Source organism: Malania oleifera, chromosome 6 (genome assembly GCF_029873635.1).
Source record: "Malania oleifera isolate guangnan ecotype guangnan chromosome 6, ASM2987363v1, whole genome shotgun sequence".
Taxonomy (NCBI): domain Eukaryota; kingdom Viridiplantae; phylum Streptophyta; class Magnoliopsida; order Santalales; family Ximeniaceae; genus Malania; species Malania oleifera.
Genome location: NC_080422.1, coordinates 104,438,640 through 104,510,728, shown reverse-complemented (window position 1 = coordinate 104,510,728; position 72,089 = coordinate 104,438,640). Strand labels below are relative to the sequence as shown.

Genomic DNA, 72,089 nt, shown 5'->3' with positions numbered 1-72,089 from the left:
TGAGAAAAATATTTGTTGAAGGTATTTGAAGTGTGCTTGAAAATAAATACTATTTTACAAATCGATTTCAAATATCTCTTGTGACTTATCTAGAGAAAAATATTTTGAGATATTTGTTAACGTGCTGAAGATCTTTGTTGCTATACCTTTTGATTGAGATTATCATTTTATTACAAAGATCAAATAAATATTTTACAAACTATTTTTGAATATCTCTTGTGGTTTATATTGAGAAAATTTATTTGTTAAGATATTTGAAGTGTGCTTGTGATCTTTGTTTGTGCATTGTGATTGAAATCATTTTTTGACATAGATCATATCATTTACACTCTCATGCACTGATTGCAATATTTGCATAATTATTTAAGAGTAGACACTTAGATTACACTAAGCTTATCAAATCCTATCTTTTGGTAGTGTATTGATTATATTGTGCGTAGTGGTACATATCAACTTATGTAAGAAGCGTTTGTTTGTACATAAAATTTTAAATCTGTTGTATTCCAGGTGTAGGCCTAAAGAGGGAGACTAGTCCTATTGAATAGTCCCGAACTGGCTTAGACCCAGTTAGGAAAGTTAGGTGCGTCATCCTGGTAGGGCGTGTTGGTTTAGATTACCCCCTTAAATTGACCTGGTTGTAATCGGTGCCGCTCCACCCATTAAGTGAGCTTATAGGGAAATTCGTGTGCTGGTGTAGCCAAGGCGGGGAGGTAGGCAATTTGGTCGAACCTCGATAACATATTGCATGTGTTGTTTACTTTTCAGCACTTTACTTTTACTGTACGTGTATGTTTATTTATTGATTGCATAGACTGACCCTAGGTTGTGTAACACTGTTGTTAAACCTATTGACCTAGGCAATAATTTTTAAATACCCAATTCACCCCCCTCTTGGTATTGCACCAAAACTAACATATATATATATATATATATATATATATATATATATTCGATATAATAATAATAATAGAACCTTGATACCATAAAACATAATCAAAATCAACCCGGACCCAAAGGGGTACCGGGGATAAACCTGTCCATACATACATACAACCTGCAGCGAAAACCATGATGTATTTAACCTTATATACAATACAAGAGTTTTACTATAACCAAAATACACATATACATCCCAAAAAGAACCATAAATACCCTAGGGTCATACCCTAAAAAATCTATCCTGATTTCAACTCAACTACTTACTCTTCAGCCATGGTTGCACTATCAGCCTCCATTATCTCGGAGCTTAGTCCGCTCGTCTATCTGGGTTTCCTATAATATTTGTATTTTTGGGGCGAGACACCTCTTAGTGGGGAGATAGATTAATATCAGTGTGTATCAACATGAGTATTATTGTGTTATAAACATATACTGTTCATAATAAACTGTATCTGATAAGTAAAGAAAATCTGTACATAGTTTAACTGCATTTGACGAGTTAGGTAAAATTGTTCTATATAAATATGAATAATCATAAATCAACATAACAAACTGTATCATACTAAATTTCTATATACATATAAATCATCTACTATATATATGTATATTATTGAAATTATACCCTAGATGGATAACTGAATATCATGAATTAACCCTGCATGATTCGGGTTGTGCAGCCCGTCGGCTGGACTTAACTCTGGTTGGCCTACCAGACTAAGTCAAACATGACATAACTACACATGATTGCCCACCTAACCTAGTCCGCCCATCCTACTCTCCGCAACACTTCTCGGGTCGGCACACAGTGGGTATCATACTCTCCGCAACACTTCAGGGCTAATCGGCCTTCTACCCAACACTTTTTTAACAGTGTGGTTGCACTGTCGGCTAACACGAACCTGGTCTGTCCATCCTATTCTCTCCAACACTTCTTGGGTCGGCACACAGGGGTTACACTGTCGGCTAACACGAACCTGGTTCGTCCATCCTACTCTCCCCAACACTTCTCGGGTCGGCACACAGGAGTTACACTATCTAATCTAGTTAGCTAGCTACGGTACCGTGCTCATAACATATTTAGTCCATCAGGGTTCTGCTATCATATAGTATAGTTCATAAATATTTGTAATAATATTGTTTCATGATTCTGTGTAAAATCTATCATAATACTAATATTTCTGGATATCTATTATAAATATATCTAGACACGACATCTGCACCGAATGAATATCATGGCATCTGAGCTGACTGAATATCACGGCATCTGCGTCGGCTGAATATCATAATATATTGAAAATATAATTTCTGTACTATTTATAGTTTTTCTAAAAACTGTCGTCAAATCATCCTTGTACTATGAATTCATAAAATATTCTAACATACCATTATTTACAATAAAATTTATACTCATGTCACACACAAGTGATTACTACTCTGTAATAAATTATCTGGCTTGGGAAAACATATTTTGCTGACAAAATAATATTAAACCTGTTGCCAAAGTTTCCTCAATTCAACGTCAGTATTCCTATAGACTATACTTGTGATACCCCATGGATGAAAGACTTAAAGATTAGATGTTACTACCCATATCAACAAGGTGCACATTTCTTTTCGGGAGCTTTCCCATAAGAACTCCATAGTTAAGCGTGTTTGGCTTGGAGCAATTTTGGGATGGGTGACCACCTGGGAAGTTTTCTCAGGAAGTGTGTGAGTGAGGACAAAAACACAATGAAAAGGACACGTGTTGGTTTGTGGGGTCAGTCATTAATCCAATAAGGCCTGCCCCACTGTTGTTTGGTCCAGGTGGAGGAGGAGAGACGCAGTGCTCCCTGACAAACCCAGGTTGAGGCGTTACAAATGGTATCAGAGCCAACACCCAGTCAGAAGTGTGATGAGATTCACATTGCCTGGGTTTGGAAATGTGGGTTCGCAACGAGGACGTTGCGTTCTATAAGTGGGGGAGAATGTGATACCCCATGGATGAAAGACTTAAAGATTAGATGTTACTACCCATATCAACAAGGTGCACCTTTCTTTTCGGGAGCTTTCCCATAAGAATTCCATAGTTAAGCATGCTTAGCTTGGAGCAATCTTGGGATGGGTGACCACCTGGGAAGTTTTCTCAGGAAGTGTGTGAGTGAAGGCAAAAACACACTGAAAAGGACACGTGTTGGTTTGTGGGGTCAGTCATTAAGTCATTAATCCAATAAGGCCCGCCCCACTGTTGTCTGGTCCATGTGGAGGAGGAGAGATGCAATGCTCCCTGACAAACCCAGGTTGGGGCGTTACAATACTAAATCATATATAAATTTCTGAATCAAATACTGTATATTCAATAATTAACTTTCTGAAAATACTTGACTTAATCTATCTTCTTAGCTGATTCTTGAAGATAAGCCTGCAGGGACCCTAATCCGCGCCTGCGACGTACAAGCAAAACTCTTGTATTCATAAACCCCAAACCAGTCAACTCAACTCTAGAACACTCTATATTAATATTCCTTAAATAATCAACAAAACTCAAAAACAACCTCCTTACCCTAATTTTGGAGTGGTGCATAAACTGCTTGATTCTCGAAATTACTTCAGTTAAATTGCGGAGAATTATTGCCTAGATCCCGAAATCACTTTTATTAATTGATTTGGGCTAAAATTGGATGAGAAATTGAAGAGAGAAGGAAGGAGAGCTGCAGTCCTAAGAGAGAGAAAGAGAAGAATTAAATTTTCCTTAAGAAAAATGAGCTATAGGACTGAACATATAAGCCTCTGCTAGACGAAACCGTCGACGGTTTCCCCAAAACCATTGATGGTTTGGGTTTTAACCCTTCTGTTTTTCATTGTTTTACCATTACTGGGCCGCGGTTACACAAATCGTCGGAGGTATTTTAAGCTCCCACAAAAACCGTTGACGGTTTGGTCCTTCACCAAACAGTTTCTCCCTTTTCCCCTAATTTTCTTATTATTCCTATTTTCCGAATCTCTACACCAAATATTTGGCTGGGCATTTTTAAGAGAAAACTGGGCCGGTTGGCCAAGCTGTTTGGGCGACTGAAGCAATTAAAGCTTGAGAAGGCCAGTCGACCGAGGCCTTTGCAAAAATGAATTTTAGTCTCATTTTTCAAGATAATTTCAAAAACCTTGTATGATTTTAACTTTTATGAAAAGGGTTTTTGATTAAAGATTTGGTCTCCTAAGGTTTGTCTACGATCCTCTGAGCTTTTATCTACATCATGCATGATATGCATTATTATAGACCAAAATCTAATTGCAATTACAAATAAAATATTTGTCTTCTTCTTCTTCTTTGCTCATCTGTCTTCATGGAATACGCTAGATGATGTGAGCTTTTAGGTCCTTCTAGTTTTCATTTCCCTTTATCTTATGTGCGTGCCAAATTATAAACCTGTTTAAGCACTTAAAAACACATATAAGATTCTTGTATTTTATTAGCATCAAAATAGAGATCAGACTCAAAAAGTTAACAAATTATTTTATGCATTATTTTGATTTGATTTCTGTGCTTGCTAGTTGTAAAGCATCAAATAATAAATTTCGAATTTAAGATTTCGTTATTATTATCATTATTTAATAACAACAAGTATCTAAATCGCTACTAACCGAAGCATTTATTCGGTACATATCCAAAAAAACATAGATAACAACAATAGAAATAAATGAAAAATTGTTTCTCCATTTTTCGAAATAATATATCAAATTAGAGTTAGTCTCCAAAATAAATTCAAGTCTCTTTCAAGACAAAAGTTATCTGTTTTTGTATAATACTATAAAGGATGGTTAGGCGGTGTTAAGAACCATGCTCCTATAAGGGACGCGGGCATACTATATAGTATTATTCAACAATTATAACTCCTCGTGTACAAAAAAAAATTAACACTTCTCTCTTGTGATAATATCATCTCTTTTTGTTGGTGGCCTTTAATAGGGTACTTTAGGGCCTAATTAATTTACAAAATAATTTTAGAGTGAAAGTCATTAACCACCCCTGAGGTTCGACATGAAGACACCGACCTCCTCTGAGGTTTCAAAAATCTCAAAGGCTTCTCCTGAGGTTCCAATAATTTCAGGGACCTCCCTTGTACCTTTGACAAAAAGATACAAATCTCTCCCTATGTTTTACCAAAAAAAAAAAATCTTTTGAGGAAAATTTATATCTTTTTGGCAAACTTCAGAGGAGGTTTGTCGCATTTTTGAAACCTTGGAGGAGGTCAATTGAATTTTTAAAATCTTAGAGGTGATCCCTGTCTTTTTGCTAAAGCTAAAGGGAGGTGAGTGTCTTTTAATCATAATTTTAACACTTTTTATTTTTTATATAAATGTTAAAAAAATAAAAAATAGATATTTTTGTAATATTTGAAAGAGTAAAAATGAAAAATAAATTGTTTTCTATAATTAAAGAGACTCTTAATTTTAAATCACTCTCCTTCCCTTTAATTTCTTCCATTTAGGGCTCAACCTCAATTTCCAAATCCCAACACAAAATTAAAAGGTAAGGACAACTTAACTTTATGCCAAATCCCAATAATAGGAGTGTGAACTTAAATTGCCTTCACTAAAATTTTAAAAAGAAAAGTGGTGTTATAAATTAAATACTCATCCTAAAAAGGCAAGTTAACAGATATCTTAAAAAAGGCAAAAAAAAAAAAAAGTTATTCCCCCATGATAATTTGTGAATTGTAATAAATTTTATGATTTTTCCTAAGGTCTATTTAGAATAAAGATTTATGATAGAAAGAAAAAAAGAAATAATTTTTTTTTTCTTTCTACATGAAATGCTATTAGAACGGAAATTAATTCAAATATGAGAAAAAATTAATAAAAGTAACATTGCTAAGATGTAAAATAAAGTCATTAACTGTATAGATTATTTTTTTCTTGATAATGAAATAAAAAAAATAAGTTCCTCTTTATTTATTTTTCCTTTTGGTCGCTGTTCTATAGTTGAACAAATAATTTATATGCAATCTCATTTTTTAAATTTTACAAATCTAATAATAATTTTTTTTAATTATGTGAGGCATGTGTTGTAATGACCATATCTACTTAGGAGTTTGTATTATGTGTGACATGTGCTACAATTGCCATATCTGCTTAGGAGTTTGTAGGACTATGGGTGTAATAAATGACACACTGGAAATCAAGTATGGATTCTCTGCCAACCGTAGAAAGACTTTTTAGGGAAGAAAATAGAGGACCAAGATTCGATGTTTAGTCTATGCAAGGCATCCATCGTTGGACTGTCCAAGAGATAAGTACTAAATCGAGGGTTTTTTTTCCTTAATGATATTGTGTAGCCTACCATGTTCCAATCAACAGCTCATAAAAGGAACCCATGTCTGAGATTATATAGAGGGTGGACCCCGATGTCTTCTTGTTCATTCTCAAGTTTGGGTTTGACGAGGCTTTTTGTGATGGGATTGGTGTTGGCTCTTGATCAAATGTACGATCATGATAATGCTGATGGTGGATCCTGTCGTAAAGAACATTTTCTCTTGATTTTACATTGATTTCGCTTTCTTTCAAGTTGATAGCTTCATTTGTAAATTGCTCCCTTTTTTATTTTTTTACTGTTTTGTGTGTTCGCGGCACGATCAACAATTGTACACTTCGTACTTCAATGCATTGGTTCAATTTTTTAAACTAGATATAAGTAATGCTAAGCATTATTTGATTTGGACTAAATTCGATTAGTTCAATTATGTAAGATTTAAAGTCTGGTAAATTTATATTTGAATTCCGTTAATGAATTCAATCGGTATATATACACGAATAATATAAAGGCTAAAATTCTAAAAAAAAATAATTCATTTAATTGACTAATCGACAACAATACGGTTGGTTTTTAATTTAATGTGATAACTTAGTTCAATTCAATTTTGACATTTAGACATTGGAGATCTCAACTCTATGTTAGAAAAAAGTAAAAATAAGATGAGAAATGACTACATCGAATTAGCCATCAATGGACTATCTAGGGGATTAGCACCAACCTGATGGTTCTTCTTCTCAACAATATTGTACAGTTTGCTGTGCTCTAGTCGACAATTCGTGAAAGGAATCCATGACTGAGATTATATAGAAAAAAATGTGTATTGTAACATTATTCAACAATTATAACTCCTTACTTAGAAAAAAATAATTCTCTCTAATAATAATATTGATCTCTTTTTTGTTGGTGGCCTTTAATGGGGCATTTTAGGGCCTAATCAATTTACAAAATAATTTTAATACATTTTATTTTTATATAAATGTTAAAAAAAAAAAGTATATTTTTTGTAATTATTTGAAAGAGTAAAAATAAAAAGTAAATTGTTTTTTGTACCTCTTAATTTTAAATCTCTCTCCTTCCCTTTAACAGATATCTCAAAAAGGTAAAAAAAAAAAAAAGATTATTCCCTTATGATAATTTGTGAATTGTAATAAATTTTATTATTCTTCTAAGGTCTGTTTAGAGTGAAGATTTTATGATCGAAAAAATAGAAAAAAAAATTACTTTATTTTCTTTCTACATGAAATGCTATTAAGAATGGAGACTCATTCAATATGAGTAAAAATTAATAAAAAATAACATTGCTAACATGTAAAATAAAGTCATTAATTATATAGTTTTTTTTCTTGATAATCAAAAAAAAAAAATAAGTTCCTTTTATTTTCCTTTTGGTGGCTCCTCGTTTGAAAAAATAATTAAAATGCAATCTCAAATTTTCAATTTTACAAATCTAATAATCATTTTTTAATTATGTGAGACATGTTGTAATTGCCATATCTACTTAGGAGTTTGTGGAGCAATGGGTATGATAGATGAGACGCTGGAAGTCAAGTATTGATTCTCTGTCAAAAGTAGAAAGGCTTTTTAGGGAAGAAAATTGAAGACTAAGATTCGATGTTTAGACTATGCAAGTCATTCGTCATTGGACTGTCCAAGAGATAAGTACTAAATCGAGATTTTTTTTTTTCCCCAATGATGTTGTGCAATCTGCCATGTTCTAGTCAACAACTCATAAATGGATCCCAAGACTTAGATTATATAGGAGGCGGACCCCACGATTAGTGTATTACTTGGTAAAGATGTCTTTTTGTTCATTCTTAAGTTTGGGCTTGCCAACGCTTTTTTTGTGATGGGATTGGTGTTGGCTCTTGATCAAATGTACAATCATGATAATGCTGATGAAAGAAGTGTTGTAATGGATCCTACCTTAGAGAATATTTTCTCTTGATTTTACATTGATATCGCTTTCTTTCAAGTTGATTGTTTCATTTGTAAATTGCTTTTGTGTGTGTGTGTGTGTTCTATGTGGCACAATCAGCAATTGTACACTTGGTACTTCAATGCATTGGTTCAATTTTTTAAACTTGGTATAAGTAAGACTAAGCATTATTTGATTTGGACATAAATTCGACTAGTTTGATTTAGGTAAGATTTGGAATCTAGTAAATTTGTATTGTTCGGTTATCGGCTATTAGTTTAGTCAAATTTGTATTAAATTCAGTTGATGAATTCAACTTGTATATTTACATGATTAATATGAAGGCTAAAAAGCTAAAAAAAAAAAGTAATCATTTAATTGACTACTCGACAATAATAGGGTTGGTTTTTAATTCAGTGTGATAATTTGTTCAATTCAGTTTATTCATTCAGACATTAATACTTCCTAATTGGAGATCTCAATTCTGATATTGGAAAAAGTAAAAATAAGATGAGAAATGGCTACATCGAGTTACTGAGCTTCTAATAATTTGTAAAAAAAAAAAAAATTGAATAAAATTTTTTTTTTCATCGGCTTCACACTATACATATGAAAACACCTTTCCGCCCTTTAAAAAGAGAGAGAGAGAGGAGATAATCACTAAACAACATACAAATAGGACAATAGTGTGATATACTAAAATATTTTATAATTATATATTAATTATTTTAAAAAAATAAATAAATAAAGAGAAATAATGTGTTTTACTTCATAATTGCTGGGGAAAAAATGTGGAGCTAGATATTGTACAAATTAATTAAACTATATAAGTTATGTCATGAAAATGAATAACTAAACAATTATAAATATCTAAATGTGAATTACCCACCATTTATTCGTCTTTATCAACATTTTTTTTTCATAATAAAATTGCTTGATATTTATTCGTTTTTATCTACTTTTTAATAGGTGCTTGTAACCTTTTTTTTTTTTTTTTTTTTTATAGTTGTAATACTAAAACACAATCACACAGCTAATTACTTGATCCGCATATTGATTTGATCGATTTTGACCAAAATGATGACTTTATTGAATTAACTGTCACTCCGAATTTTAAAATCACGTATGACAATTCTCGAGAACTCTTTAGAGCCCAACTGGGCATTCGTCGGCCACCGCCTTTGCATATTTTGTGGCCAGTACTTTCCCTTAATCATTCTTGACAAATGATTAACAACATGTGAGGATGATTGGGATTGGTTTTAAAGTTAAATTTGCCATTTCACACATGGGATTTGGCAAGCTGTTTAATCACGGCCTTTTTCTATTGCACAAGTTGAATGGTAAAAGATGCAGTTTAGGCCCAAAAACACAGAGGAGTCTTTAGGGCATAGCCTCCAAGTGTGGTGGGCTGTAAATGGAAAAAGATTTGACAATTGGTAGCTTCTGCTTTAGGGAAGAGAGGGCCGTGGGGGGTGGGGTGGTGGTGTCATTTATGGGGAAGCAGCTTTGCTTTTAGTCTACCCTTTGTGCTTAGCACAGTGTCCCATCTCTATCTTCAAAAAGGATAACAACTCCTGTTGAAAAAAATTAGTACAGTTCAAAGCAAACTAGTTTGGGCTCTTATGACCCCTCTATCCCATCTATTACTTTTAGGCAGCTAGCTCATCTTCAAGCTCCTGTCATCTTCCCAACCACACCACACTTTATCTACTAATCAATGAGATACTAGACTGAATAGAGAGAGATATGTAGTGGTTAGGGTTTAGGATTTTTATAATAAAGGTCTTGAGTTGTAATTTTGAGAAGAGGTGGGGATGAATTTGAGATGTCGGGATGGATGGCTCCTTTTAGTAGTTTGGCCCATTAGTTAGAGAAATTATATAGGAACCTGTCTCTCTATGTGCTCGTGGATCTGTATTTCAAATGTCAAATAGTGTTGAATTGTTTATACATTCATTAATATCAAACATGTAAATACTGAATTCATTTTCAATGTGTTAAAAATTTTAGGAAACAGATACATGAACATGTGGAATGGTAGGTCTCTTATATGATTTCTCCATTAGTTAGTCTCTCAATTGACAAAAATAAAGAAACTTTTGAGGGGCTTGGTTGAATTGAATATTTTATCTAAAACTTTGATAATCCAAGATACTTGAAGGAAAAATGGCAAAAATTTTCATAACTTATGGAAGTTTAAAAAAGACAACATTTGTCGTGTATCATGTGATTTACTTTTAAAGTGAGAATGGATTTGGGTAGACTTGCTAATCAAACGGACCTCAAATAGTTTCTCTAATACGATTTCCAGGTGTATCTAAAAGCTGATATAGGTTTTAGAATTTGGAAAATAATCCTCTTTCTAGATTTTGATGCCAATTCATTTGGTTGGCATATATTCACAAATAATAATTGACCTTGAAATTTTTTTAAAAAAATATTATGGACTTTGACAATATATGGAAGGGCTCAAGGGGTTGTTTGAAATCCCACATTGTTAATAGTAAAAAAACTCTCTCATAAGGGCAAAACTCACCTCACTCACATAAGTTGCCTTTTAAGAGTAAATCTACGAAGCTCCCGTGTTGAAGCGAGGCAAAAAAATAACTTTTAGCATTGATAAAGGAGAAGTCCTCATAACACGTGAAGATTCGATGTAATGCTAAAAACTTATCGAAAGTGTGAGGAAGTTGGCTAACTGCTATCTCCATTACTAACCAACCTCCTACTCAATCTTCAAAAATTACTTCAAACCCAAAGCCGTTAACAAAAGGGATAGCTTGCCACAAAAGGCAAGTGAATCTTAAGAAACAAACACTCTTTCATAGTTTGATCCTTCACCAATTTAAGCATCTAGAAATTTTTTTAGAATCTAGATTTTAATCATCTCTTTTTTACTCTATTGTTAATAGGAACACCCAAAGTCAATCTAGTGAAAGATGTCAAGTCGGCTCCTTGAACAAAATCACAAGCAAAGGGCATCAACAAGTTCTAAAATATAGAAAAAAAAAATGTTCTTGACAAAGTTTAACATAGATTATAGTTTTGAATCACGTTAATTTGGCTGTCGAAACCTATAAACCAGCACTAGGTCAAATAACTTTGAAGTAGAGGATTAGGCCGATTAGAGCTTGATATCAACAAGATAAGTTTAATTTTAAGTTTTAACAATCACACGACGTGTTTAGATTTTGATTATTTAGAGTCAGAAACAAATAGGTTTGATTGCTTAAGTATGTTCATTTGTAATGTGTTGTTAAGACCTAAGATGAAGAAATGGTGAACATCCCTAGCTTTGGAGGTATTTGTTTAGCATGGAGTGGCACATGACAGCCAAAGCACTTGTGTCTTGGGTTTACCCGACCAGACCAGCTTTAAACTCCTGTGGTCTGAATCTACATCATCCAAGGGTTAGGTGCCCTAACGAAGGACCAGACCCTCCCCACCACTTTCCCCACTTACATGTTCATATAGGCATGTGTGTATCTGGCCTTCTGCCCCCCCAACCCAACCCCCAACACCTTCACAGAAAACGATTGTACACTAGTTTAGGGATGGGGTTGCATTTGCGAGGGGCACATTAAGCCATGGTAAACCCTTTGCATTATTGAGCCAAGGACACTCGAATGAAAAAAGGCCTTAGGCCCTAGTCTCTCTCTCTCCCTCTCCCTCTCCCTCTCCCTCTCTCTCTCTCTCTCTGTTTTCTGTGTTACGTACATCGCCAAAAAGTGATATTTGCAATTTGCAAATGGGGATTGAAAGTGGTGAGAGAGAGAGAGAGAGCAACAGAGCGCAAATTAACTCAACCCCCATGTAGTGGCCAGACTTCTTAGCGAACCCATTATCCCTCTCCTTCTATCTCCGCCATACTCAGCTGCTGGAGTCTTGAGAAGATGCCCAGGCCAGGCCCCAGACCTTACGAGTGCGTCAGGAGAGCTTGGCACAGTGATAGGCATCAACCCATGAGAGGTTCCATCATTCAGCAGATTTTCAGGTTCTGGGTCTTCCTCTTCTTCGATCCTCGACTCGTATTTTGTGTTCGTTTTCTCAATGCCCACTTTGTGTTTGATTAGGGTCGTCAATGAGTCTCACAGCCCCGCGACTAAGAAGAACAAGGAGTGGCAGGAAAAGCTTCCTATCGTTGTCTTGAAATCGGAGGAAATCATGTACTCTAAAGCCAATTCCGAGGTTTTTCTTCTTCATTTGAGCCAATCGTACTACGGTCTGGCGTTTATATGTTTTTGAATCTCTCGTTCTTCATTTGGTTTAACCCTTTTCTCATTTTACATGATTTCGACTTAATTGCTTAGGTTGAGTACATGAATCTTGAGACACTGTGGGATCGGGTAAATGATGCTATAAACACAATAATTCGAAGGGACGAGAGCACTGAAACTGGAGAGCTTTTGCCGCCGTGTATTGAAGGTACGGTTTCTATTGTTCTATTGCACATTTCTGGATCCAACTCCCAACTTTATTCATGTTATAAAGATTCAAGCTCAAACTCAATGTCATTTGCAAACAAGGTTGTTTGAAGAGCATTCTCTATGTTTCACGATTTTTATGTATCTATTTTTTTTGGGCTCCTTCAATATGTTGTTCAGCCGCCCTTAATCTGGGCTGCATTCCGGTGAGAGCATCACGAAGCCAACGGCACAGTAATCCGAGGAGTTATCTTAGCCCGAGAGTTCAAGAACCCCCCTCTGCCCCCTCTAGAATTTTGGATAATACTATAAATAAACAATGTCCTCAGTTGCGGCCACTCCATTCTCGTGATCAATTAACCTTTGCGAGACCTGCAACTGTTGATTCGGCTCATTTGGTTTCAGAATCTAACAGACCTATTACCCAGAATAATAACCCCTCTACTACTTCTAGCTTTCCTTTTCGGCATGAGAATTTTCCTTCCGGCGGCAAGCAGTCCATGACAATGGAAGCTAACACCTCTTTGAACTTTGGTTCAGTTTATCCCCTGTATTATGGTACTCAGTATCAAACTGAAAAGTCACAGTTATGCATCCGGAACCCCGTAAACATGAACTCCAACAATATATTTGATGACGTACCAATCAGTTCACCAATTGCAGAGCATGTTGAAAAGGGTGTCTTGCAAAACTTATTCACCTGTGATCGCGTTGAGAATGCTTTAGATGAAAATGCTCAAGAAGATTTTAGTGACATCCATCAGAAGTCAACAGAGATTGAATGTGATTTATCCTTGCGGTTAGGCCTGTTCTCAGACTCATGTATGAGCATGGAAAAACGTTCAGTTCGTGATACTGAGGATGTTGGTTCAAGTGGTTCTCAAGATGGGAGCAAGTTTAGTGATGTGTCTGCACACAAAAATGAGTTCTGTTTCTTTCCACTGGAGACTGCAAGTGATCCTTTTGTGTCGTGTTCAAGTGGGTGGAAATCTGAGGGTAAAGGTCAAAATGTGGAGGCTACAAGTACAACGCATGAAGCTTCCTTTTGTAACATTCTGGAGGATGGGCAATTTTGCTGGCAACCAGAGCTCCCATCCGACCAGTTTACTGGTCAACTTAAAAGGCCAGGTTTGTAAACAGAATTTTCCTGTTGTAGTATATATTCTTTGAAATCTGAGATGCCTAGTGTTATGTGTCTGATGTTCTTTTCTATCTCTTTCCCATAGCTGTGAGCGTGAATTTTCACATGCTGATGATGATAAGTTGCAAGAGAGTAGAGTGCAAGCAAAATTGAAGTTTTTTTTTTTTGTTTTTTATGTAACCGTGGCTGAAAAACTGACATGAATGTACAAGTGAGACTCCAAACCATTAAGAACAGATGATCAGATTAGGCTAAAATAACAATTTCTAGAGTATTAAATCCATTTCATTCAATTCAACCTGGTCTTGTTCTTCTTTTTCATCCAAAATTGAGCTAAGTGAAAGAGTATGGTGCTTGCAGGGCATGGACTAAAGTTAAATCGGTATATGAAAAATCTCATTCCTAGACACCCTTGGGCCATGTGCTTCTATCGGTTTGTTCTTTTAGTTTGTGGGATTACTGTACTCCATTTGAATGAATAGCTTATACTATAAACCAGTTTCTCAAGGGTTGATTAATGCAGATATCCATCCATAAGTTTCTGTAAAGTGCAGCTGTGTGCGATTATCCCAAATAATGTTGATGTGAGACTAATGCTGCTCACATACCTTGTCAATATAATTAAATATTTATTTATCTTTTGAGAATCAAGGCAAAATCAGTGGTTTGTTTTTTACCCCTGATTTGGCTGTCACAATCTATTATGCTAGCAGCAAGCTACACAGTCCCTGTTTGAAGAAAAAGGCTACAAAGGATGAAAACAAGGACCATGGGAAATGGCAAGATGCATTCTAGGAGTATGGGAATGGGCTGGGAAGCATCATGCCATTATATTATTACTATTATTGTAGTTTTGAATCTTCTGACGTAATTGTTGTCTTCTGTTTCTTGAAATGTTGCAAGAGATTGCGAAGACAATTTGAGGTATATATCCTGAATGAGAAAGGTTTTTGATTGTTCTTTTGTTCTTGTGTAGAAAATTGATGTGAGGGGGACATGTGGAAACAAAATGCTGAATGAAAATGAGTATGAGAAAAGCGGAAGATGCTGTGCCTTGAGAAATTATGCGTTGGATAGCTGCTGAATGAAAATGAATATGAGAAAAACAGAAGATTTTGTGCCTTGAAAAATTATGAGTTGGATAGCTTGATTTATATTGTTTGGCCTTATCCTTCTCATAGGTTAAGCTTTTGGGATAGTGGTGGTCTTACATGGTATGAGAACTCTAGCTCCAGGAGGTCCTAAGTTCATTTTTTGTGGTAGATGTTTGGTTCCCCATTATGATTAGTACAATGCTGTGTGCATTTTGTTCTGGTTGTGTTTGGCTATTTGTGCTTCTGTTTAAATTTGATTTGATCACTTCTTCATGTGCGGGATGGGGTCATTTTTTAGAGGTAGCATTCGATATATTTTTTAAACATTGTTGGGTCTAATTCCTAATGCTCAAGTGTTTGCAAAGATTGTTGGCAAAATATGTTAATTACCACTAGGTTTTGAGAAGGGGAGTGTAACTGTGTTTTGTATTCTGGATACTGTACTATGCTTTGGAAGTCAACCATTCAGAACAAAATCTCTTAATTATTTATTTTGCAAAGAAATCATGCAAATAATTTTAAATTTAATAGTATGAGAAGCTTTTAAAAAAATAGGACAGGTCATACCTGAAATCAATTTTCAAGTTGTAAAGGTTTTAGAATCATTTTCACTGTGTAGGAGAGCTTGATGACAAAGTAGCTAAGTGAAAACATTGAATCAAATAAGAAAGAGAAGAACCCTTGATGACTTGAGAAATTTATGTCGTTTTGGTTGCACAGACTACATGCAATTTCAATTGCATGAGTTGGATCATTGGAGAGAGTGTGCCTTGGATCAACAGTTAGGTTGCTCCTTTATGATTGGTTGGTAACAGGTTCAAGTCCAAGGAAACAACCTTTCTGCATAAAAGCAGGGGTCAGACTGCGTACACTATGACGACCCTCGCCCTACCCTCGTAAAGTGGGGAGCCTTAGGGGATGCCCTTTTGTTGAGTTGGATCACTGATATGGCCCATGAATCCAATAGTTGATGTTGCGAGTAACATTGCCTGTATCTGTGGGTGATGTTATTCTGCAAGCTTCTACTATAATTTGTGATTTTTAATGGTTTTGAGTCCAATTGTAGGGTTTTACTCCTATTTGTTTTTCATGGAAGATAATGGATGTGATTTCTTGTTTGTCTCTTAATATAGGACTGTTGCTTATTTTGGAAACCTGGATCAGATTCAGACATATCGAGATGTGGTATATGTATACTTATGTATAACGGATCCGTATGTGCTTGTGCATCGGATTTAATTCTTATTCTTATTAGATCTGATTGGGATATATTGAAAGTTTATTTTGCTGATTATTGGAATTTGATGTATTGACATGATTATCAGAAATTAGATAGCAAAACATTCTGAACTTACTGCTTTAAGACTTTAACTATGTATATACCATCTTCTTTGATTTCTCAGTTTGCACAGTATACCTGAGGTAAGGAAATCCACTGGCACTAGGAATTTCTTGCCAATAAAGTTTAATATTTTTCTTCATTATTCCTCTAGAATGAATATAAAAACTTACTCTGACTGGAATTGTAGTTATCCATTTGCTGGTAAAAAAATAATATTATTTATCTATTTATTTTTGGGAGTGCTAATGCAGCAGCCCACCATATTGTTCAAATTTTCACTAATTCAACTGGTTTAAAGGAATCTCAGACAAAGAAAAAAGGATAAAAACAGAATTCAGTTGTCCATAATTAGCTGGATGCAGCAGGTAGTTAAGACCAGCATAAAATTATGCAGTTACCATGAAGTTTTCTGCTGGCACATATTTGGTTTGAAAAAAGAAAGAAGTTGCCCATTTTCTTCTTGATTATCTTTTTATGTAACAATCTTGTTGAGGAACACATTGGAGGGCCAAACATGATAGCATCAAGGATGAAAAAATGTGTGATTTTGGTAGCAAGTAGCTGGTATGTAGTACATGTTCTTTAAGTTTTAAAGAACTCTAGTAATTGATGGTTATCTAAACATTTTCCATAGTTGGCAGCCATTGCTAAGATCCCTTGGACTTGATGTGATGGAAAGCCCTCGCAAAGCATCAGTAATGGTTCGAGGACTGAATTGGAAAACCAGTGATTGTTATATGTCCCTGAATATTAAATTGGTTTCTTTAAGATTCTAGTAACTGATGATGAGCTGATTATTTTCTATGGCCTTTGACCACCGGTAAGATCCCTTGGGCTATGCATGACAGAAGATTGAGAGTAAAATTTTCGGGGGATTAGCCATCGAGGTGCCAGTATTGTTTCTTCACAGGAGAAAACATACACATGGTGGCCATGATTTTGCTTGGCTCATTCAATCACCATATTTTATTTGAAGATTCTGAAGTTGATAATGTTTTTTTTTTAAGTTGATTAGTCGGAATTCAAATTGGGTTTGAGGCTTTAATTCTTCTGCAAGTAGGAAGATAATTATGTGCTTGAACTCATGGCCTCTCAAACCTGAAATACTTAGGATGCTTCTGAGGAAACATCTTGTTAGTGGAAACTGGTGCATTGCATAGTAGTAGAAGAGTTTGAATCCCTGATTTATGGGATGGAGTGGAATAAAAATTTGTACGGATATCACAAAGAAATCAAGTGATAAACTTATACTCCATTCCATCCAATTCTATTCCATTCTCATATACTAAATGTTTAGTCGATGCATATAAACTTAGGGATGCTCGATGTCTGATGATTGGAGCTTCTGTGTGTGTGATTTTATTTGTAAATTTGGATCCACCTATAATTCTAATGGTTTATTCTTGCCATCCATTTTGTCTGACATGTTAAGTTTAAGGACAGATGCGTTAGATATGCTCTGAATTTATCAAACTTAAAGTGACATTAATGATGGATTGGTTACATATTCTCTGAGTTTATCAAACTTGGAGAGACATTAATTAGGCCCTAATCCATTCAATTGGGCTGCCATCCAGTTCACGTTTCTGGCTTACAGCCCAAAATAATGTTCAAACGTTGGTCTTCAACATTTAAAGAAAGTTCGTTAGGATCATTTACGGTAGTTTCCAAAACCTCATTTGTGCCACATTATGTTCTTTTCTATCAGACGTCGGTTTTATGCCACCGACGACTCAAAAACATGCTAACCATATGAAAACTCAGCTGGAAGCAAGTGAAATGATAAGAAAGGAACATCTCAACTCCATTGAAGTGGTGCCTCTACTTTTCAAAAGTAGTTTCTTTGGGTTTCATATTGGAAGCAGGAAGTAGCCTATTGAGAGAAAATATGTTACTGTGTATGAAAGTTGGGAGTGGCAACATACAACGTTTTTTGTTTGATACTTTTTGTTTGGCCTCTTGTGAGAATCAGTTATGTTGCTTAACCCTTACTCTGTTGTAAGGACTCATTTCTAGTGTGTGAATGTATGGCATATCACATGAATATATGGGGACATCTCAAAGTTATTCACCCTGTGTTTGGGAGTAAGGAATTTCAATCTCGGATTTAAACTAAACACAGTAAGGAATTATATTAAGTTTTGTCCAGATTCAATTCAAATCCAATGCCAAAAACATGTGTTCTCTATACAACCTTAGTCTATTGCCTTTCTAAAGTTTTAGCCACAGGGGTATTGTGTAATTTTTCACATTGCATTGGAAGTATGGTGGCAGATCTAAGAAGAAAATGCCTTTCTGTTTTACAAATATTTATTAAAAGCTTAAAATATCAAAAAACAGAATGTAAAATATAACTGGCACATGCTCTCTATAACTATCTTAGATTGTTTTACTCAAGAGACATGTGATGGCTGTATGACTTGCACATCAAATAATCAAAATATCATTAGATATCATAAGTCCAAATTATAAATTACAAACCTCAGCAATCTAGGTTAAGCTATTGGTCCTTAAGCTTCCATCAATCTTATCCCTGATTCACTCTATTGCACCAAGAAGAAAAAGGACTTTATTCATGCATATGAACTAGGTCTACTACAACTATAGGACGTGGAATGATGGAGAAGATCTGCTATGATGTTGGGTTTTTCACATTTACATATAACTTAGGATAGAGATAGCCATGCTTAGGAGCACTGCGAATGAGGCACTGACGATCGTAGACGAAGCAGATTCTGAAGATTTGATGCTAACAGTAACCTTCTGGCCACGCTCGCAGTGTTGTCCAACAGTGCAGATGAAGTAGCGAGTGCCGTTGGAAGTAAGATTAATATTGACCGGGCTTGTTGAAAGAACTGAGTTGATGGTACTTGTCTTTGAGCAATTGGCATAAGCAGTACTGTTTGATACTTCAGCCACGTCATGTGTTCCTGTCCAGTTGAACACTGGAGAGAAGTACTGAAATCTTATTAGAACAAGACCTATTAAAAACTTAAGGCATATTTGAAATGTTTGTAGTCTCTGTTTCCGCTTTGTTTTGCGAGAAATATATGCTCTGCTGTACATTTCATGAATCTATAGGGGTCAGAGCTAGGTTCACGGTTGGGAAGGCTGCCGCGGTGTTCAAAACTTTGAAATCCTCTAGTTTACCATTTTTGCAAACATTTTTGAAAAAGGAAACCAAACAAATTGTTTCCAAATGAGGCTTGTGTTACTTATTATCAGTAAAGTAGGTGATGAACTTCAAGGAGAACTATTGGTTGAAAAACACTTTAGTTGAACGACCCCAAATTAACTGTAGGATTTTGATTAAGGCATTTTATTTGTTTCAGTTTTTTTAGATTTCATTGATACTCAGGGTTGCAGGGGGACACCATGCAGGTGTGTGTGTGTGTGTGTTCACGCCAAACTGTTAATTACCATAAACAAGGTTGTGGTTATGGAAATCTAGCATAGCATACCATGAGAACACTTACAACTAGTAGAAAACCCAGTACCTGTAACCTGTTGCTATGAAAAACCTATAAAATATCATTTGGGTTGAAGTCTATCTTTCAGGACAACAAGGCGAGATTATACGTTGATGAAACATAATTCAAATCCATGGAGGGTGAAGTCACCTCACGGAGCATCCTATTATTTACTTGAGAGGAGGAGGAGGAGGAGGAGGAGGAGTGTTGTTTACCAAGGGTGTCGCCGACCTTGAAGTCCACCTTTGCAGCCCAGTCGGAGTATGCGGTGGCGCCTTCTTGGGGGACTGTCCATCCCGAACTGTCTCCCACAACGTGTGTGTCTGCTGCTGCAATCCTGCTCTGCATAGCTGCGGCTGCAACCATAAAGCAGCATATCAAACCCACCCTTCTGTCCATTTTTGCTCCGCTCTCTTCCTGTGTGTGCTCACCAGGTCACCCCTCTCTCTCTCTCTCTCTCTCTCTCTCTCTCTCTCCGAGTGATTTGAGTGAGTTTGCAGTGTGTTTATGGATGAGAAATGGTGTCCTAAAGTCACGCCTGTACGGCTAAATTGAAGGAGGGTGCTGAGCCGATAGGTCCATGCACAACCTCATCATGCAGTCATGCACATGCAAGCTCCACAATTTAGAACCATTCATTTTTATGCTTTTCTTATCTATATATATTTTTGCCTTCTGAAGTTTATAAAATCTGTGGTGGTGGGTGTTTAAGAAAATTCAAAACTAGGGTTCAACTATGCCAACCAAAAAGCATGGGCCCCCACTTGGAAAACATAGAGCTTTGGCCATGGCTAATTTTTCCTCAAATATTCAAAATTGGAATGCCCTTTTTTCTGTTTCAATGATATTTATTTTCCGCCTCGTTAAACTTAAGGCTTCCCTAGTTAAAATGTCGGGGCTTGAGTTTTTAAGGTTTCAACTTTCTATTGAAACAATATTTTGGTATTTAAGTGGAGAAGTGTAAAAGAGCATGTTCATTATTTTAAATATATATATATATATATATTAAAATTATAAATTATATAAGTCGTTTTCATTAGTTAACTCAAGCAAATTTGCTTAATTAATTTCCTTAATTACATCGATCCTATATTTTTTGAAGGCAACATTGAGTCAAAGTAATCGAGCTTATGTTTCATAAAAATAAATAAATAAAAGAACACGTCATAGTTGAGACAAAATTTTTCACTATTTTAAGAAAAGGGTTGGGCTCATAGGTCCATGTGGGGGTGCGTGCCCTATTTGTTTTAAAGGTTTGGATCAACATTGGCAAAATAAATGCCTTTTGTATTATAAAAAATAAAGGACCCTGCATTGGATCAATTTCCATTTTATTATGAAATCGAGCTGAGAACAATTTGGGCTAACTTAGGCATCGGAAAAATACCACGGAGGCTATCGGGACCTCCCAAGAACCCATTCTTAATTTGCAGATCAGAAGAGAGAAGGATTCTTTATCAACTTCAGATCTAATTGACCGCATTCCATTTCCAAAATCCCAACTTTATAAATTTCTTATTGAATAACCTTTGAAAAACAATTTAATTGAGAAAAAGACTAAGAACGTCCTAAACTAGAATGATGTAAAATGTGCTTGAGATGACTAGTTTTTTAGTTAAATCATCTATCAAATTGAAAAAAGTTAGATTAAATCGATTCGATTAAGATTTGAATTTTGGTTAGTTTGGTTTTATTTTTTAATATTGTGGTGCTTGATGATCAATTTTGGTTTGAGAGATTTTTTTTTGATTAATGGAATTAATTGACCGAATATATATATTAATCGAAAATTTTTAGTGAACTCAATATATATTTAAGTAATTAATTAAAAAATATTAAATTGAATCAATTAAATAAATAATATGATATAATATTAATATAATGATATTATATATATAAGTAACCTTCCTCAGAATTCAGGAAGGAAGCTGAGAACTCAAAATTGAATTGAGATTTCAATTCAACGCTCCCCCTATTTCGCTCTCTCTCTCTCTCTCTCTCTCTCTCTCTCTCTCTCTCTCTCTCTCTCTCTCTCCAATTTCTTCCCAATTTTCACCCAAATCGACCATCAAACACCACTATGAGGTCTTGATTTCGATCCTTAGCAAGTTAATCAGAACGGATTTTAAGTTTGGGCTTCCTAAACACTACTCTAAGGTTAGGGTAAGGATAACGAAATTATATCATTAATTATTTTTAGAATTTAATCAGTTATTAGGAGTGTATGGGTCTAAGAAATGTGAATATGGTTATTGTTTTGAGGTTGAGCTGATTAAATTAGGGTTTATGAATACAGGGTTTTGTACAAACACCGCAAACATCGTGTTAGGTTCCTCGCGGATATATTTTCAGTAATCAGGTAAGGGGATAGATTATGTCAGATATTTTCAGAAAATTCACTGATTAATTTGTAGTATTTAATTACATATATGATATATATTATTTTTCAGAATATTCAAGCATGAGAACTATGATTATGAGTTATTATATTTTTGGGAAATTAGGTGTTTGAGTTGAGTAAACCCTAGAAGTTGATTTAATATTATTTTTCAGCAAAATATATTCTTTCTAGACAGTTAGCATATTATAGAATAATACTCAAATTGTGTGACATGAGTATAAATATTTTACTACAGATATTAGCATGTCAAATTATTTTTGATTACACAGAACAAGCATGATTTGATAACGATTTTTAGAAAAACTATAAACAATGCAAAAATTATGATATTTTTCAATATATCGTGATAATATAGTTGGTCTAGATGCTGTGATAATATAGCCGGCTCAGTGCCATGACAATATAGTCGGCCTGGATGCCGTGATAATATAGCCGGCCCAGTGCCGTGACAATATAGTCGACCTAGATGCCGCGAACAGTATTAATAAGACAATTTATTCAGAAATCATGATAAGACAGATTTTATATAAAAATATGCAAATGACAAATTTTAGGAGGAAAAGTTTATGTTACAGTTATACTATATGAAGTGTATTATATGATAGCAGAATCTTGATGGATAGTTTAGATACAGAGTACGGTACCGTTGTTATACAGAATAGACATCCAGTGGAGCCACACTATTAGATATGGTGTAGGTGGATGGACGCTGATTAGCCATAGAGGAGTAGAGTTGCCCCTTGGAGTCCGGACCAGCTGGGTAGGCAATCGAGCATATAGTTATAGTTACCGATACAAATATAGTTTGACTTAGCCTGTTAGGCCAATCAGAGTTAAGTCCAACCTTCGGACTGCACAATTCGAATCATGCGGGGTTAATTCATGACTTAGCCTTCCATTAAGGGGAAAACTTTCAGTATTATACGGATGTAGTAGATGATTTACATGTATATAGAAAGTTATTATGATACAGTATGTTTATGTTGAAAAATAAGATTTTACCAGAACTATAATAGTATGAGTACAAATTTACTTGATTTATCAGTTACAGTTATTTCAGTTCAGATGACTATATAAAGTATATGTTTATAGCACACTAGAACTCATGATGTCATACACTGATAATAATCTATCCCATCTTACTGAGAGGTGTTTCACCCTATAATTCAATTATTTTAGGAAATTAAGACAGACGAGCGGAGCGAACTCCGAGGTTGAGGAGATCTTACTACTCTAGTATTTAGGGTAAGTGTTTTAGAGTTGGGGATATGTTTTGTATAATCCCTAGAATATTTTATGGATTTTTGGGGATGTATATGTATATGTATGGAGGTTATAGCACTCTAGTATTATATATGAGACTTATATACATTATGTTTTCTGCTACAGTGTGTACTTATAAACACATATATCCCTGGTACCCCATCTTGGGTTCGGGTTGACTGTGTGGATGTTATTATCAGTATCAGAGCTTTATATGATAATGAAAATATATATATATAGTAGAAATTTTGGATCGTTACAATTGAACCTGAGGCCAGTCATTATTATATTAGTATGAAAATTTTAAAATTTTGAGGGTGTGTTTCCATAATGTAATCTTTGAATTTTGAGCTCAAATTCTATAATGTGATTGGTTGGCGAACCTATTAAATTGTAATTGTATGTGCACTATGTGTGTTTGCATATAGGCTGAAATTTTACATGCTATCTCTATAAAGAATAGGCATAATTTACATATTCTCAAAGTAGGAGTGATTGTAACTTTGAAGGAGTTCAAGGATCAATTATGCTTATATATTTATTCTATTTTTATCTATTTTAAAGAAAAAAAATTTAATCGAACATAGATTCTTGAATAATTCTTTTTTGAGTTTTGATGACAATTCTAAGGGTTCGAGTTTATTTTGAAATTAATGATATTTGCTTGTGTTCTCACCTATTATTGGACCAATTAATTCTGTTAATTATATATATAAAGTTATGCAAACACATGCGGGCATGATTTTGATCATGTTATCTTTATTTTGCAACTGGCACTAAGAAATTCCATGATTTATATTCATACTCTTTTGATGTGTGATCGATTATGCAATTCTTGGTAAAGATAAAGAAAGTTAATTAGGTATCACATGTTTAGAAGGTATGACATTTGATTACTTTGATTTTGGATCTTGAGCGGTACTTCAATGATTTGAATTTTGATTTTCTTCTACTTCTTTAGTTATGAAAATTTTTACTACCTAAACATTGACGAGACTAATGTCTCTTTTAAGTTGATTTTGTTCTTATGAATACCGACTTAACTTTGAGTACTCGATGAGCATGTATAAACCAAAAGATTACTTCCGGTACCTATATAAGCTTATTAATGTGAGTAGTCGTATTAATGTATGATTTTCATTGAGTATTTGTTGGAGAAGAGAAAGGGATGTATGCCTCGAACTGGGAACATTCAGGCATTTCTTAAAGTTGATAAATTCTTAAAATTCGATAAAGGTACAAAGAAAATTTATTAAAGATTGTTAATTACCACATAGTAATAATTTGTGACCATATTTTTGGCTCACTTTATATTATAATAAGTTGAAAATGAAACCCAATCTTATATGCACATTATTATAAGTTTAAATTGGTAATAATAAATAATGTCTATGATCAAGAAGAGAGAGAGAGAGAGAATAAAAACAAAAGATGTTTTGTAGAATATACTTATTAAGAGAGAGGAAGATTCTCAAATTCATTTTCTAGAGGTATTTGTAGACTTAATTCTTACTAAAATTATATGTTTTTCTTAAATAAAACACTACCAAGTTGCTATTATAATTTTTGCAGGGGAAAATGTACAAGGTTCACTTTTAGCATGTGTAAATTGTTTTTCCTTGCTACACACACCCAATGACCCAATCATACATATACTTATTTTTTAATATCTTTATTTATTTTTCTCTTAAAAGGATTACACAATATAAAAAAAGAAAAAGAAAAAAGAATCACACCATAATATATTAAAGATGGTATTTCGTTATAATTCATGAAATAAAAAATAAAAGATTCTATATCTAATTTGATTCATTGGGCACAAACAAAAATAGGCAGAATTTAGGCAAGAAAAAAGTTAACAAACAGGCACCTTTCTTAAATTCTGACCAAGTAATCACCATCAATCTTTACTCAAGTGCGTCTATACAAAAACAACTTGTCCGTAGAAATTTAAAGAGAGAAGTTTTGTTTTGGGTAAAATTTTTAAATGGATGAGTTGCTCGTTCAAATGTAGCAAATGATTTTACTAGAAAAACTTGCAGACTCCACTTCCAAATTTTGAAAAATCTCAATTCCTTTGACAGTCTAATGTAATTATACCATAATGACATAACACCGATGACCAATCTCCTTGATAAATCTATGGAAAATATTTCAATAAAAGAGCAAAGCATGGTCTAATAAGGCACTTGGGCTAGCAGCCAAAGTTCATCTAGTCTATTATATTTTTGAATAAAAAGGATTGCTAACTTGTGAAAATAAATATGCATTTGGATATATTGCATTTCTCTCTGTGAATGAATAGGAAGTGTCAAGATGGGCAGTATTAATATTGAAACTAAGAGGTTGGGAACTAGAAAGGTAGTAGTTAGGAAGTTTAAAATATTGAAAAATTTAATTGGAGAGGTAAAAAGTTGAAGCATATCACTTAGAGAGGAATCTATGTGACCATTTAATCTCCTTGAGGACATCTTGTAATTAAATTTAAAATAAACAAATTAATTTGCAAGAGTATTATTGTCATTATTTGGCTTGTCACGAGTGGACTAGCATGAATATTATTTTAGCATATTCATGCTAAAATCATGAATATATATGAGATTGAAGGTGCAATGGATGAAGATGGAGGGGTTTGGCATTCAATTTGGATTTTAGGACACATGAGAAATTGTGATTTTCAGATACATAATGTGTTATTCTGGGCACCCTACTTGTGTCAAATACCAATACTACAACTATAACTATTGAATATATAATCAAAACTAAAGCAATGCAAAAACTAATAATAAAAGGCAGTAATAAAGAACAATACAATAATTTATGAGGTTCAGTACATAATTACCTACATCCTTGGGCGCCGACAATCAATCCACTACTTCCAGAAAAATTACAACTTGGGCAAATTTCAAATTACCAATAGTAATTAGAAATACCCCAAAGTACAAATACTATTTGTAACTCGATAAATTTGACGTGTGATTACAAATGGTGAGGAAAGCTCTTTATATAGTCTCAATCTAAAGTTCAATAAATATTTCCTACCAAAATAGGACAAAACCCAACAAATCTCCACGTTGACGCTAAATTCAACAAATTTTTCAGTCACCAACACTTTCTGGAATTCCACATCATAGGTACCTTCTAAAAATATTCATATTTGTAGGATATTGATCAAGTTTAAACAATGTTTGAACTTGTTTGTTTCACATGAACATGAGTATGACATAGAAGTTGATTTTTGATTCGATTGCCTTCCAAGAGGTGAGAAATAGCGTTGACTTTTTGAGTTCTATCTCCTTTTTGATAATGATAAATACAAGTTATTTAATGTTTGCCGAGTTTGTGTGCAGGATCAAATTGACAATATCATATGGTGCACATGGACTTGAAGTGATTTGAAGACAAAATATTTAAATTGTTGTAATCTTTATTTTAAGTCTGTCGGGTCTGTAATATTTATTTATTCAGACAAGGTCTGTAATAATCTGCATATCATGCATGTAGGAACTATAAGCTCAAAGGCCTTAGAATGACCCTAGGTCTTTACACATCACTTGGAAATTGAGAGACCTTAGACAAGACTTCGGTCGACTGACACCAGGTTTTTTAGGCAAAGTTAAAATGCTTAAAACCTTAGAATGACCTTATGTCCTTGCACTTATACATAAAATAGTCCCCAAGATCACATATAATATCAGGAGAATCAATTGAATTAAATCAGGACTTAAAGGGCCAAATCGCAAGGGTTTTGGGTGACCAAACTAGGCAAGTTAAATTGCCTCGGGCAACTGAATTGTTGAAAGGTCAAAATATTAATCAGATTTCGGGCGACCAAACCAAAAAGGGCACCACTATCATCGGTCAACCGAACGTCAATTCTTACTTTTTCCACCAATTTGGCACCCGAACTCTCACATTTAAAATTGCCTCAAGCTACTGAATGTTCAAGTTCGGTAAACCGAACTTGATACTGGGCAACTGAACCACGATCTTTTGGAAAATCGCCTCGGTTCAGAAAACCATCTTTTTATTAGGGTAGTTGAACATGAAGAAAGCACTTTTTCTCATGTGTTTGTTCGGGTGACCGAACCTCAGGTCAGGCGCCCGAAACTCTCGGGTTGTTCAATTTTTTACCGCAATTAAGAGGGGTAAAATAGGGTTAATTTTTCTAAATATTTTTTAAACAAATTTAATAATTCCCTATGCATCCCCATCGGTTATAATTTAGGCCTCCTCTATATATAGGGGATCATTTGCTTATATTAGAGGGTGATTAACACTTTGATTAGTAGAAAAATCCTCTAAAATTTTTCAAAACCTATTTTTCATAAAAAGTCTATACTCTCTCATACACTTATTCCTTTGCCAAACCAAACCTTGTGAGAGTTATTTGAGTGATTATACATTGCTAGAAACTATCATTACATTGTTGTTGTTTGATTTTCATATTGGGAGTTTAACTTGGTTTTTTTCCCTATTTTATTTGATAAATCTTTGTGTCGGAAAAATATTATAGCTATGTGAGTCTTTGCATTATTATTGCAAGACTCATTGGGCTTGTATTTTTGTGTGTGCAAAAATATTTTTACAAGCTCATATTTGAATCTCTTTGTGCTTTGATATTGAGAACATATTTTTGAGATATTTTGATTATTCTTGGTACAAATCTTTGAAACCCTAAATTGTGATTGAGATTTTCATCTTTATATAGTTTCAAAGATTAGCTTGTTGATATACTCTTGTGCTTGAATTGAGATAGTCATTACTTTGAGTATTGATTGCACATATACACTATTGAGCTTATAGCTCTTACATTATTGGTGTGTGTTGATTAATACTGGTATAAATCTGCTTGATTGAGAAGCATATATTTTGTACACATCTTGCATTCTAATTGATTGTATTCTAGGCGTGGGCCTGAAAATGGAGACTTGCCTTGGTAAAAGTCCCGGATTGGTTTTGACCCGGTTAGGAAAGTTAGGTGCACCATCCTGGTAAGGTGTAGTTGTAGGTTGATGTCAGCCCCCGTTAATTGAATTGGGTGTAACTGGTGCTACTCCACTTGTTAAGTGAGCAATAGTGGTAATCCTTGAGCTTACAGTGAGGCAGGGATGTAGTGTAGAGACCCAGTGAGTTATAGCAATTAAATAATAAAAGGAAGGAAAGGAAAAGGAAATATAAAAGGGGGTCTCAGCAAGTCCTTGCGTTCTTTAACGAAGCGGCTTATTGGGATCGTCGACAGGGACACATGTGCTTGAAATTCGTCAACGATGAATAAGTGTTCGTCGACGAACTCCCTACTTGGCCTCGTCGACGAAGGCAGGTGTATAAATAGCTTAAACTCAGGTTTTTAGCGAGAAAACCTATATGCAAACCCTCCTCTTTCTCTCTCTTTGTCCTCCACCCCTTCTCTTTTCGTTTCCGACCCCATTCTTCGCTGGTTCGACGATCAGAAGCTGCCACGTCACTCCTGGGAAGATTCTCTATAAATTTGTTGGAGTGATTCATCGGTTAGGCTAACTTGGGAACCATCCCAAAATTTAGGTAAGTTAGTTAATTTCAGTTTAATTAGGTTTTTGGTGTTTTTGGACTGAGAATAATATGTTAGGTAAGATAATACTGAGATTTTGCTAGGAAAATATCAATTTCAGGGTGTTGAGTTGGGGACCACACGGGTGTGATTTTGGAGTAATTCGTTGGGTTTTTCATTAGTCAGGTAGGGGGATAAACTAAGTCAGGTTTTTATGAAAATGTATTTTACTATTTTACAGCATTTAATTTAAGATAAATATGTATATTGTAGGATTATGTTGGGAATAATATTATTGATTAGTTATATGATTTCCATGTATAATATTAGAAATATGATTGTAGAACAAATTTTATGTGCTGAATATTCCCCTTTCGTATGGCATGAGTATTATTTACCATGAAAATTATAATGATGAAATATTATGTTTACAAAGCAAGTGTGTTATTACTGCTTTCAGGGAAATAATAAAATGATACAGGGATTTGCAAATTAAGGATTTTATATGATATACTGGCGTAAGGGCCGTGATTTTATATGATATGTTATGCCGGCGTAAGGGTCGAGGATTTTATATGATATGTTATGCAAAGTTTTATGAAAATATTAACATGACAGATATTATTATGAAATAGCCATATATCATTATTTGGAAATATATTATATGTTTTTAGAACCTGATTGGCTTGGTTTAGGCTTTCATGAAGCACGGTACCGTAGCTATATGATCACGATCATGTATATGTTAGTGCTACCGTTTGCCGTAAGGGGCTGTGGGAGATCGGCAGTCGATGTGGTTTTATGGTAGTGTAGGCGTCCCTCTGGTGTCTGGACCAGGAGGGGAAGACCTATCGTACTTACAGACTTATGTTGATCTAGCATGGTCGGCCAGCCATTGTTAGGTCCCACCTTCGGGCTGCACAACCCAGTCATGTGGGGGTACGACATGACACCAGCCAGCTATCCATCTATGGTGTTTTCATGTACAGTTATATGAGATGATTTATATGTATAGAAATTTAGTATGTTATGCCATGTAATGATAAATTATATGTTTCCTAGATATGTTATAGACAGTTTTATCAAAAATGATTATTGTACTGTTATATGTAAAACACTAAATTACTCATGTTGGCACACACTGCTATTAGTTTATTTCCCTTACTGAGAGGTATCTCACCCCAGCTATACAAACATTTTAGGAAACCCAGGTAAAGGAGTGAGCAGACCTCCGCGATAGTAGATACCGGTGGAGCTACCCTGTCTGAATGGTGAGTTGTTGAGCTAGGGTCAGGGTTATTTTTGGGTTATGACCCTAGGGTACATTTGGCCTTTTTGATGGATCATTGTATATATAACATGTTTAGTATAACTCTGGTATTGTGGTTGGCTGGGGCTGGATGATATGTATGTGATTACGTTTCCTGTTACATAGGTTTCAGAATGGTATTTTGGGTATATCCTTGGTACCCATGGGTTCAGGTGGATTATGCTATTCAGTTGAACAGGATTTCAAAATTATTGTTATACTAAATATGAAAAATTAATATGTTTTATTAGGACTATTATGTAAAAATAAATAAATAAATATATGTATGGTAAATTAGGCAGGTTGTTACACGTAGGCAGTATTGGCTGAACCCCGATAACATATCGTGTGTGTACTTTATATTTCCAACACTTTATATTCCTGCACGTGTATGTTATACTTGATATATTGTGAATGCGCGTATAATTTAATTTCCGCATATTGTCTGCGCTATTGGTATATGCTTAGAAAGACCCTAAGTTATGAAATACTGCTGTTGGATTAACTAAACCTATGAGATAAATTTTTAAATACCCAATTCACCTCTTTCTTGGGAATACACCAATTCTAACAAATAGTCTTCAAACCTCCTTGAAATGGCTCAAAGTCATACCAGATGGACCAGCTCTCTACTTCTCAAGTAGACTCACAGTCGTCTACCATCTTTCCGCTTCTCCTTCCAGCTGAAAGGTAGAATAGAGAACCTTCTGCTGGTCGGTGTAGTGCAAAACTTCCAATATCTTCTCAATCTTTTACACTCAGTTCTCTGCCACTGTTGGATCGGGTCCTCTCATAAATGTCGGAGGGTGTATGCGGGTGAACCTCTCTATGGTACAACCCGTAGCAGTAAAAGAGTGCTCACGTCTCCTAACACTTCACCCGATCTCCCGCATAACCTGCTTCGTTAAACCCCAACGCACAGAAGGAGACCCACCACTTGTAGTCCCCTCGGAACTACTATCCAAGTTGTTATCCTTGGGCTCCATTTTGAAAATAAGATAGGAATCGGTTAGAATTCCTATATCCTATACAGTTAACACAATCATTGAAAACTAATCATGTCAACTGCTACTCTCACTGGTCTAGGTCTGTCCTACCACATCGACATGAAGCCATCAATGGTTTACCGTGGTTTTAATGAATCCGTCATTCCAGGAAAAAACATAGAACACCTCCGATGAGTCCCCTCTATCAAAAAAACAACCCTCGACCTACTCTACCCATTTCCTACATCCTATACTCTGGTATGTACACAAAGTTACAACTAACCAAGTCTACAAGACCTAACAACCTAGTTTTGCTCTGATACCAAGCTATCACGCCCCGATCCCACAAATGGGTCCTAGGTATGATTTTAATAACCTAACCCATCTCTTTATCATTAAAACATACATGATACTATATTAAATGAGGGTCCGACCCCGTGGGGTACACGTAAACCTATACACAATTACATACATGTCCATACACATCAAATATACTATGAAAATGTTCTTTTGATACATACATCATACCATACCAGAGTCTATACATAACTGGAAACATACATCCCAAAATAAAATACATACTCTGGGTGTCTACAAAAACCCAATACTAACAATTCAGTTACAAAACCCGTACCTACACAGGTACTAAACGTAGCTAACCGACACCCACGCTTCCGGACGCTAGGATGTTGGTTTCGGCTACCCGAAGGACCTGAAAAAAATTTGCATATTTGGGGTGAGACACCTCTCAATAAAGAAGAAAATAGGGTATATCAGTGTGTGGCATATAAGTGTTATTTCAACATAAAACATAACACAACACAGTTGTAGTATTTTCACAATTCAGTTCCAATACATACGATACCAAATATACGGTCAATGTCGTCACACTTAAGTACACGATACCCTGTAATAACTGAAGCCTCACAGCGATACCATTGCCAATATGGTGTCCACTCACTCCCATCAATGACTAGCCGGAACAAACTAGTGATATTTCACACCCATCGGATAAAAAGCCAGACACTCTCGCCCATGATAATTAGCTGAGACATGGTGTCAGCGTACAGTAATTAGTCGCCCCTAACTGATTCAGCGTAGGTAATTAGTCACCCTTAGCTGATTTACAAAAACCTGGAACAATTTTGGAACTCATGTCCCTATACTCATTAGCGTACGGTAATTAGCCGCCCCTAACTGTTTTACAAAACTCTAGAACATTTTATGTACAACATTTCATTCCACACTTATTTGAGTATACAAAAAATCATATCATTTTCAATTCGAGAAATATAGTTTAATACAAATGCAGGTACGGTCATCTCAATACTACAATTTTATACAACATACAATTTTTCCAACATAAATAGAGTTGATGCCTGAAACCCCCAATTTTTCTAAAAACTGTCACCCTAAAATTTCGCATTTTTACCCGATAGATTTTTCCAAATAAGTAACCAAAACATACATATAATCGTAAATTACATGTTTACCGATTTTGATTTCCAAAAACAATTGATATAAACAGAATCCCCTTACATTTTCCCGAATACCAAAATACGAACTCTACGGCTCCAAAACTATGAACCGAGTTCCCAAAGCCTAAACATCCAAGAACTATACTTCACTACAATTCTTACTACTACATATATTCTGAAATGAAACTGAAATCAGACCCTTACCTCGGTTTTGGTCCAAACTCAAAAATCCTCGAAACGACTTTCTGATCTGCTAAAAACGTAGAGATTCCTCCCTTGATCCACGCAGTAACTTCGGATTGTCGAATCAAGTGATGAACAATGAAGAATCGAAGAGAGAAGGAGAGATTTCGTTGGTTCTAGAGAGAGAGAGAGAGAGAGAGAGAGAGAGAGAGAGAGAGAGAGAGAGAGAGAGAGAGAGAGAGAGAGAGAGAGAGAGAGAGAGAGAGAGAGTTTTAGCTTTCTTAACAACTAAGCAATGAAAGAGGATATTTATAGCCCCTTTGACCTGACCAACCTCGTCAACGAAACGGTGCCTTCGTTGACGAACCAGCTCCTTTGGTGACGAACCTTATTTCGATATTTTATAACACATTCGGTATCTCTTCGTCGATGAAGCTCTCAATTTTGACGATAAAGAATATGAGGGCCTTCGTCGACAAGAACAATGACTTTGTCAACGAAACCTACAAAATTTACCTTTTTACCCTTTTTTTATTTATTCAATCTACATATCTCGGGTCGAGTTCTTACACTAGTCTCCCTTTTCATGCCCACACCTGGAATACAACAAATTTAATATAAATTGCGTACAAGTAAAGTGCTTCTTACTTTAAGCAAATTTGCACCAATATGTTCAACCAAATAATGCACTCACATATGATATGAATTAAAGCTCAATGTGAGAAAGTGTATTTTTCACTAAAAAATTATTTCTCAATAAAGACCAAGTGTGAAAAATGATTTTCTTACTAACAAGAGTAAGAGACCTTCTAAGCAGAGACATTAAAATAAAAATATGCTCAAGGTACTCTTTTCAATATATCAGGAATTTTCCCAAAAACTAGTTTTCCAAATAAACTTTGGGAAATTAGGATTCTTGCTCAAAAATAATTTTCCAATGAAGAATATCTGAGCCTTTGAAGTCTTGCAATATGTGTGCAAGATTCACAAGCAATAAACAGGTTTTTCTCCAAAGATATTTATCAATGAAAATATATGGAGAAAACTTAGGATTTACTCTCAAGATAATGATTTTGAAAATAATGGAATATGAGAGTATAAGTAATATGATTTGTAAAAATAAAATACCCAAGATAAAGATTATGTAACGACCTGCTTATCTTATCATATATTAAAACATAATTAATAATAAAGTCAACCCGAACCCATGGGTAACGGGGACACATCTGACATTCACAGCGGAAACCTAAGCAGCAGTAAATTTAAATCACTTTCTCTAAACCATAAAATACATAATACTAGAGTTAATTATAAACCATCAGGTTTCTGTATTTATATACAATCTCCAAAATAACCAAAAATACCAAAAAATATTCCTAGGATCTTACAACAAAATTTGTTGATCCTAGTTCAGCACTTACCCTCCTAGCGGGGTAACACCAACCTAACTCAACGGCAGCCTCAATCCGCCGGTCTGTCTGGGTTTCCTGAAAATTATTTAAGTTTGAGGGTGAGACACTTCTCAGTAAGAGACAATAAACTAAATACAATTGTGTGACAATATGAACATTTAATGCTATAATACATATACAATACATTTCACATTCTGGAAAACATTCATGATAACATATTTGAATAATCATAACTTTCATAATTTCTAATAATTTATACTGATAATTAAATGTCTGATATAACTGATAATATTGAAATTTACCCAAAATGTATAACTAACTGATGTCATGTATTACCCCACATGACGGGTTGTGCAGCCCGAAGGCAAGACTTGACAATGGCTGGTTGACCACTGCCAAGTCAAAAATGTCTGTAAGTACGATGGACTCGCCACACCCTAGTCCGGACTGCTAAGTAGACGTCTACAACTCTACACTGAAAGCCACATCGACTATCCATCTCCCACCCCCTCGTGGGGTGGTTAGCACAAGTCTGAACATAGTAATCTGATTTGTGTAGTTACGGTACCGTGCTCCTGTAACTGAACTGAACTTCTGGGTTTTGATAATATATAATACATGATAATATATTTGTCTATCATAAATAGATTGATAGCATTTTCTGAAATAACATACATACATATGGCCTTACGCCAATTTCTTTTATATCTGCGGCCTTGCGCCGAATATTCATAAATATGACCTTGCGCCGAAATCATACATATAACACGGCCTTGCGCTGACTATCAATCATCACCTTTCTCCGAATATTTCATTCATATCATTCTGAATAAATAATTCATTTATCATGTATTTAAAAATCATAATGTACTGCATTCTTTCATAATCTCTAAAAACATGCTTTTACCTCCCACGTAAAATAATATTCATGCCACACATTGTTGTATAAAACCATACATTATATTCTAAAATCATAATTTTTAACATTTCATACATATATATACATTTCAACATAATAACAGTATTTTTCCAAATATGCATTTTTTCCATAATATATAAATATAATACCTGCTTTCGTGAAAATTAATTTGCTGATAAATAATAATTTGCATGGAAAATAACTGTTTTAGTTTATTCCCTTATCTGATTTCTGTGAAGAAACCCCCCCTAAGATACACTCGCTCTGCACCCGCAGGGTTCCCCGTTCAACACCCTGAAAACGACAACTTTTAGAACTAAATTTCAGTATTTTTTCGTGAATATCATTTCCTATAACTAGAAAAAGAGCAAATTTTACATAAAAAGCCTTACCTTAACCTAGGGATGAATTTCAACTCGGTCCCACCAACGATCCGCTCCGGCAGACTTGGAGAGAACTTCCCCAGGAGTGTCGTGGTGACCTCAGATCGTCGATCCGGTGAACGTCGGATTCAAAATCGAAGAGAGAGGAGAGAGAAACTATAAAGAGGAGAGAGAGAGAGAGAGAGAGAGAGAGAGAGAGAGAGAGAGAGAGAGAGAGAGAAAGAGAGAAAGAGAGAGAGAGGATTTTTTTTGATTTTTTACGTAAAAATATGAGGTTTGGGCTATTTATACTATGGACTTCGTCGACGAGCCACGTCACCTCGTTGATGAGGTCAAGAGGCAATTCGTCGACGAACTCTCCCCTTCGTCAATAAAATTCAGAGTTGCCCAAAACATTCTCTTGGTATCTTTTTGTCGACGAAGCACACCTTCGTCAACGAGCCTATACTGCCACGTCGTTGACGAAGTCTACTGCCTCCTTCTGTTACTGTTTCCATTTTTTTTTTCTCTCTATTATTATTTAAATACCATTATTCTTCGTATCATTACAGATTACTCTCTTTAAAAATGATTTTTCGAATATATAACAAAGAGAGGATAAAAAACAAGCTTAGGAAGATGAAAAAATGATATAAAAATTTGAGAGGATTTTCTAACTAATCATCTTATTAATTTAGAGTTATGAGGGGGTATATATAGAATCTTTAGAAAATCTGACCATTAGGGACATATTAGTCATTTTTAGAAAATGTTTAAGTGAGGTTAGTGAAAATAACAATGTTTTTAATCTCGGTAAAATTCGCCAACCCGAGAGCACCAGTGGATCAAACTTAAGGTTTGGTTGACCAAGTAGTTGGGTTTAGTCGACCGGGAGAAATTTGACCTAGAAGGATGGTCGATCGGACTTGCAAGGTTCAAGGGTGATTTTCTAAATTCTCCCGGTTTAGTCGACTGGGTCAATTTGAACTATGAGGTTTGGTCTACCGGGTAGTGGGCCTTTCCCACATGGGGGTTCAGTCGACCAGGACGTTGCCTATATAATCTTGGTCGGTCAACCGAATGGTCAACTTGTTGACCCAAGGAAGTTTGGTCAACTAGGGCTTTTCTATATACTTCTGGTCGGTCGACCGAAAGGTCAACCTGTTCACCTGGTGGGAGTTTGGTTGACCGAACATGCTGATTTTGGCATTTTCTGTCTTTTTTTTTTTTAAAATGTTTTCCCTATTCATATGATGATTAACTTAATTTTAATAGGACACTCTTTTAGGTATTGCATGGGGGACCTAAGGTCGGTCTAGGTCTTTCTGAGGACACTGAAAAAATCTAGCGTCGGTCGACCGAAGGGTGATCCGTAAGGTCTCGTGGCTCTTTATGGTCAGTCTATAGTCATGTTGAGATTTATTCATATCATGCATGCAGATGCAAATATTACAGACCAAATAGAAAAACTAAATGCAATACAAGTGAAATTTAAATGTTTTCAATCTTTTTTGCTCTTGTGACTTCTTTGGAATACGCCAATTGATGTACATGTCTTTCGAGTTTCTTGCAGCTTCCATTTTCAGTCTTCTTATGTGTGCACTAACATATCAAGTCTGCTTAAACATTAGATACACACATAAGAAACTTGTGATTTGTCATTATCAAAACTAGTGATCGGACTCAAAATGTCAATATTATATTATTTAATTAATAATAATTATTTAGAATTAAAAATTAATTAAATTAAAATTTATTTTTATTTTTATTTTTTTGGATCACCACATGTAATGGATCTTCAAAATTAATTGCGATTCCATATATAAAATTGAAAAAAAAAAAAAAAAAAAGAGGCTAGGTTTGGTATCAAAAGATAATAGTTAAACAACGGGTATTGATAAAAAGAAAACCTTCCCCAATATCTAAGAACTCTTTTTTGGTTTTAAATTTTTTATGACCTTGACAACTATTTTGGTTTAGAGATTCATCGATAGATGTAGAGATTAGATTCTTTATCATGACTTTATTGATTGATAATCTTACCCTTTATAATTCCGTATATGAAATAATTGCTTTCTCTCGATAAACCACACAAATCTCTCTTGTAATATGAGTGGCTCCTTGCTAATGTTAATAATCATGATCACCCTTATGCTTGAGAGGATAAGTTTAATAATCATTATTGTTAAAGTTTAATATAAATTATTAACTCACAACCAAACAGCTTAAACTTTTAGGAAAAGTGGTAATGTAACATAGTATTAGAGCCGGTTTTTAAGACATCTTGGGTTCTAGTCTTATTGTTCGCATTTATTCTGTGGTATTTTTTTAAAAAATTTATTGTGTTCCCCATAATAGGTATTATTTATCATGTGTTTATCTTTCCACGTGTTTTCAGGCTGCACGTGCGGGTGAATAGGTTTCGAACATGAGATTTGAAAAATTTGTACTAATTTAGACAAAACATAACAGAGCATTTGAACTCCTACAAATTTAAAATAAAGTCTTACAAAAATTAAATTTTAAAATAAAAATAATAGAGACAACATCCATTTGTTTAGGGGTCAATGGAGATAGGGTCAATGGAAGTATAAACAATGGGAAGCTTCCACCCTATCAAGCATTAATTAATTTAATTATTTATTTTTGAAAAAGGAGAAAAAGAAAAGATAAAGGAAGCTTCATGCTTGTTTTAAAAGAGTAAATTGAACTCTTTGGTCACCATGGACTCAGAAAAAGTAACCCCTTCTTCACTTCATAGTGTATATATAATATGTAATAAAATATATTTGTATTTTGTTCTTAGGATTCGGTCCAAAATGACAGCTGAGGTCTCCCACTATCCGCCGGTGGCTATGGAGAATGGATGCCAGACCATCTTCCCTATTCCCTCTCTCCCTTCACCATATTTTAAACCAAAAATGATTAATTTACTCATTAAGATATTAAACCCTAATTTCTAACTATCTAAATAGAGAAGGGTAGTCAGATTAGGTTCTTATTTTAATGAATTAAATTAGTGCCCTAACGAAGATCACTGATACCATCGTATAAAACAAAAAACTCATTACGTTGATAGATTTATCGAGTATCTTAAGTATCTCAAATACGATTCTATAAGAAAACGCAAATCATATTACAGTACGTAGTTATCAGTACGAAGAAGCACCCTTCCTTACAAATAGAGTGATGCTAAAAGTCACGAGTCCATGACCATTATAGGCGATGTGGCCACATGAGAGTGGTGGATACATGACCCCTTGCCCCTCGTTTTCTGGTCATCTACGGCCTCTAGGCATGATGCTCATAAACTTGTGACAAAATATATTTTACCTGTAAATATTGTGATTGGGTTTTTCTTTATCAGTCTTTCTCTGTCAATACTCTTATGTTGCCTTTGAAAGCATGAATTTCAGATCTTGAATTTGAATTTGCGTGGATTTAGATAAACTTTAATACAATTTTACATTACGTTTTATTCAAATTCAATACAAATCCAAATATAAAGTCTCTCCAAACATAGGGTTACAACACTTTTAATACATAAGAATGAAATGAAATCAAATATGTCGTTTGATTTAATCTCTTATTCAACTTCTTTTGTTTACCGAAGAAGATATCACTTAAGGGTGTACAAATGGCTGGTTCGGCCAAATTCAGTTAATTAACCGAATTAACTGAATTTTTCGGTTAACACTAATCCATAACCGAACTGACCGAATTAGTTGTTGTAATCAAACCGTACCCGACCGAACCAACTTTTCGGATGATTCAGTTAACCAAATTTGACCGAATAAATTTAAAATTAATTACTAAAATAAAATATGATTGCAAATTTTGTTTCTTGTTTACCAATTCCAACTTAATTAATAAAAGAGATATTTTAAGATTAAACATTTAAGATTTAACATCTATCACATATTAATATTACTAATTTATATTTAATTATTAATTAATTAGTAAGTCGGTTAATTCGATTAACCGAATTAAAGATTTCCCATACCCGAACTGAAAACAAAAAACTTAAAATTATCCAAATCTCAAATCGAATCAAACTACTGACTGAACTTGATCAATTAATTCGATTAAACCCAAATTATGCTCACCCCTAATATCACTGTAAAAGAATGTATGACCTTCAACCCTAAAATCTTCAAATCTATCTTCACTTTTGTGAATAGAGAGCTCTTGGAAATCAATATAAGTCTCTCTAACTCTTTTTTTTTAAGTCGCACGTATTGTCTGTTTCGAATCACTCCGCGATCATTAAAAAGACATTTGATTAACCAAATCAATATTTTATGAAAATTAGTTTCGTAAACTAAATCAAAAGTATCAAAATGTGATTTTCTTTTGGGAACATCTTGAAAGGGTCTATTTTTAAAAAAGAAAAAGAAAAGAAAATTGGATGGTGGTCATTAATTCTGAACACCTAACTTTAACCCAAAAATGAATTTGTATAAATGTGCATATGCCTTTTTCTTGGAGTGTGAATGGACAGAAAGGCAAAGGCCAGTTGTGCTATGCTAAAGTCAGAAGATGTGCTTTTGGCCCCATGCGATGTGAAGTGAAGTTGGTGGCAAATTATTGCCTAAAAATCTATATGCTTTTACTTTGCATTTCTTTAGTTTAAACAAAAATAATATAAAATGTTGACAAAAGTGACCACTTTTGGTTTGGACCAACTTCCAAAAAAATTCAAAATTGCTTTTATAATTTAATAGTTATGGCTGCATATGGTTTAAATTTTTTTAAAATAATGGTTTATTAATTGAGGAATATGGAGAGAACCCGACCTTGGGCCGTGTGGTTCGCCTCGTGTCTGAGGGGACTAGGGTTCGATTCCTTAGAAAAGAAGGATTTCTCTCGAGTTTTTGATTCGGGTGAGGGGGTTGGGGCTTGTAAAGGGGTAGTTGCTCTCGAGGCCCTTATTGGGGTTATTGGATGCCAGAGTACGTTAAAAAAAAAAAAAAAATTGAACAGTTAAGAGGTATGTGTTTAAATTTCGAAAAAGGCTTGTCCTTTTATAGTCATATTTTTTGACGGACTTATCGAGCCTAAATCCCTCAAATAAAGAGCTATTAAAATGATTTTTTGAACTTTGAATGTAGAAACCATAACAAGAAGTCTTTATACCCTCCAAACTTCAAATACTAAAATTTATGATTTTTAACTAAAAATCAAATAAATATACAAGAACCAATCAATTTTTTGTAATTGAGTAAATAATAAATAATATATTTATAATAATTGGCCACACATTTTAAGATGCATATTATATACTATTCTGAAAAAGAAATACCAAAACCAATCAATTTTTAATGTTTGACTACCAAGGAAAGTGAGAAAAATTAAATAAAATATAAAAGATCGATGAGAAAAAAAATAAAATTTTACACATAGTTATGAAGTGGCTAAATTTTTTTTAATCATGTTATAAAATTTTCATTTGTAACAGCATTTGGTATAGAGAGAAAATATAATGTAAATTAACTTTTAAAATTTATATTTTTTAAAATAAAAAATTTCCCTTTTCCATACTTTAAATAAATCATTGACCCAAAATGAGTCTAAAAAATATTCAAATATACTTTAAAAAATTAATATTGTATACAATTTAAAATTTTAAAATAATTTTGTATAAGTTGAAAACTTCCACAAGAATATGGAGAAGAAAAGAAAATAAATAGTTGATATTTGAATTTAGTGACTAACTATTTCCATGGTCAAAATGGTTGTTTTCAAATTTTCTAAAGGAGTTGTTAAACCCCCAATCCCTCTCACAAAGAATTGTAAAATTAATATTTTTTATATTGAATAAAGATTTTATGAATTTATTAAAAAGTTGATTGCAATTTTTTTTCCCTAAGTGCTTAAATAAATTGCCATACACAATACTTTTTTTTTTTTTTCAAAGGCACATGAGCTTCGTGTTGAAAAATATCTGTTGTTATTAATCCAAAAATTACATTTAAAATTTAGAAAATATTGTTTTTTCAAAGGCACATGAGCTACGTGTTGAAAAATATCTGTTGTTATTAATCCAAAAATTACATTTAAAATTTAGAAAATATTGTTATCATCACCATAGTAGTATATCGCACCATTTTTTTTTTTTTTATGACCCGAGGACTCCAGTTACCATTGCGTCGCGTTAGACACTATGGTGTGGCACTCAAATCAGGGGTGAAAGTTGTCAGCCCATTAATGCACCCCTGATAATTGACTGACGTAATGCCTCAAAGGGAAATCGAACTCGTGACCTTGGAAACTCCAAAGTTTTAAGTTCGTCTTTATCACTTGAGTTAACCCAATTGGGCATATACTGCACTAATTTTACCTTCCAAATATATCAAAAGAAAAGAAAAGTGAAGAAAAGAAAATTAGGCCAAAGCACTCTTGCTTCTAAATTGAATAATTTAGTGGAGTATATGTCAAAGTTAATTAGGCCATGCAATAACTTGTCCTCGGGTCAAAGCCATTGCCATTTTAATTGTAGACTTGTATAATGTAGCACTTCATTTTTTTCTCTTTAAAAGAAAAGGGCGTCATTGCTTTCCTTCTGAATGATTTTCTCGAGAAAATTTAAAATCAAAATTGACCCTTCCCTAGCTCCCACCTAAAATAATATCATTATTGATTTTTTTGATATATGTGCAAGGCATACCGAAAGTAATTTTTATTTTAGAAGGGTAACATGCAGCTCCATGACTAGGTCTTAAGAAAATTTAAAATCAAAATTGAAACTTTCCTCCCTCCCATTAATGATCACAACAATAATTGATAATTTGTTGAGATACGTGTCAAGTTTTAAAAAATAATATATATATATATATATATATATATAAATATATTATTGACAAGCCCTTCGAACCCATCTATACGATACCATGTCGGGATATTATATATTATATATTATTATAATAAATTTATATATTATATGTAATAATATATAAATTTATTGTTATTTGATAAGTTAATTTAACTTAGTTTATTTAATTTTGTTTTATTTTCGTACGAACGAGGTTTACTAAGAATGCACAATTAATCTCACGTAATTGAAACAATGCATTTAATTTTTTAATTAAATGGATTGTTTAGCTCAAAGAATTTATTAGTATATTGACCAATGTCGTTAAACGACTAAATGAATGAAAATGAAAGTGATTGTTCAAATAATAAGTGCATTTAGGGTTCGATTTCTCCTTGAGAGTTTATTCCGATGAATTATTAGGGGCGTGTCAATGGACGGACGGTTTTTATCTCTCTGGGTTTGGTGTTCCACCATAGTGTCTAAAGTGGCGCGATAGTGGCTGAAATCCCTGAATTATCTAATAATAATAATAATAATAATAATAAGTGCATTTAGTATATTACTTTTGTTGATTTTTATGTGTAATATCTAAGAAATATTGATCCAAAAATTTCGAATGAAGATTAGATGAGAAACAAAATAGGAAGGCCAAAAGGGGAAATTACGTAAGGACCTCCTCTTAGTATCTATATCTCTGTGTTTTAAATGTTAGACATGTAACAAATTGGTCATCCATTCATTAATATCAAAAGGGGATCCACTTTCAATAAGTGTATAATTTAGAAAACAGACACACGGACACGTGAAGGGAGAAGTTTCCTATATAATTTCTCGGCCAAAAGGATTTTCTCTTAATATAACAAAATATAAATATTGAAATAATTAACAACTTCATACGTTAAACTTGTGACTTTGTTATTTTGAATTTGTTATTTTGAGTTTCTACTTAAAATGACTCATCGATAAATAACACAATTATGCCTAGTCGGGTTAGCTCAAGTAGTAAGAGCGACTTATGACTTTGGTGACCCCAAGATCACATGTTCGATTCCCCTTTGAGACATTACACCTGTGAATTATTCGGGATGCGTCAATAAGCGGGCGGCTTTCACTCCATTGGGTTTGGTGCCGTAGTGTACAAAGTGACACGATGGTAGCTAGAGTCCTCGATTTATCAAAAATAAATAAAAAATAGTGCAACTATATAGCTCATAATATAGTAAAATCATAGTCACAAGATGCTATTTTTGCATTTAAAAAAATAAATAATGACAACAAAAGTCATATACTCATTTAATTTTTAAAGAAAAGTGAGAATTTCAAAACGGATGAGAGGTACGCATTGCATTAGATCAGGAAAAAAGACTTTCTCATACCAAATTAAAGTTCTACACAAATAGATATTTTTTTTTTTATAAAATAATGTTTTTCTGCTTAACATGAAATTACATATTTGTCCAAAGGGAGGAGAAAAGTATGCATGGACATTTTTGACATTATATTTTATTAGTCCCATTTGTGGAGCATTGATGCCATGACCTCTGAGGCTATTATGGTCCAAAAAATAAAATTAATAAGGACAAAATCAGTTGGGGGAGTGACATGATTTTGATTTGGTCCGGTGTCCTCATGGATGTGACCAAATCTTTCCCATGGTCCACTTGTCATTTCATGAGACAAGCATACCTAATCCTGTAGATTTATTTTCACTATCCATAATAAAATCATAATTTGTTCTAGCAATTCCTCCTTCTCAAATGTACCTCAATTCCCTATATGCCCTTCCACGATTATTTAACGACTCATTAATCTTAATCGACAAACAAGAGGAACGTCAGATATTATAATGTGGATAAATATAATTAAAAATATGTTAAGTTATTCTTACAAATTATTCATTATTCGATTCATTTTATTTTGATTTTATTGATAAGTTGAATTTGTTTGAACTAATTCAAATTACATCGGGACTTATTAAAGTTGTGAGCTTATTTATATATTCGAAAATTGACTTGTCAACGGTAGCATATACACTAATTATAAATAAAGTTTCAAATAAATCAAATTATTTTTGTATTGTTCATTGTTTGGTTCGATAATGATTCATTTGATTTTATTTATAAATTTAATTTGTTTCAACTAAACTCATATTACAACATCTCCACTCATTGAGCTAATGAATTATTTAATTTTTATAATTTGAAGATTGATTTCCTAAATTTGTGGAATATGCTTGTTTAAAAAATTCATTTAAGTTCATGAAGATTTTAAAATTTGAACAGATTTGATTTCACCTACCAATGATGGCATTGTGGTCAAATTGGTTTTTTCGTTTTCCTTTTTTTTGTTCTTTTGTTTTTGGTCGTCTTGATGCACAGCTGAAGTCAACACAGGAGAAAAGATGATGGAAGGCATTGAAAAAGCAAACCCACTTTCCTACTTTTTTTTCTATGGTATTTTCTCGAGAAAATGTTGCACAACAAAATGGTTTAATGGTGTAGCTGAATTGTAAAAACCAGCTTTATTGCAGGGTATCATGCAGAATTAACAAAATATCAATCTGTAAAAAGCAAACGCACACAGAAAACGAATCGCACAAATGGTCTATCGATCATAACCTAATCTAATAATCTAATTAGTACAATAAAGCTACGGCCACGGAGATGAGGGTGGCGGAGAAGCCGGCGGCGGCGGCCAGAGACGGAGCGGCGTTTCCGGGAGACCCGGGGGTGGGCGGAGTGGCCTCGGAGGGAGGCGGGCTCGCGTCGGAAGAGGGTGTGGTGGGGGATCCAGAAGGTGAGGGGGTGGTGGAGCCGGAAGGAGACGGGGTGGTGGAACCGGAAGGTGACGGGGTGGTGGAGCCGGAAGGCGGAGTGGCGGTGGTAGGGGTAGTTGAGGGAGATGGGGCGGCGGCGGCGGGAGGAGACGCCCGGCGTGGAGTGCTTGCGGGCTGAGGAGCAGGGGAACCAGAGCCGGAGCCAACAACAGTAATGGCGAGCTTCTGGCCGTTGCTGCAGTGGCCAGGGATGCTGCAGATGTAGTAGTGCGCGCCGGTGGATTTGAGGGTGAGGGTTGCCGGACCGGTGGTTTCCTGTGAAATCGGGTTTGTGGAGGTGCAGGAATCGTAATTCGCCTTAGTAACTTCGGTCACGTCGTGGGCTCCGGTAACGAAATTGAAGACTGAAACCCAAAAAACACGAACTCAATTCCAATTTCTCACCGAGAATGTCAATGAAACACCCAAAAAAAAAAGGGAAAGCATTGTCAGATTAGATTAGATTCGATTATACTAGAATGAATAAGGGGTTTCTCACCGAGACTATCGCCGACGGAGAAAGTCTGGCTGGAGGCCCAGGTGGAGTAAGCTTTGGCATCGGAGGGAACCGTCCAGCCGGAAACTGTAGACCCGCCGACGGTGTGGTTCTTGCCGGACTGCGCCAACGAGCCCTGAATCAGAGCCGCCACCGCCATGGCCACGAAAAGAACCACGCTCAATCTTCCTTCCATGATTGCCTTGTGTTCTTGCAGATCAGGTCGCCCCGCTTATCTTTCTCTCTCTAGATCGAAACTCTCAAATCTTCCTTCTCTGCGAAATTGTGAAATTGCCCCGACTGCTTCCCCTCTTTATTGCCGTGACGATTCAGAGCTCCGTCGCACCTTTTCTATTTATAGGCCGAGCAGCCCCTACCCCCTCATCCTGTTGCCCAAAAAGAGGAGAGAGAGAGAAAGAGATAGGAGGAGAGAGAAAGAAGCGGATGATGACTTTTGATTTTCAACTTTCAACCCGTTCGATGGGTGCCATCTGTCCAACGCAAACAAAAGAAACAGAGGAGAGAGATAGACAGGCGATGACTTGGCTTTAGAGTTCTGCCGTTCGATGTTGGACACGTGTACAAGAGCGTCGTCTGACATCTGATGACGGTGGGAGAGATGGATCTCCGACCTTCAATCGGGCGGCGGGCGTGTTTGGAGTTTGGGTTCGCCACCTCGTGGGATCCGATTGCCGCGTGAGAACGCACCAACCACGTGACCTTAAACCGTTGACTAGTCAACCCTGTTTATTAATTTTTATATAGTGTAGCTGCGGTCCATGAAGGACCATGCATGCACAGTGCGGTACTCTAGAAAAGCAAAATATAATTGGAGGAAAAACGAAAAAGCCAAACGTTGACTCTGCCCATTCGGTGTTGTTGACTAACGAAATTTGCTATGTGGAAGTGGCAATTTAGACTGTAGCCCAACAACTAGGGCTTGCAAACATGAGCCACGTTTCCTGTGTATGATCTCAGGGAAAAAATTTCATGTGCCGGGCACGTGTATTGGGTAGATTGTCTATATTTATATCGGTGCCCGAGTATTTTTAATACTAGGGTTTACGAAATAAATGGTGGTGATGTATTTGATATATATATATGTATTCAATATATTAATTTTTTTTTTCTAATTTTACTAATATGTTAACGTAATAAATATTATTTTACATTTTGTCAAGTTCAAAACAATAAAATCGAACCTAAAATTTAATTTTAGTAAGCTTAATCCGATTTCGCTTCTTAAGATAAGCCTCCAGCTAGGATTGAATTTGTCTAACTGTACCAATGCTGTCTGTCACATATAAAAATTTTAAAACTCATTTCTTAGATGAACAAAAAACAGAGCAGTTCCAAAACATAGGCGGAAGGAAACCAAACAACAAAAAGAAAGACAGTTTCTTAGACCTAGAAAACACCGACCAATGAGAACAGAGGAAGGCAGAAGGCAGCCAACCACCAGCCCAACCCCAGGGTTTAAGAATAAAGCTCCATTGAACAATTAAAAGAGAGCCACAGCGTTAAACCCACACACCTAAACCAATTAGTCATTTTCTGGTCAAACAAACCCTAGCATTCCAATTTTGCAATCTCCTAACTAACACCCACACCCCCACCAATCCCACCAAACAAACACTACCCTTCATTTTATTATTATTATTATTAGGGCAAACGTTGGACAAAAAAGAAATTCATGAGATTTCAAAAATTTTAAGAATCTGTCAAAAACATACAAACCTCTTCTTTTATCTTTAAGGGAGGTTTTTTTTTTTTTTTTTTTGTGACAAATCTCAAAAATCTCAGGGAGATGAGTGTCTTTTACCCTTATAATAATAATAATAATAATAATAAAGAGATTGATAGTCAAAAATATTTCACTTGAAAAGGAAATATGATAAAATTAGGTGATTTATTTGAGTTATATTCTATTCAATTTTTATATACCAAACATGTTACATTTGATTTCAACTTTAATGCAAGTCTATATTAAGATAGACATCATTTTAATATTTTCTTAAGAAAATTAAGGGAATTCATTAAAATCTAATCTATATTGAAAATATGATTGCTCTTAACAAATTTAGGGAAAATTTTGATTAATCTCTAATCTTAACTCATAATTAATGCATTTCTATTGTTGTCACATAACGATGTGACTGTTTTTAAATTTTTGTTTAGAAAAAAAAAATATTAAATAATAAATGTTGGCATTTTATATAGATAAATAGTAAATAATGAAATTTCAATCTTAGTGCGTGACTATAAAGCATTAGTATATGAAAGTGATTAAAGTGGGGTGCGATGGATTAGATAATTAAAATATATATATAAATTTATTAGTGCATGTTCTTTAAACTTGAAAAAAAAAAAAAGGTCATAACACCGTCACCTTAAATTTTTTTTTCTCCTTTGTCCTGTCACATAAATTGTCATATCTATCCGATTTCACCGATACTTCAAAATTATCTATTATAATTTATAACTTTCTTGCATGTCAAAATACTAATTCAGAATGACCTATTTTGACATTTTGTGATACAATATTAGTTTTAAGTTAGACTTTAATAAATTAAAAGGTAAATAATCTTTAGAGTTGAATTGGTAGTTATACAAAAAAAAAATAAAATTGGTTGTTGAAACTTTCTACGATATTGTTTTTAGATCGATGACCACTTCTAAACAAATTTTGTTATTTAGAAAAAAAAAATTACTTTTATGTTAAATTATGCTTTTCTGAATAAACTTTAAGGGCGACAAAGTCTAAAAGAGAAAGATTTGAAATAATGAGTCAATTAAATAGTCATTAATGGTGTTGTCAAAAAAATGTCGGCATTTATGTTTTTTATCATTTTAGTAAAGAATACAACACAAATTTTATTAACGTCTATGACATATATATATATATATATATATATATATATATATATTTGCATACTTTTTTAAAATAATTAAATTATATTGCTAATAGCTCGTTTGGTTCGGTAGAGTAGTTATTCTTTGGAATAAAATGGATTATAGTTTAAATTTGGGACATCAAGGGAATATTTATTTCTTGTATATTTCTAATTATTTCATTTAACATGTAATAAGAAAAGAATAGATTTCCTCACCAAGATAATTATTCTTCTTTGTTCCTTATTAAAATATTTCATATTATTATTTGTTTTATAATAACAACATAATTTCTTGTATAACTAATTGTAGCTAACCTAACCCAATCGAGTCAGTTCAAGTGGTAAAGGCGACTTATGACTTTGGTGACCTCAAAGTCACGGGTTCGATTCGCCCTTGAGGCATTATGCCCGTGAATTATTAGGGGTGTGTCAATGGGGGAACGACTTTCAACTCCCAGGATTTGGTGCCGCACCATAGTGTCTAAAGTGACGCGATGGTGACTGGAGTACCCAAATTATCAAAAAAAAAAAAAAAAAAACTAATCTACTCCTAGAAAGAAGTATCCCGCAAACCAAACATAACCTAAGAGTTATGACTTAGTCCGTTTTACTTCACACTTATATTGAGTAGGATTGAGGTTTTAAAAATTTTATTTATGAAAAAAACACAGAAAAACAAAGAACAAATATCAATATTATATATTTTTCTTCTTTTATGAATAAAAATGAAAAATTATTATAATAAAACTAAAAACTAAGAAATATGAAATATTAATGTTGTGTTAAATCAAATTTTTATTCACCAATTTGGCATATATATATAGATATATAATTTTATTTCCTTAACAATTAAAATAAAAATTAATTTTTAAATTTTTTAAACTAATATTATTTTAAGTTCCAAAGGGTGCCTAATTACTTAGAAAAAATATTATATTAAGTAGTTTACAATGAAAGAAATCAAGAATTAGTGTGAAGAGTTTACACGTAGTGAGACTACTTCCCCCACTATGACTCTATCTTTAGTCAATGAATTCGGCCTGTCACTGCAATTTCTAGAAAATTTGAATAATTCTTTGCTTGGTAGCTGCCTGCTTATAACGTTCAACATATTATTTTTTATTATATTTCGCTCTTAATCTATTCCATTTCACTATACCGAATATTAAGTAATTAATGTTTGATAAAAATAGAATTTAAAGTAAAATAGGACGAGATTGAATCTATCACTTCATTTTTTAATGCTAACCGTTTAAATTTTCGTTTTATTATAGTCCACCCCTTCTCCGGACCCTGCATACGCGAGAACTTTATGCACCGGACTGCCCTATTTTATTTTCTACCTTATTTCCATTTTACAAAAATCAAATGCAATTTATATATATATATATATATATATATATATATATATATATATACATTTTCAATCCACAGCTGTGTTCTTCACTAAATAAATAAAATATTCATGTTAAATAATTTTAAAATTGTTTAATAAATTTTTTTCATCACAAAAGGAGATTCCTTTGATTATTTCATGCTTAGAGTATGCTTTCAGTGACCAGGTAATTATGGGAAAAGAATTTATCTTTACATTTTTAACAAAATAAAAATAAAATAAAAATATAAAGTGCTAAAGGAAGTAGTAAGTACAGATGAATCTACCTAAGAATTTTATTAAACACACTGAAACTAAAGTAAAGAAGTGGTAGGCTAGATCACAGAAGAAGGGTTTATTTAAGCACAGAACCCATATTGATTGCTAAACTCAATAAAAATGGTGAGCAACTTCCCAGCAAGGGGATTTGCACACCTACAAGAATCAATTGACAGAGATGAGATATTGGTGGTGGTATACTGCAAATGTGGCATGAAACAGAGTACCTAATCTGTAAGTTTATTTTTTTTCAGTGCTTCTAAATGCTACTCTGAGATCGTAAGATGATCGAGTGAATGCATCAAAACTTCAGATCAATCATAATCTCTCAAAAGCAAAAGCAATATCGTCATGCAGCCTATAAATACCAATGCCTGCGACCCGCACCAACTCCGAGCCCTAATGTCCTGCAATTTGCGCATTAGATAAAAGGGATTCAGAGAAAATAATAGTTAAAAAACAAAGGATGAAGCATTATCAATATTTGAAGAAACTTGTAATATTTGTCTCCTCTCTTTTTTTTTTTTTTTGTCTAGTTTCCATTGTTCTCTCATAACCCAGTTTGCATTGATGAAAGCTTTAAGTTCGAATCCACGATCAGCCACTGAGAAGTGGTTTGACAAATGGGTTCCATTATATCATCTTTCAAACCACAATAGCATCCCACTAATCCAATGCCAATGAGATTGAAAAATCATCATTCAAACTCAGCACACAGAGGCTTGTTAGCTACCATGGACACAATTTGGTTACAAATGGCAGAATCTGTAATGCCACCTTTGCCTCTCTTCATGAAAGGCTCAAAGGCAACAACAAGAGGAGCAGCTGTTCATATCTTCCCAGATTTAAAAAATGCTCATTTGAAAAATGAATCAAGACTTGCCAACAGCCATTGATGGCATTTCCTTAATTTTGCTGCATATGCATGGCAAATCTATGTAGAAGAAATATGGAGTCTATGTAAGGAAGGTTGGAGGGTTGCAAGATGGGGTGAAAGCATGACTCAGATGTATATGATATTATACTTGCGTTTTTAATGGCCTGTCATCAGCACAAGGAGCGCCATAAACCAAAATAAGTAGGTAGGCTCACTTGATTATGTTTGCTGTCAACACAAAAAATTGGTAATGAGCTTCAAGGCTCAACACATCATAATAAAAAGGAAGGAGATTCAGGATTTCTTTTTGGGAAAAAAATGGAGGTGTTTTTTGTAAAAGCAACAAGCATTTTTCTGTTACTTGCTCAAAGATATACTGGAGGCTCTATTTCGGAATGAACTCTAAAAATGGAAATTCAGGTGTTATTGAGGGCCCAAGCTGCCCAACTCATCAAGACAATTGTAATATCCTCCCAGCATACATTAGTTAATTCTACAAACATCACAAATTAAGCAATCTTAGACGTAGTTTTAAACAAATTTTAATAAATGTGAGAAGTTAGTGAGTGATATTAGGCGGATATTTTTTAAAATAGAAAAACAGAGTTAATTAAGGGAGAAACAAAGGATTACAAATACAAACTAGAGGGGGACAAAAAATCCTCAAGAGAAAAATAAATTTTAAAAATAGATCAAGACAACTACTTCAAAAACCCTTATCGAAACCTTCACATTGTAATTGATGGAGCAATTGAAATTATCCAGCTCTTGTTGACCTCCCTTCTTACTACCACAATCTAGACTTATTTCCCGATCTTCTTATGCAGTTAATCTCAACTCCTCCTTATTTAAGTTCTTGAGCTTCACTATGCTTTTACCAAAATCCAACTCCCGAGATATGGTGAGGCAAGACTTATTGGCAAAAGAGACATTAACAGAAAACAAAAGAAAACAATGGGAAAATAAAGGAATCTTAAATGGAAAATTCCAAGAAATAATGAAGGAAACTAGAACGGAAAACAAATGGAAAATTGAAGGAAATGGAAACACAACTATGGTTCTAAAATGTTCATTCAATATTGCAATCCCTCTCTAACTGTACATAGTAAAGACTTTACATAGGCTTAAACCCTAAATCTGAATAAGGAAACAAATAAAGAGAAGTAGCACTAAATCCCTAAAGAAATAAAATTTAAAAATAATCCTTAAAATTCCAAAATTATTATGATTAATCAAATTGTGTCTTCTTCCTTCCCTAGTTGGTGAAAACTTGACCTCGAGTCTTGAAAGTGTTGAAGGATGAAGAATTGAGGGTGTGGAGCAGGATAATGCAAGCAACCAACGTTGATCCTTGTGTGATAACGAAAGTGGTCGATGAGCAAGAATAAAAACAGAAGCTCCAGAAAATGCAAGGTCAATAAATCACTTAATAAAAAAAGCAACTCAAAAAATATTTTAATAAACAAATCCTAATCACAGAGAACATGATTAACACTAAAAATCCACATGCAAGCCAAGCAATTATGCATTAGGTCCAAGCTTGCCAACGCTGCAAAAACTTCCATGATGAGAGTTTCTTGAAGAAATTTGATAGTTATGCTCAATGCCATCACACACAACAGTCCCAAGTATTCTCTCTAATCATAAATAACCTAAAACATTTTTGGGACCAAGTCAACACCCCCCCCCCCCAAAAAAAAAAAAATCCATCAATATGCTTTCAAAGCTTTAAATTTAGTAAGTGGCTGGTCAGGGGAGAAACAACATACTGGCTAGTGATCAGTGTTGTTCTAAAGGTTGTTAACATGAGGGATTACTAGCTGTGTGCAGAAGAAGTACAAACTCAGATGGGAATGTTTCACAAGGGTACAAAACTGATCATCAAGTGACTTAAAAAAATCATCACTCTTGGGTGGCTCTATTTGTGCAGTCTCAACATATTTTCCTTTTTTGGGTTTTGTTGTGTGTTAAGGAGAAAACAATAAAAAGGGGGGGGGGGGGGTGTTAAGGACCCACTAAGAGACTTTGGGTGTGGAGACTCACCCTTCGAAGTCTCCTCCTTTTGTGAATGTCTCTAACTCTCTAAAGTGTCTTGCCAGCATATTTAAAAATTATAGTCATCTCTATGATGAATTACATGCAAACCATAAAGCCATGGTTGACCAAGCAACACTGGCATACATGCAAAGGGTATGACATTGCACCAATTGTAATCAAGAGTAAATACTCATCTGGATAAGTACCAAACAACATTGTGTGATTGATTAAACATTATTGCCTACCAAAGAATTCCTACAAGGATCAGGATGAGGTTCAGGTTGTAACCATAACCCAGGGCATGTCTAGAAATAGCATTTATGGCACTCCAATCATCAATGACAATCATGCAAGTTTTATCTGCATATCAACCAAATGTATGAAAAATATTAGCTTTTAGAAACCAATATTCTCTTTAGAATTGGACAAAATGAAACTTACAAGATTACTATGGGTATCATCATGTAGTTACCAAACTCTCAACTGTCCATGGTCAACTGAATGCAAGTTCATACTGCAGGATAATAACTAATGAAAAGACCAAAGCAAGCATGCAAAATTTTGGGAAGGAAGACCAAATGGACCTTTTGCTATATTTACCAACTTCTAGAAGTCATAATTAGTCAAATTCCAGGAAAGGACTAACCCCCCATATGCCCAGGGAAAATTTGAGTCCCCAACTGTCAATCGAGACCCATGCATAAATGGAGACAGGCAAATCTTTTCAAAGCTCCTGGATCAAGGAATGAGGGTATAGCAAGTCGGGTCAATCCTGCCTAGGTACAGGTCAGATTTGGGCCTGGCTCACCAGTTGGGCTTGTGCTGAATGAAGGGCTATTTAAAGACATTGGATCAGACTAAATTAGCTTAACTGGACCTTGGGTCATGTTTGGGGCTTGTGTTCGTTCAGTCACAATATAGGGTGGTAAAAGGATTTGGATCCAGGATTGGGTATGTGAGTACAGGCTGAATCCGGGGTTGAAGAAACTGAGTAGAGGCTGGTTATATGGATCAGTTGAAGGAAAATCAAGCAGGCTTCTTTCTTTTGCAGATCCAAAGTCGAGAAGGTGAGCTGAAGATTTCAATGGTGATGGAGGAATCTATGATGATGATGTGCTAGTGATGCTTTGATTATGATGGTGTCTACTGGCAGGAATGGATCTTGATTGGTGATGATGTTGGAGACAGTCAGGAATGATTTATAACTAGTTGATGATGGTCCAGGATGAAGATGATTAGAAAACAACTTGCTCGCTCCAGCAAAACACAATCAGGCTGTCTCGAACTTCTGCAACAAGGAATTGAAATCCAGCAGTCCTTCGAAAAAAAATACTGATCCCTTGCTACTCGCTTTTCCACTGCTGTTTGCAGCAGCAACAAAAAATTTATCTCTTTATCTTTCTTGGCCAGGTGTTTCTACTTCGTTGTTCTCTATCCTCCCAGCAGCGACCTTTTTTTAAAGCAAAGAAGAGGGTTAAGGTCTTGGGTTGGGCTGGCAGGACTGGGACGACAGGGCTAGGGCTGCATTTGTGAGATAAATGATTGGAGAACAAAGTTGATTGGTGGGTGGCTTGGGAAGGGAGGTGGGTGGGGGTGATAATGGCAGAAATGGAAGACAGTAGGGTGGCAGGTGGAAATGGCAATGTGAACGCATTGTGGATTAGGATGAAGCTCTTATACCAATTGATGAAGTATGGATTAGCAAAAGAGAAAGTAATGGAAAATTCAAAGAGAAAAAGGGAAAGTAAAGGAAATCAAATGGAAAACAAAGGGAAAATTAAGGATCACTTTGGATCAACGATTTTTCTTGGAAATGAAAGGGAACGAAAATAAGGAGGAAACTTATTTTCCATTGTATGTTCCTTTTGTACTAAATACTATTAAAAATGAAAGTTTATTTTAATATAATAAAAAATTAGAAAAATCAAATATTTATGATATGTAAAATTAAAATTTTATTCATAGATTTAGTATATTTTTTTATTTTCTTTCTCACTTTCCTTGATAACCAAACAAGAAAATGTGGATTCCTTGATATTTTCCTTTCCTTTTCATGATATTTTTTGAGTTCTAATAAAATAATTCTCAAATCATCTTCTTTCTTCCAGCACCAGATGGCATACATAGACCACCATGCCCTCTACGATCATTTTCTTGTTTATCCTTCACTAGCCCACACCTGCTAAAGTATTTCCTCTGTCATTAAAATAACAATCTCTCCAAATATATTGTTAGGGTTTCTAACATAAAAACATCCTATGATTACAATCATAGTGAGCAGATATTTCATATACTAATATAACACATCGCACTCAATGTCACAATCTCAATTTGCATAGCTGAATTATCAACCCAATTTAATTCCACCTAATTTTTTACTTTCTTTATCCCCAAAACATCTCATTGTACTTGAATGATTCTCAATTACGTTGCTATTCCTCTTGGGAACCTCTTTCATCATCAATTCCAGTTGGAGTCATCACTCCTCTAAAATGGATAAAAATCCGTTAATCCGAACCGTATCCGACCCGTTTTAACTGACTTATAATCGACCGCTTGTTAAATGAGTTGAATATGATTTTTCATTTTATATCCACCTCCTTAGCGGGTCGAGTCAGGTCTATCCGGTGGATATCCGCCAACCCACTTAAAAGCCTATTACTAATTAACCCATAAAAGTCCAACTGTCCAGAGCCCAGTGCCCATGCGTCACACAAACACTGCCCAATCGGCGTCACGACCACATGAATGATGGACCACACCCCCCCTTAGACCTGGCAAAGCAGATCGGGTCAGCGAATCCGTGACAGATTAGGCGGATTATCGGGTGAAGAAATCATTTTCCATATTCGACTCGTTTAAGTGGCGGATTAGGTGGATTCAATCAGATAATTCATAGCGGATAATCCACCATTCTCAAATATAATTTTATTATTATTTTATTAATAATTTATTTTGTGTCATAATAATTTAAGTTGTATACAACAACTTTTTAATGAAACGTACTTATAGGAGAATGAGGCATATATGCATTATTTTATGTATATACTATATATTAATAAAAATGTGTGATATAAATTATGGTATTTTTTAGTAAAAGGATATTAAATATTTTCAATTTATATTTATATTGAACATAATGAAATGACCACAATATTTATATTGAACATAATAAAAAGATATTAAATATTTTCATACAACGATACCTGCTGAGTGCTGGCTGCTTCGGTACAGAATCTACAAATTTACTGACTAGCTTGACCAAGTGGCTAGCAAGGGCTGATTCACAAGTGGCCAGTGAGTCGAGCAACTGGGCAATGGAATTGTGGCTCGTAGGTGGCAGTCGGTGATGGCAGTGGGAATTGTGGCTCGTGGGATACTGGGAGTTTGGGATGGGGTTGCGCAGCTGAAATCGTGGCTCATTGAAACCCTAATGGCCTAATCTGTGTTGACTGCTGAGATTTGAGAATCTGGAACTGGGCTTGGCCTGGGAGTGGGAGGGGGGGTGTGGTCTGTCATCCGTGTGGCCGTGACACCGTGTGGGCTGTGTCCGTGTGGCGTGTGGGCACTAGGCTCTTGGGCAATGGGCTGTGGACAGTTGGGCTTTTATGGTTTAATTAGTAATAGACTTTTAAGCGGGTTGACGGATATCCGCCGGATAAACCTGACATAACCCGCTAAGGAGGCGGATATAAAATGGAAAAATGTAAAGACCTATAGAATTATAATGATTAAATAATTAGGGAAAATAATAAATGAGATAGATAAATAAAGGACAAAGGGAAAAAGGAAAAATTTTGGAAAGAAAACAACAGATCTCGTCAACAAATATCTTGTCCTCGTCGACGAGTAGTTTGCATAGGATCGTCGACGAAGTTCAATCCCTTGTTGACGAAGAGATCTCGAGTGAGTGAATTTCGGACTTTAAGTTACATCCTTTCGTCGACGAAGTCACTTCTGTGACTTGTCGACGAATCCTGCCTTCTCGTCGACGAAGCCACGTGGCAACAATATGTATAAAAAAATCCAAAGTTGATTCTTCGCAAAGAAACAATTTCTCCTCTGTTTTCTCTCTCTAAAACGTCCTCTCTGCCTTCTCTCTAAGAATCTGGACCGGATTCAGCTCGAATCGACAAACGGCAACCGCTACAATGTTCAAGGGAAGTTTCTCTACACATTTAGCGGAGCAGATTTCTAAACTGGGCTTTTTGGGAAATGCTCCAAAGTTGAGGTAAGGGTTAAGATTCTTAGTTTTGGGGTTTTAAATGTTTATTTGTAATTTATAGGTTGAGGAAATACAGAAATAGTAGGTTATTTGGGGTTTATCTGATTAAACTAGAATTTTTGATTCAGGACTCAGGTGCGTGCCACAGGCATCATTTGGGGTTCCTGTTGGCGTAGTTCAAGAAAGCAGGTAAGGGGGAATTTATATTAAACCAGGTTTTATGAATTAAATGAATAAATGGATTATGTTATGTATATATGTATATGTTTCCGTATGGGTTTAAAATGTCAACCGTTTAAATTATAATTTTTGAGCCTAGGACTGTTTTATTAGATATGTATTTGTGAAAATAGACAGATGAAAGTGAAAGATTTTTCAGGATAATTGTGTAGGAAATTAAAGGTATACTTTCAGTATATGAACGATAAATGAGAGTTGACTCATTTTACAGAAAATGTTTGAAATATATTACTAAATTGTGTGGCATGAGTAAAATGGAAATTCTAGGTTGAATTATGCTATATGTATGAAATGCGGGTTATACAGGGAATGCAATAAGAATGAAAATGTGTTATGAATTATATTGCATGTGATTATTAATTCAACCATGGATAAATGATAAACAGCTGAAAAAGAGTTGTAGTAGCAGAATAGCGCATATCTATGTGGACTAACTGATGAACAGCTGAAAGGAACTGTAGTAGCAGAATAACGCATATCTATATGGACTAATTGATGTACAGCTAAAAGGAGCTGTAGTAATGAATGCAAAAAATGAAATGGAAAGAATGAAATGAAAGGTGAATGAAATGGAAATGAAATGTGAAATGTGAACAATGTAAAATGGGAAAGAGACACGTAAAGTAAAATATTACGAAATGTCAAAGTTGAGAACATGAACAGATGAGAAATACATAATAAATGACAAACAGAGTAATGTAGTATTATAGTATTAGTATTCACGCTAGTATGATATGTATTTATATGGGCGGGGCAAACTCTTTGCCTGAGGGCTTGCTGAGAAAGGTGAGTGCCCTAATAGGTATCAGATGTAGTAGTAGACTGCATAACGTATTAGGGCAGAGGGAAATTACTTGTATGGGTGGGTAAATTTCCTTATTCTCGGGAGCCTTTGTTGGTAAACCACTGTATGAACTGTGTGAATACGAGATTACTTTTTCACTTGAGAGCTTACTGAGTAAGGTAAGTGCCCTGATATGCTTCAGTTGTGACCATTGGTTCCCTAAGTATCAGAGCAGAGTAGTGTTATTTGTATGGGAGGATAATCACCCAAATCCTTAGGTATTCTCGTGGGTAAAATACCTTGTATGTGTTTGATCAGGCTCAAGAAAAGATTTTAGAAATTATGATAATGATTTGCAAATGAAGAATACATATACATATGTTATTTACAAACCTCATGTTGACCACACGTTGATTTAATATATTATTCATTCCCTTACTGAGATGTGTCTCACCCGAATACAAATTTATCTTTTTCAGGACCTCCATGTGATCGAACTTAGAGAGCTCGGGGTTGTTATAACATTTTTGGATATAGAAATAAAAAGGGTATAAGTTTTGGGATGTATAACTTTTATATTTTAAGTTTTCTGAGTTGTGAATACTGTAAGTTGTAGATTATGTTTTTGGAGATATGTATAAATGTAGATACAGATGGATGAATGGTTTATTTTGGAATGTAGATAGATGTAGGAAACTCTGGCATTATATTGGTTGAGGATTATAATTATGTTTTTCGCTGCGTAATTGTTAATGGAATAACATGTATAGGAAAACGTATTACGTGGCACCCGGGTCCCACCAGGTGGGTTTGGGACGCCACAGAGCATGATTTAAGTAGAATAATGCACCGGGCCCTGTTTTCGAGTTTGGGGTGTTACAAAAACCATATTAGACTTATTTAACAAGAGGTTGATTATAAGTCGGCTAAAACGGGTTGAATGCGGTTTGGATTAACAAATTTTTATATATTTTTCCAAGTCTACCCCCTCCCACTCCCAGGCCATGCCCAGTCCAGATTCTCAATCTCAGCAGTTAGCACAAATTAGGCCATTAGGGTTTCAACGAGCCACGATTTCAGCTACGCACCCACATCCTACATTCCCAATATCCCACGAGCCATGATTCCCACCGCCGTTGCCGACTGCCACCCACGAGCCACGATTCCCTCGCCCAATCACTCAACTCGCTCACCAGCCACTTGTGACTCGGCCCTCGCCCAGTCACTTGGCCAAGCTAGTCTATAAATCTGTAGATTCTGTACCAAAGCAGTGGAAGCAGCTAGCATCGAAGCACCGAACAGTGGAAGCACTGAAGTAGCAAGCAGCTAGCACTCAACAGGTATGGCCGTATGAAAATATTTAATATCTTTTCATTATGTTCAATATAAATATTGTGGTCATTTCATTATGTTCAATATAAATATAAAATGAAAATATTTAATATCCTTTTACTAAAAAATACCATAATTTATATCACACATTTTTATTAATATATACATTAAATAATGCATATATGTCTCATTATGCTATAAGTACATTTCATTAAAAACCTTAAGTTGTCGTATACAACTTAAATTATTATGACACAAAATAAATTATTAATAAAATAATAATAAAATTATATTTGAGAATGGCGGATTATCTGCCATCCGTCATGAATTATTCGACCCAAATCCGCCTAATTCGTCACTTAAACTGTAACGACCGAAAAAAAAAAAAAAAAAAAAATTAAAAATTAATTAAAAAAATTATTATTCTTAATCAATTAATTATTATTAAGAAAGTTAATTAAATTAAGAAATTTGAGGATTTTGGATATATATATATATATATATATATATATAAGTATATTTGTAAGTATAGATATATAAGTATATATAAAAGTAAAAGTAAGAGATAAAGGGGAGGAAAAAAAAAGAACAAGGAAACTTAGTGGTTAAGTTTTGACCAAAGCAAGAAAGGAAAAGCAAGAAAAAAAAAAAGAAGCTTCACGCAGCAAAGAAAAAAAAAAAAAACTCTCTCAGCTCACGCTCTCGACTCCTCTTCTCTCTACAATTTCACGACAGATTCTCGCCCAATTGGAAATCCAAAAATACCACTAGACTCCATTCTTCGCCACCGACATATCTACCAAAGTGGATTGGTCGTAGGAGCAACGTGAGTATGTCTCCTAGGGTAAGGCAAATTCTCATTCTTACTTCAATTTTTCTTAAATTTTAAATCAAATTGACGATCGAGCACTACCACGAGAATCTAGGGATGATTCTCTACAAATCTAGCGGAGCGGATTTCTCGTGAGATCGTTGTAGGAATAACCCCAAAACTAAGATAAATGAGTTATTTAAAAATTAATTGGTATTTAATTATTGTAAATTAGAAAAGATTAAAATAATATTTTATTAGGGTTGATTTGATTGAATCAGGGTTCGGGTGAGCACTGCGGATATAATTTTGGGAGCCCTACAGGCGTGATTCAGGGAATCAGGTAAGGGGGAATAAAATTATATCAGTATTTTATTAAGGTAAACCGGTTATTTACGAGCGTATGAAATTTATTATTTATCTATATGATTTTCAGAACCGTCTAAGTACTACAAAATAATGATTTTATTTAAGATTTATATTTGAGATAATTGCATATGATATTAAATTCGTGTGACATGGGAATAATTTTTCCTAATAAATTGAATATGAATTACAGTGGTATTTGAGCTGTGGTATTTGAGTTTGCATGTAGAGGTGTTTGGAATGATTATGACATGATGAATGAATTGTTATGTTTGATTCCTATGTGAAAATGTATTGATCTGTTGGATTCCTGTGTGGAAATGCATTGATGCGTCTATGTGAACTAACTAATTTGGTTATTCGTATGCATCTCAATATAACGTTGGCATGAGAAGGTTGTTATATTGTCTATATATAAATCATGATATGACGTTGGCAGGTCGAGTAGCTTGTCATATTGTCATTTATATGGGGTAGGACATTGGCAGGTCGAGAAGCTTGTTCTACTGATGTATGACGGGTAGGTCATGGGGATTGGATACTGGTGAATAGTGATGTCTGTGTGGGCCATGTGTTGCAAAAGCTGGAGTGGTGCCTGTGTGGGCCACGTTATATCCTGTGTGGATAATGGCGCCTGTGTGGGCCATGTTATATACCTTGTGTGGGTAGTGGTGCCTGTGTGGGCCACGTTATATCCTATGTGGACCATGTTATGTACCATGTGTGGGTAGTGGTGCCTGTGTGGGCCACGTTATATCCTGTGTATATAATGACGCATGTGTGGGCCATGTAATGTACCCTGTGTGGGCCACGTTATATCCTGTGTGGATAATGACACCTATGTGGGCCATGTTATGTACCCTGTATGTGTAGTGGTGCCTGCGCGGGCCACGTATAGATAAGAAGTATGTAGGTGCCTGTGTGGACCACGTACTGAGGACATTGGAAGACGAAGTATAAGTTGCGTGATTCTTGCGTAGATGTGTTGTGCGCATGTGAATTTAATTATAGCATAAAAATAATGGTATAACACATTGTGAATGCATGTGTGCATGCGGCAAGGTAAACATACCACCGGGGGGCTTGCTAAGAAAGGCGAGTGCTATGTTAGGTAATTTCTTGGTATCAGTGCAAAGGGATGCTACTTGTATGGGCGGGTAGATATCCCGATTCTCGGAAACCTTTGCCTTTAAAATAATAAAGATGTGTGTACTGGCGGTGAGGTAATACTTCACCTGAGGGCTTACTGAGTAAGGTAAGTGCTCTGGTAGGTAGTTTTTAGTACTAGAGCAGAGGAAAGCTACTTGTATGGGCGGGTAATCTTCCCTATCCTCGGGGATTTTCGCCTGCACAAAAATTTTATACTTGTGCATATTGAATGTGTGTATGACATTAGATGTCGGGAATATTATTAATGATACGTTTTCTCAGTTGTTATTGATGGTATATGAGAAACAGTTTATTTTGATATATAAATATTAAAACTCATTTGTCACACATTGTTATAATTTATTCTACCCTTACTGAGAAGGGTCTCACCCTAGTGGATTAACAATTTTTCAGGTTCTTCTAGAGACCGGGTTTGAAGGCCTAGGCTGGGGTTGTATTTGGTGGTTTTTTTTGGGTATTGTGAGATACTGGTATACATATACAGATATATATTTGTACTGGGTTATGTTTTAAATGCTGGTTGTGGATATGGATATCTAGATGTTGTAGTATTCGTTTTTGGATTGTTATATAGAACTCTGGCATTTATTTGAGGTTATTTATTTATGTTCCGCTGCGTGCATATTAATTATGGTATCAGATGCAGATGATTGGAACACGTGGCACCCGGGCCCCACTTGACGGGTTTCGGGGCGTCACATTGTGGTATCAGAGCATTAGGTTATAGATTTTGCAGACTTTAGGATCGATTAATACCAGAGTATAGGTACGAATAAGGATAAAGATAGGAATGGGTAGATTAGGATATTGATAGGAGATTTTGAGTTTTGTTTCGTAGCTTAGAGGCAGAAATCCCTTGATGGACTTTTGTGAGTTTCTAAATCCGGCTAATTTCAGAAAACCACGGTAAATTCATTGACGGTGATGCTTCTAAGCAGAGACACTGGAACTCAGAATTAGAACTTGAGGGTTAAGTTAATTTGAGGATAAGCTGGTTGTTTGATGTTTTAATTGAGAATTTAATTGTTAAATAGATTCATTGTTCGATAATTGATTAGCGAATTTCGAGGACGAAATTCTTTTAAGGAGGGGAGAATGTAATGACCAAAAAATAATAATAATAATAATTAAAAAAAATTAATTAAAAAAATTATTATTCTTAATTAATTAATTATTATTAAGAAAGTTAATATGTAAGTATATATAAAAGTAAAAGAGATAAAGGAGAGAAGAAAAAAAAAAGGGAAACTTAGTAGTTAAGTTTTGACCAAAGCAGGAAAGGAAAAACAAGAAAAAAAAAAAAGAAGCTTCACGCAGCAAAGAAAGAAAAAAAAAAAAAAAACTCTATCAGCTCACGCTCTCCACTCCTCTTCTCTCTACAATTTCGCGGCTGATTCTCGCCCAATTGGAAATCCAAAAATACCACTAGACTCCATTCTCTGCCACCGACATATCTATCGAAGTGAATTTGTCGTAGGAGCAACATGAGCATGTCTCATGGGGTAAGGCAAATTCTCAATCTTATCTCAATTTTTCTTAAATTTTAAGCCAAATTGACGATCGAGCACCACCACGAGAATCTAAGGATGATTCTCTACGAAACTGGCGGAGCGGATTTCTCGTGGGATCGTTGTAGGAATAACCCCAAAATTAGGATAAATGGGTTATTTAAAAATTAATTGGTATTTAATTATTGTAGATTAGGAAAGATTAAAATAATATTTTATTGGGGTTGATTTGATTGAATCAGGGTTCGGGTGAGCGCCGCGGGTATAATTTTGGGAACCCTGCAGGCATGATTCAGGGAATCAGGTAAGGGAGAATAAAATTATATCGGTATTTTATTAAGGTAAACCGGTTATTTACGAGCGTATGAAATTTATTATTTATCTATACGATTTTTAGAACCGTCTGAGTACTAGAAAATGATGATTTTGTTTAAGATTTATATTTGAGATAATTGCATATGATATTAAATTCGTGTGACATGGGAACAATTTTTCCTAATAAATTGAATATAAATTACTGTGGTATTTAGGTTTGCATGTGGGGGTGTTTGGAATGATTATGACATGATGAATGAATTGTTATGTTTGACTCATGTGTGGAAATGTATTGATCTGTTGGGATACTGTGTGGGAAATGAATTGATTTGTTGAATTCCTATGTGGAAATGGATTGATGCGTCTGTGTGAACTAACTGATTTGATTATTCGTATGCATCTCAATATAACATTGGCATGAGAAGGTTGTTATATTGCCTAGATATAAATCATGATATGACGTTGGCAGGTCGAGGAGCTTGTCATATTGTCATTTATATGGGGTAGGACATTGGCAGGTCGAGGAACTTGTTCTACTGATGTATGACGGGTAGGTCATGGGGATTGGATACTAGTGAATAATGGTGCCTGTGTGGGCCACGTTATATCCTGTGTGGATAATAACGCCTGTGTAGACCATGTTATGTACCTTGTGTGGGTAGTGGTGCCTGTGTGGGCTACGTTATATCCTGTGTGGGTAATGACGCCTGTGTGGGCCATGTTATGTACCCTGTGTGGGTAGTGGTGTCTGTGTGGGTCACGTTATATCCTGTGTAGATAATGGCGAATGTGTGGGCCATGTTATGTACCCTCTGTGGGTAGTGGTGCTTGTGTGGGCCACGTTATATCCTGTGTGGATAATGGCGTCTGTGTGGGCCATGTTATGTACCCTGTGTGGGTAGTGGTGCCTATGTGAGCCACGTGTAGATAAGAAGTACGTAGGTATCTGTGTGGGCCACGTACTGATATGTACGCAGTTGCTCTGTGTGGGCCACGTACTGAGGACATTGAAAGACGAAGTATAAGTTGCATGTTTCTTGTGTGGATGTGTTGTGCGCATGTGAATTTAATTATAGCATAAAAATAATGGTATAGCACATTGTGAATGTATGTGGGTGCATGCGGCAAGGTAAACATACTACCAGGGGCTTGCTGAAAAAATGAGTGTTCTGTTAGGTAATTTCTTGGTATCAGTGCAAAATGATGCTACTTGTATGGGCAGGTAGACATCCCGATCCTCGAAAACCGTTGCCTTTAAAATAATAAAAATGTGTGTACTGGCGGCGAGGTAATACTTCACCTGAGGGCTTACTGAGTAAAGTAAGTGCTCTGGTAGGTAGTTTTTAGTACTAGAACAGAGGAAAGCTATTTGTATGGGCAGGTAATCTTCCCTATCCTCAAGGACTTTCGCCTGCATAAAAATTTTGTACTTGTGCATATTGGATGTGTGCATGACATTAGATGTCGGGAATGTTATTAATGATACGTTTTCTCAGTTGTTATTGATGTTATATGAGAAACAGTTTATTTTGATATATAAATATTAAAACTCATTTGTCACACACTGTTATAATTTATTCCACCCTTACTGAGAAGTGTCTCACCCTAGGTCCCTAGTGGATTATTTTCAGGTTCTTCTGGAGACTGGGTTTGAAGGCCTAGGTTGAGATTGTAATTGGTGGTTTTTTTTTTGGTATTGTGAGATACTGGTATATATATACAGATATATATTTGTACTGGGTTATATTTTAAATGCTGGTTGTGGATATGGATATCTGGATTTTGTAGTGTTCGTTTTTGGTTTGTTATATAGAATAGAACTCTAGTATTTATTTGAGGTTATTTATTTATGTTCCGCTGCATGCATGTTAATTATGGTATCAGATGCAAGTGATTGGAACATGTGGCACTCGGGCCCTACTTGGCGGGTTTCGGGGCGTCACATAAACGAGTTGAATATGGATTATGATTTCTTCACCTGATAATCCGCCTAACCCGCCACGGATTATCCGACCCGATCCGCTTTGCCAGGTCTAATCCTAAGTGGATACAAATAAGAGAGAGTAAGTTTTAGGTAACTACTACCAAAATCTTGCGGTACTATCCCCGCTTCTATCTGTTAAAAAACAGAGGGGCATTCAACAGTATTATAAGGTGAAAAAATAGGGACCAAAGGAAGGAACCAAAAGACTTACTTTCTTATAACAAAATAGATGCTTAAGATAAAATACATGCATTCCATTGGGTTGTTGAGTAACATGCCCAAAGCAATCCTACATGGATCAGCTTTGAGGTAAAATTCTGTAGGACTAAACGCCTGCTCAAATCCATTGAACTACAGCAACTCAACCAACACCTACCAACAATGACTTGACCCACCCACATCCCAGGCCTCCACCATGTGGGATGATTGCTGCCACACCTAAGCCAACAATCTCCCTCTCATCCTGCTCATCTTGGGAGTTAAGCCCTGGACCTTTGCTCATATACCACTTGTACAATTGAGCGCCTGCTGCAGCACCAAAAGCATAGCTGATAGTCAGTGCTACTCAAATTCATTAAAATGCAGAAGCCTGAGCACTACATTCTGACTGTGACTTGACCCACACCCTAGGCCACCACCACACAAGCCAATTGCAACCCACCCTGTCCAACAAATTCTTATACACAAGTCATGCTCTTGAACTCATCGTACCACAAAATTGAACCACCAGATTTGTAAAAACAAGCACTGGAAATTGATGGAGGTTATAGTAGTAAAACTAATTCATCAAAAACTAAAGGTTTTAATAAAGGAAATCACTCTAGATTCATAAAACTGTCTAAAATAGAAAAGCATGTCCTAACTTATATTTGCAAATTGGTTGCTGAAAAAAACATTTGAGGCATGTTGATAAAACATGTGCTTCATCTGTAGCTTTCCAATGATAGTGAATGGAATTCCAATTGATTCTGCACAGGTCTAGAGTTCTTAGGCAAGCTAATCTACTTTCAGTATTTCCTTGTAGTACCTTGATGAAGGCATTGACCATGTTGAAGGTGGCACTCAAAGAAGAAAGAGGAGGAAAGGAGAAGAGTTTGAGACTTTATAGAGGAGGAAATGGGCACAAAGGAGTACTATTTCTATCAATTTGAGAAGTGAAATAAATGAGAAGGCTATTCATCAATTGTATCTCAATTCTTAATGATGTGACCATCTTCAGAGGGGCAAACTAAGGCTACATTTGGGTTAAAGGTAAATTGAATAAAAATGACATAATGAGCATTGAATGGATTGAAAGGCAGTTCGAAATCCATTTTAGCAGGTGATAAGAAAGAACAGAACAGGTAAATAATGTACTCGTGAAAGAAAGGAAATCGACTCTTTTGGGGATACAGTGTTGAGTTCTCTTAAGTCTCTGCAAATCTACTACTGCTCATTGACCATGTTGAACGAAATACAAAGATATTTCCTTCCAGTGCCTTCGTTTTTTTTTTTGTTTTTAAATCTAGCATCATTTAATTTATCAGGGTCTAACACGAGTTCTTAAGATGTTGGACAGTGGAGAATAATCCACTTGGATCATAAAAGGATCATCTAGGAGACCTAAGTCTGAGGGTGGCTTGAATTTTGGTAATATGCTATCTAAAAACATCTCTGCATTGGAAAATGCTTATGGAGGTTCCACTAAGAGGATAATTCCCTATGGCACAAGCTTATTAGAAGTAAATATGGAGTTCATCTGAATAGGTGGGATACCAGAGGAAGTGCCAATGTTTCTCATGTGAGTCCCTAAAAATTTGTTTCCTAGGTTACTCGATTGTTTTTTTCCTCTTGCCCAGGGTGTATCACAGTTATTGGACAAAACAACTCTCCATCCTTCCAATTTTGCTTTCTACAGAAGTACAGTATAGCTAATTGAATTGAGAACACTCTCCAATAGGAAACTATTATCTCAAAATAGATTTTCAGTTGGCAGATGATACAATGACGTGCGAAGTGCATCATAAAGACAATTATAATTTAGAGGCAAAAGGAAGAATCATGAGCTTTGGAAATGCTTATCACTCTTGACCACCTACTTCTTGTGCAGTTCTGCATTAAGCACAAGATCTTTGACAAATAACCATATGATAAATTAAAATAGGATGATCACACAAAGACATACTATATTTTATGTGAAAAAAAAAATTGCAGCAGCAGAAAATTATTGTATCAACTATCACATTGCTCAATCTATGACATACCTTGTTTTCTCAGAAAGTGGCAAGGGCTTGGTTGCAGATCTATTTTGCAAGTGGTGGATTAAAAAATTCCAAATTTCCATATTAATGTTGCTCCAATTTGCTTTACTTGGCAGTAGGATAATTTAAAAGGTTCTAAGCTCTCAGCTAAAGATCTTTTATCATGGTCATATGCATTTTGGATCACTCCGTTGAAGAAGTTCAGAAGAGTTTTTAAATTTTTTTGAAGATTCTTAGTGCGTGACTGCAATAAAAATTTGTGGTCCTGCTTTTGCATGTTTCAGTGTGATTAGTATAAATCCATAAATGCATTCGTCTCTTTGATTTTTTTGAAAAGGACAAGTCCAGTATTTTATATTTCTCTGTATTTATTTATTTGTAAATGAACAAAAATATATAGATTTTCATTTAAGTTATCTTCCAAAATTTTATTATTTTATGAGAAAAGGCCATTCCACAACCAACCCATTAAAATGTCTGGAGTCAAATGAAAAACTTTCAAAAAATTAAAGAAATGCAAGGAAGACCTGTACCTTGATAGACAAAATAGATGCAGCGGCAGATGATGATTTCAACCCAGAAAACCCAATATCATATGAAATGCTCCCATCAGCTTTAAACAGTCCAAAGTTCCTCTCAGAAGTTGGCCCAGGCTTCGAATCCTCATTGAACACTGCAAAAATATATGCTTTCACCACCATTTTTGGCCTCAGTGGGGTTCCTTTCTTTTTTGCAAGCCTTTTGCGCAAGTTATAATTGAAAGTCCTTGCATTATTTACAGTTGCTGCAGCTTCATTTGCGTCCCCACGAGAAGCCCACCCTGTCTCTGTGACTATGACCTCCATCTTTTTAATTCCAGCATCTTCCAAAGCAGCATAGGCAGAATCAATCTGAGCATCAAGCATGTTATCATAATGCAAGTCTGTTTTGGGATCATAGATTCCTTTATTTGACTCAAAAAGGGCATAATGTATGTCAATGTCATCTGGATTACTCATGTAGGAAAGAAATGGATACGCATTTAAACAGAAAGGAGATCCAATCTGTGAGAAGAACTGTATGAGTGGCTTCATGTATTGAACAACATTATCTCTAAAAACACATGAAGAGGGAGGGTAAGAATTAGCAAAAACAGCCTGTGAATGTGCAGTAGAAACCTGAATTCCTTTAGCCAGACCAAGCTTTTCTAGGGAATTGTAAACATTTTTTACAGCTCCCAGTAGAACTTCCCAGAGTCCTTGATCGCTCCCTCCCAAAACTTCATTTCCCACAGCAATTCCAACAATATGTGTATCAGGAAGGAATGATTGCACATTTTCTTTAACCCAATCCAGGGCATTGTCCTCATTAGTACTCATGTTTTTAAGGTTTCCATTTGGTAGTCCAACCACTATTTCAAGTCCAGTCCCACTAAAGGCCTCGAGTACGCTACGATCAGCATCATAAATCCGAACATTCTTTATCTTTGCTGCTCTAAGAAGTGTTACAACTCTGTCAGGAGAAGGAATATTGTCTGCAATTCTTCCATAATTTATTCCATAAGTTCCCGTAAATGCTTTTACTCGCAGAAATGCTGATTAAAATTTAAAAAAAAAAAAAAATGAAAAGGAACCCATTAGTCACTTAACCATTTGGTTCAAAAGAATACACCCCCCCCCCCCACCTCCCTCCAGTTTGCAGCAAGAAACTCAAAAAAAATAAAAATAAAAATATAAAAAGAAAGAGAGAGGAGGAAATAACAGAGAAGAAAAACAAAGAAAACAACAAGAACAACAAACTTTGCTACTCTATGATATTTGGAAGGGGAAAAAAAGGATTAGCAGAGAAATTCCATACTGATCCTCCCAAATGAACATAGATCCCATTCATCAATCGCAAACTGATAAGACACTGACAAAGGCATAGCAATATCAATTAAAGAGAAACTTCAAACTGATCGCGCCAAATAATCATTTGGAACAACGCTAATTGTGAACAAGAAAAGATATCATGAAATGAAACCAGCGCAATAAGACACCAGTTGAAATTCTAAATTAGTAAAGTGATAATCGAAAAGTAGCTAATATTAAGAGTTAACAACATCTACTAAAAATCTCCAGTACAGATGCTCTAAATGCATCATGGCAATTCAATTATGACGGCAACATATTCGATTCAACAAACCCACTTCCCACATAACCCGTAAAGAAGAAAATCCAAGAAAATAAAAACACCAACCCAGTCTCCAGAAAACAAATTAAGCCAAATTTCTGACCAAAAATAAACAGAAAGAATGATCCAAAACCATCCAAGTGATAAATTCTGAGATCAACCCATTTAAGAGCGGTTGAAACTCCAAACTCCCATTTGATCATCCCAGCGCAAACAACTTCAACAGACTAACAAAACAAAAGTATAAAACAATAATAGGAAGAAAAGCAATTAGTACCGTTAGCAGTGCAGAGGACGAAGAGCATTAAGAGAGAGCGCGCAAAGAAACGCGTAGTTCTCATGGCGCTAGAGAGATCGAGAATCAACGAAGGATGATCCGATATGTAGTAAGAATCTTGGACCTTGGTATGGCTTGGTGGGGTCGACCCTCCAATTCCTTCGATCCAAAGCCTCTTCTTCTTCCTCAGGCATGCCTCAGAATAGATCTTTACTGTCTCACTCACTCATTCACTCTCTCTCTCTCTCTCTCTCAAGCACAACTTTTGTCCTACTTCTCTCTCTCTCTCTCTTTCTCTCTCCCAACCAGCGAAGAAGAAGGGGTTTTGGCGGTCGTTTTCTTAACAGGGGAATTGGGCCTTCTTTCCCCTTCTCTTTTTTCCTTTTTCTTTCTTCTTGCTTTTTCCATCTCGTTTGTTTCATCTTTTCTTGTCAACTTGATAATTATTATTATTATTATTATTATTATTATCAAAAGTCACACTTGGTGACTAAACTAAACATGGTAAAATGTTTTTGGACACATAATATAACCGGGCGCTTCTATTAGATTTTCATAACCTTACTTTGTAAAAATGAGATATCGATCTCTAAAAGTAGTCAGAGTCATACCCAATCGAAAAAGGATGTCATCCAAACGCAGACTTCCCATTTATTAGATAGAGAAGATCGTCAAGATTTTGTGATTCGCTCCCGAACTTATTCTCATATTTCGATGTTTATACTAAATCAAAGTCGTCATTTAATAGCTATTTTATTTCAATTTCTTCACAACAAATCAAGAATTGCCATTTCATATCTCTTCTACAATTTAAATTTAAAATTTACCATTTAAAAGTTTAAATTATAACCATCTTTTGTCATTTTGATTGATGGAATAAGAAACATAAAAGAATTAGGTAGTGCACAAAATTGAGTTTGAATTTGCATGAATTTAAATAACACAAGTTATGGGCACGCAGGATGTGTGTGCTCCACAACTTTTTTATTTTAAAAATTATAAAATAAAATAATAAAAAATAAAAACTATATAAGGGTACTTTGAAATAGTTGTAGGTAGTTATTGGGGTATTTTGAGATAATTATGAACACTTATAAGCATAAATTTGACATAATTATAAAGATATTTGGGGTAGTTGTGGGTAGTTAAAGGAATATTTTGGAATAATTACCGATAATTGCAGAGATAAATTTGACATTTTTGAAAGATGACACCGAATTGGAGAATTCCCTTTATAATATTATTATAGATTTAATACAATTTTATATCGTATATTTCAAACAAATACTTATCCTATGTTTGGATTTGTGCAAAATAAAATGCAAAATTATATTAAATTTTATCCAAATTTAAGGTTTAAACTTCATACTCTCAAAACAAGTATTAGCATTTTTAGGTTCAAAGTCATAAAAGCATGTGAAAAAGTAAATAAATACTTAACACATGATAAAATTAAATAATAAACTATTTTCAAACTTAATGAATGCCCTCAACCCCTTGTCCCTTTCAAGCTATTTTCAAACTTCTAGTGCACTTATTTTGGTGACTAAAATTTATATGAACTAATTTTAATGTTTGGATTATTATATCAAAAATATTTTAATTATTTAAAAATAAAAATATAGTAATTAAAAA

General features: G+C 34.9%; 4 protein-coding genes across 6 annotated transcripts; 1 reads left to right on the top strand and 3 right to left on the bottom strand.

Moving 5' to 3' along the window:
- The first annotated feature begins 11,583 nt into the window (after positions 1–11,583).
- LOC131157337 (uncharacterized) lies at positions 11,584–16,211 on the top strand. Of its 2 annotated transcripts, none has more exons than XM_058111402.1 (5): positions 11,584–12,144; positions 12,224–12,338; positions 12,461–12,575; positions 12,755–13,702; positions 15,943–16,211. In XM_058111402.1, exons 1-5 carry the CDS (start codon positions 12,044–12,046, stop codon positions 16,014–16,016), a joined length of 1,353 nt encoding a protein of 450 aa, XP_057967385.1. In that variant the 5' UTR covers positions 11,584–12,043; the 3' UTR covers positions 16,017–16,211. The 2 variants fall into 2 exon arrangements, with proteins under 2 accessions (XP_057967385.1, XP_057967386.1); XM_058111403.1 differs by lacking the exon at positions 15,943–16,211 and adding an exon at positions 14,692–14,996 and having other exon boundaries at positions 11,633–12,144.
- A 2,360-nt stretch (positions 16,212–18,571) lies between these two features.
- LOC131157336 (cucumber peeling cupredoxin-like) lies at positions 18,572–20,264 on the bottom strand. Its single transcript, XM_058111401.1, has 2 exons — positions 19,837–20,264; positions 18,572–19,096 (listed from the first exon to the last, which is right to left on the bottom strand). The coding sequence occupies exons 1-2, from the start codon at positions 20,018–20,020 to the stop codon at positions 18,807–18,809; spliced, it is 474 nt and encodes a 157-aa protein (XP_057967384.1). The 5' UTR covers positions 20,021–20,264; the 3' UTR covers positions 18,572–18,806.
- Positions 20,265–44,776: 24,512 nt separating this feature from the next.
- LOC131157335 (cucumber peeling cupredoxin) lies at positions 44,777–46,086 on the bottom strand. Its single transcript, XM_058111400.1, has 2 exons — positions 45,593–46,086; positions 44,777–45,458 (listed from the first exon to the last, which is right to left on the bottom strand). Exons 1-2 carry the CDS (start codon positions 45,783–45,785, stop codon positions 44,914–44,916), a joined length of 738 nt encoding a protein of 245 aa, XP_057967383.1. The 5' UTR covers positions 45,786–46,086; the 3' UTR covers positions 44,777–44,913.
- A 4,044-nt stretch (positions 46,087–50,130) lies between these two features.
- Positions 50,131–70,869, bottom strand: LOC131157334 (glucan endo-1,3-beta-glucosidase 14-like). Of its 2 annotated transcripts, none has more exons than XM_058111399.1 (3): positions 70,455–70,869; positions 68,560–69,599; positions 50,131–50,544 (listed from the first exon to the last, which is right to left on the bottom strand). In XM_058111399.1, the coding sequence occupies exons 1-3, from the start codon at positions 70,516–70,518 to the stop codon at positions 50,452–50,454; spliced, it is 1,197 nt and encodes a 398-aa protein (XP_057967382.1). In that variant the 5' UTR covers positions 70,519–70,869; the 3' UTR covers positions 50,131–50,451. The 2 variants fall into 2 exon arrangements, with proteins under 2 accessions (XP_057967382.1, XP_057967381.1); XM_058111398.1 differs by lacking the exon at positions 50,131–50,544 and adding an exon at positions 52,059–52,364 and having other exon boundaries at positions 70,455–70,851.
- Positions 70,870–72,089: the final 1,220 nt, after the last annotated feature.

Coding starts and splice junctions, on each gene's coding strand:
- LOC131157337 (XM_058111402.1), top strand. CDS start 12,044: ATGCCCAGGCCAGGCCCCAGACCTTACGAGTGCGTCAGGAGAGCTTGG. Junction 12,576..12,754: donor TTTGCCGCCGTGTATTGAAG/GTACGGTTTCTA, acceptor TATGTTGTTCAG/CCGCCCTTAATCTGGGCTGC. Junction 13,703..15,942: donor TGGTCAACTTAAAAGGCCAG/GTTTGTAAACAG, acceptor CTCTTAATATAG/GACTGTTGCTTATTTTGGAA.
- LOC131157336 (XM_058111401.1), bottom strand. CDS start 20,020: ATGGACAGAAGGGTGGGTTTGATATGCTGCTTTATGGTTGCAGCCGCA. Junction 19,097..19,836: donor CAAGGTCGGCGACACCCTTG/GTAAACAACACT, acceptor ACTTCTCTCCAG/TGTTCAACTGGACAGGAACA.
- LOC131157335 (XM_058111400.1), bottom strand. CDS start 45,785: ATGGAAGGAAGATTGAGCGTGGTTCTTTTCGTGGCCATGGCGGTGGCG. Junction 45,459..45,592: donor CTCCGTCGGCGATAGTCTCG/GTGAGAAACCCC, acceptor TTTGGGTTTCAG/TCTTCAATTTCGTTACCGGA.
- LOC131157334 (XM_058111398.1), bottom strand. CDS start 70,518: ATGAGAACTACGCGTTTCTTTGCGCGCTCTCTCTTAATGCTCTTCGTC. Junction 69,600..70,454: donor CGTCCTCTGCACTGCTAACG/GTACTAATTGCT, acceptor AATTTTAATCAG/CATTTCTGCGAGTAAAAGCA. Junction 52,365..68,559: donor CATCTATTTTGTCTATCAAG/GTACAGGTCTTC, acceptor TTATCACACAAG/GATCAACGTTGGTTGCTTGC.